The sequence below is a fragment of the Bos indicus x Bos taurus genome, chromosome 15, assembly GCF_003369695.1.
Source record: "Bos indicus x Bos taurus breed Angus x Brahman F1 hybrid chromosome 15, Bos_hybrid_MaternalHap_v2.0, whole genome shotgun sequence".
In the NCBI taxonomy this organism is placed as follows: domain Eukaryota; kingdom Metazoa; phylum Chordata; class Mammalia; order Artiodactyla; family Bovidae; genus Bos; species Bos indicus x Bos taurus.
In genome coordinates this window covers 81037702-81109790 of record NC_040090.1, presented here as the reverse complement: position 1 = coordinate 81109790, position 72089 = coordinate 81037702, and the positions used below count along the sequence as shown (strand labels likewise).

The 72089-nt window shown below is 36.8% G+C and overlaps 2 protein-coding genes across 6 annotated transcripts; both read left to right on the top strand.

The window, feature by feature from the left end:
* The first annotated feature begins 23646 nt into the window (after positions 1–23646).
* CASP1 (caspase 1) lies at positions 23647–37955 on the top strand. Of its 2 annotated transcripts, XM_027563968.1 has the most exons (10): positions 23647–23706; positions 24299–24565; positions 26920–26979; positions 29753–29868; positions 30522–30695; positions 31139–31373; positions 31809–31952; positions 36771–36880; positions 37331–37430; positions 37856–37955. In XM_027563968.1, exons 1-9 carry the CDS (start codon positions 23700–23702, stop codon positions 37427–37429), a joined length of 1212 nt encoding a protein of 403 aa, XP_027419769.1. In that variant the 5' UTR covers positions 23647–23699; the 3' UTR covers position 37430; positions 37856–37955. The 2 variants fall into 2 exon arrangements, with proteins under 2 accessions (XP_027419769.1, XP_027419770.1); XM_027563969.1 differs by lacking the exon at positions 26920–26979.
* A 1933-nt stretch (positions 37956–39888) lies between these two features.
* LOC113905948 (caspase-13) lies at positions 39889–59424 on the top strand. 4 transcript variants are annotated; one of them, XM_027563966.1, is made up of 10 exons: positions 39929–39984; positions 40323–40364; positions 43763–44017; positions 48293–48402; positions 49199–49372; positions 50613–50847; positions 51665–51808; positions 53229–53338; positions 55151–55254; positions 58579–59424. In XM_027563966.1, exons 3-9 carry the CDS (start codon positions 43792–43794, stop codon positions 55247–55249), a joined length of 1098 nt encoding a protein of 365 aa, XP_027419767.1. In that variant the 5' UTR covers positions 39929–39984; positions 40323–40364; positions 43763–43791; the 3' UTR covers positions 55250–55254; positions 58579–59424. The 4 variants fall into 4 exon arrangements, with proteins under 4 accessions (XP_027419768.1, XP_027419766.1, XP_027419767.1 ...); XM_027563965.1 differs by lacking the exon at positions 40323–40364 and having other exon boundaries at positions 39904–39984; positions 43766–44017; XM_027563964.1 differs by lacking the exon at positions 40323–40364 and having other exon boundaries at positions 39943–39984.
* The last annotated feature ends 12665 nt before the right edge of the window (positions 59425–72089 follow it).

The window sequence follows — 72089 nt, the reverse complement described above, 5'->3', positions numbered from 1 at the left end:
TTTCTTCAAATAAATGGTCTGCCCCTTTGCCTCTCTCTTTTGGGACTCATAATCTGTATATTGGTCTACTTGGTGATTTTTTTTATAAGTAACTTTGGCTTTCTTAATCTTTTTTTTTTTTTCCACTTTATGCTCCTGTGACTTGAAAATTTCAAATCCCTTGTATTGGAGATTGCTGATTCTTTCTTCTCTTTCATCAAATCTGCCTTAAATCCCTTTAGTGACTTTCTTAATTCAGTTATTCTATTCTTTAATTTCAGAATTTTTTTTAATAGTTTCTATCTGTTAATATTCTCATTGTGTTCATGCATCATTTTCCTGATTTTATTTAGTTTTCAATTTTTGTTTTATTTTAACTCACTGAACTTCTTTAAGATAGTTATTTTGAATTCTTTGTCAGGTAATTTATAGATTTTCTTTTTTCAAGAGTCAATTTTATAGATTTTTGTTGTTGCTGTTCTAGAAATTCTAGGGGCTTCACACCTTTTCTGGAGATGTGTTTTATTGGGGGTTAAGTACATAATTTCCCAATTAGAGAAATTTACTGGATTCTTTTTCAAGAGATCATAATCTCTTCTTCCTTCTGGTATCTGTCTGCACTACTGCAAGTTCTCTGGTGTTGAGATTTTCTATTTTCAGTGGCCTTCAAGCCTCCAAAGTATGCTGATTCCCTGTCAGTTCTCCAAATCAAATAAGATGAAAAACAGTCCCTTGGAAGTGCCTCAGTAAGTCATAATGTTAGATATACCTGCCACTCTTCTCTCTCACATTTGATAGATAATCCAACCTGTGAGCTGCAAGTTTTCTTCCAATCACACTGAGGTGTGTCTGCTTTGAGTAAGTGCTATCATGGATAAAATGTGACATTTCATTGAAATTTTTACCCATTTCAATGTAGCTACTCTTTTTTTTTTTCTTTTTTGTTTAATTTTCTTTTTTTTAATTAATTAATTTATTTTTTAAATTTTATTTTATTTTTAAACTTTACATAATTGTATTAGTTTTGCCAAATATCAAAATGAATCCGCCACAGGCATACATGTGTTCCCCATCCCGAACCCTCCTCCCTCCTCCCTCCCCATACCATCCCTCTGGGTCATCCCAGTGCACTAGCCCCAAGCATCCAGTATCGTGCATCAAACCTGGATTGGCAACTCAGTTTCTTACATGATATTTTACATGTTTCAATGCCATTCTCCCAAATCTTTCCACCCTCTCCCTCTCCCACAGAGTCCATAAGACTGTAGCTACTCTTGAATGTGCACTTATCTGGAGTATTATGACTTCTTAAGCAATGCCTAGAGATTTCACAAAGTCTTTTGGTATCAATCACTGTGATTGGCAACTGGCATAAATGACTAGAGCAAGATATAATATTACCTCACTACTACATTCCTATTCAAACACTTTCTTCAATTTCTTAAGCTAAGCCAAACTTCTTTGCAGTCAAAATCTTTTTTGAATATGTATGTTGATTTCAGTCAATAGTTAATTAATTTCAAAATATCCATTTCATCTAAGAAACTTACATATATTTTAGTATACTTTGAGTTATTAACACTCTTAAAATTTAGGTTATGAAATTAACTCAGCATCTCAATTACTAGACATCTAATTTTTGATTCCTATTATCTGTCATCATTCAGTCACAGAAATGATCAGTCTAGCAGAATACATATTATCACTTAGGTCAAGATTTGTTGATCATTCCTAGTCATTTGAGAGTAATGTTACCATATTCCACTACAAAAGTCCTTTTGCAATTTTTTATTCTTGATCAAAAAAAGACATATTTGGTGATTGGAAGCTAACAATACACATGATAAGGCTATTATTGTTTCAGGAAATGGCTTAAAATAGCATTTGTCAAACTGTTCTTCTCTCCTTTTATTTTTGCAGAGAATAGCAAACAGTTTAACCTTCTTTTTTTTTTTTTTTTTTTTTAAGATTTGTATTTTTTTTTCTCTAATTTTATTTTGTTTTTAAACTTTACATAATTGTATTAGTTTTGCCAAATATCAAAATGAATCCGCCACAGGTATACATGTGTTGACTAGAAGAAAATTTGCCAGTCCTCCAAGTTTGTTATTTCTTGCTTCATCCTAATAAACTCTAAAACAAATTAGCTCTTTGTCTTTTGAATTCTTTAATGAGAAATACAGTTGATCATCAATGATAAAATACATAAGTGGAATCTTCAAGGTAAAGGAAAGGATTTTCTAATTTAAGATTAATTTACTATTAATTTCTTTAATGTTTAAGCTGTACTTCAAGTGAATCCAAATTCAGTGGTTTTTTAATCGTTTCAAAATATGATTTTAGTTTAAAATTTTTGCTGCCTGCCCAGAACCTTGGATTGCTTCTGGTAACTCTTCTTGTATTTATATTTTATAATAGCTCAGAGAGTGTCAAAGGGAAGAAGCACTTAGAGCAGTGTTTCCAAACTTAAATGCACAAATACATTTAAGGCAGTTACCTGGTGGTCTTATTAAAAGGAAAGTTCAAATTCAACGAGCCTAGGTAGGACTGAGATTCAGCATTTCTTGTGAGCTATAGGTAATCCCAGTACTTTCGGAATAAACGCGAACTTTTAACTATCAAGGATCTAGTGAATGTTCTAATATTGCTGTGCCGGGAGCCAGCACGGGAGTTCCCACCCATGACAAAGGTCATGCGGAGAGGATCTGACATGCAAAGGCGAATCAGAACTCAAGAGGCCCCCTGGACCTGCCTGAGCATCTACCCCAAAACCAAAATCTGTCTGTTTTACTATTTCACGACTTTCACCAACTCTTCTGACATTAACAGGGGGCTATCCCCAACCACCTTTTTCTGTAAGAAAATCAACTTAAAACTCTAGTTAATAAGTCTCCTGGGCATAATAGGTGTGTTTCAATTCAAACCACTCTGATGACTGTCTAGCTTGCCTGACAGGTTTGTTCAGATTCACAGCCTCCCAACCATGAGAGGCATGGGAAGCTTAAGATATTCTAACAATGCAGAGCTTCTCAGAGAGTTAAAATTGTTAAAATAGAACTAGTAGAGGATTTCTTTGTTGAGCTAGTGCTTGCTGCCAAGTTTCCATATCCCTTACCTACTGTGTCCCTGGGAATGTATTGATTAATATAGTTGGTGTATAGAAATGTAAGTAGTAGATTTAATGTTCGTAACCTTAGACCCTTGAGTTAATTCTTTTCTTGTTATAGCCCACCACACTTTTGCCCTATAGGAATACAACTTTATCTAATGCTTTCAGAGGGTGGCGCCTGACTTTAGAATAATCACCTTTAGAGAAAAATAAGTTTTCTGAAGAAAGGTCATAAAATGTTAACAGGCCTCCTGGCCAGAAGATAATGTAAATCACCTAAAACTTTTGCATATGATAAGTTTGCAGGAAGAAAGCCTAGCTTCGATAAGGATCAAGGACTGCTGACCTTGCATGACTCTATCCCTTCCCCCATTATCCTTTATGCACAATTTAAAGTATAAATACTTTGGAAAATAAAGTGCAGACCTTGCTCACTGAAGCTTGGTCTTCCCATGTCGTTCTTTCTCTTTCTTTTTCCTTTTCAGGCTGATCCCCTAGAGCGCAAGAGCCCTCTGCATTCACTTTCCTGCCTAGGCTTCTAAGACCCACTCGAGAAGGTGCCTAAGGTGGGGCACCTTCCACGATTCGAGAGGGCACCTGCGGCCTACGTAAACAGAGCAAGACCCGAGCTGGGGCTTTATTGGCTTTCTGTGTAAACCAAGGAATATCAGCCTCTTTTCTCGCCTCTGTTTTTTCAACTGCAAAATTCTTTCCTTATCTCTTTCCTTTTATCTATTCTTTTGCAGTTGCCATCCTCCCAAGGGAATCCCTGGATCCAACCGGGGCTGGACCCCGGCATTGCTGCATCACTGCCTTCCAGTTATGAGACAGCTGGAACTATTCCTAATTTTAAAGACAAATGGAAGATCATCATCTAGGCCTACTATTGAGTGAGTGCTATGTTGCTTTAGTGCAAGGTATATCGAATTTCAAATTTCCTTGTTATCTGATGTTTTTCATGGACTCAGTGGTACTTCACAGACTGACAAAGGTCAGAAAATGTGTTAATTGACTCTTGGAACCTTACCTTTTTACTGCTTTTATCTCACTATTAAGTGACTGAAAAACTTGGAGGTGAATGTTAAATACAATATTTTATTGCTGAATGATGAGATATTTTTTAATTGGTTTCAAATCCTATTGTGGAAAATTAGTTTCTTTTAAGAGGAAGCAAATGACAGCTTTGACTTTTAGTGGGAAGGTGGGGGCAGTGTCTTGTGAATGAACAAATATGTATATGTTGTTTGTGTATATTTGAGAGAGACACACACAGAGAGAGAGAGGTGGGGTATAATAATGGAGTTTATGAGATTTTATATATATATATATCCATATATATATGGATAAAAGGATGACTACAATGACATTTTCTTTCTTTCTTTCTTTTTTTACTACTAGCAATAAATGCAATTTTTTCTGTGAGAACATATACAGGTGAGAAATGTCACTGTAATATCTGGGATTACTTCTTTGCTGGACCCAAATAGTTTCACTAACAAAGTCCATGGGAGGAAGTTTTTTCTTGCTTTCTACTCTTCGATCTCAAGGGCATAGTTTTCTAGACAGTTTTTCTGAGTTGAGGTCACCAATTTCCAGGCTTCAATAAATCAAAAAAGAGTAGGAGGAAAAGAGTCATGCAATACATAGAGGCTTAAAGCTCAACGTTCAGAAAACTAAGATCATGGCAACAGGTCCCATCACTTCATGGCAAATAGATGGGGAAACAGTGGAAACAGTGGCTAACAATACTTTTGGGAGCTCCAAAATCACTGCAGATGGTGATTGCAGCCATGGAATTAAAAGATGCTGACTCCTTGGAAGGAAATTTATGACCAAACTAGACAGCATATTCAAAAGCAGAGACATTACTTTGCCAACAAAGGTCCATCTAGTCAAGGCTATGGTTTTTCCAGTAGTGATGTATGGATGTGAGAGTTGGACTATAAAGAAAGCTGAGCACTGAAGAATTGATGCTTTTGAACTATGGTGTTGGAGAAGACTCTAGAGAGTCCCTTGGACTGCAAGGAGATCCAACCAGTCCATCCTAAAGGAGATAATTCCTGGATGTTCATTGGAAGGACTGATATTGAAACTGAAACTCCAACACTTTGGCCACTTGATGCAAAGAGCTGACTTATTGGAAAAGACCCTGATGCTGGGAAAGATTGAGGTGGGAAGAGAAAGGGACAACAGAGGATGAGATGGTTGGATAGCATCACCGACTCAATGGACATGAGTTTCGGTAGGCTCCAGGAGTTGGTGATGGACAGGGATGCCTGGTGTGGTGCAGTTCATAGGGTCGCAAAGAGTGCGACACAACTGAGCAACTGAACTGAACTGAAGTGATCTAATAGCTGAAATGTGCCTAGTTTTTACAGAATGCTTTGCATATTGTTTTATATATGCCACCCTGTGTTATCTCCAGTTTCACTGTCAATGGAAAATAATTCTATACATATCTACCACAGACAATTTACCTGTCATTTAATGATCTCTTCAGAGTAGTGAAATAATAACAGAGGAATATGTAGACATCCCTTAGACAAAAATAAATTAAAACTCATAAAACAGAAACCTTGCTGTGTGACTAAACGGACAAGACAAATACTTGAGGGATTATGTAGTGGCTCAGTTCAGTTGAGTTCAGTCGCTCAGTCGTGTCCGACTCTGCAACCTCATGAATCTCAGGACGCCAGGCCTCCCTGTCCATCACAAACTCCCAGAGTTCATTCAGACTCATGTCCATCGAGTCAGTGATGCCATCCAGCCATCTCATCCTCTGTCCTCCCCGTCTCCTCCTGCCCCCAATCCCTCCCAGCATCAGAGCCTTTTCCAATGAGTCAGCTCTTCACATAAAGTGGCCAAAGTACTGGAGTTTCAACTTCAGCATCATTCCCTCCAAAGTAATCCCAGGGCTGACCTCCTTCAGAATGGACTGGTTGGATCTCCTTGCAGTCCAAGGGACTCTCAAGTATCTTCTCCAACACCCCAGTTCAAAAGCATCAATTCTTCGGCGCTCAGCCTTCTTCACAGTCCAACTCTAACATCCATACATGACCACTGGAAAAACCATAGCCTTGACTAGACGGACCTTTGTTGGCAAAGTAATGTCTCTGCTTTTGAATATGCTATCTAGGTTGCTCATAACTTTCCTTCCAAGGAGTCAGCATCTTTTAATTTCATGGCTGCAGTCACCATCTGCAGAGATTTTGGAGCCCAGAAAAATAAAGTCTGACATGGTTTCCACTGTTTCCCCATCTATTTCCCATGAAGTGATGGGACTGGATGCCATGATCTTCGTTTTCTGAATGTTGAGCTTTAAGCCTACTTTGTCACTCTCCACTTTCATTTTCGTCAAGAGGCTTTTGAGTTCCTCTTCACTTTCTGCCATAAGGGTGGTGTAATCTGCATATCTGAGGTTATTGATATTTCTCCTGGCAATCTTGATTCCAGCTTGTGTTTCTTTCAGTCCAGCGTTTCTCATGATGCACTCTGCATAGAAGTTAAATAAGCAGGGTGACAATATACAGCCTTCACGTACTCCTTTTCCTATTTGGAACCAGTCTGTTGTTCCATGTCCAGTTCTAACTGTTGCTTCCTGACCTGCATACAGATTTCTCAAGAGGCAGGTCAGGTGGTCTGGTATTCCCATCTCTTTCAGAATTTTCCACAGTTGATTGTGATCCACACAGTCAAAGGCTTTGGCATAGTCAATCAAGCAGAAATAAATGTTTTTCTGGAACTCTCTTGCTTTTTCCATGATGCAGCAGATGTTGGCAATTTGATCTCTGCTTCCTCTGCCTTTTCTAAAACCAGCTTGAACATCAGGAAGTTCATGGTTCACATATTGCTGAATCCTGGCTTGGATAATTTTGAGCATTACTTTACTAGCATGTGAGATGAGTGCAATTGTGCGGTAGTTTGAGCATTCTTCGGCATTGCCTTTCTTTGGGATTAGAATGAAAACTGACCTTTTCCAGTCCTGTGGCCACTGCCAAGTTTTCCAAATTTGCTGGCATATTGAGTGTAGCACTTTCATAGCATCATCTTCCAGGATTTGAAATAGTTCAACTGGAATTCCATCACCTCCACTAGCTTTGTTCGTAGTGATGATTTCTAAGGCTCACTTGACTTCATATTTCAGAATGTCTGGCTCTAGGTCAGTGATCAGACCATCATGATTATCTGGGTCGTGAAGATTTTTTTGTACAGTTCTTCTGTGTATTCTTGCCAACTCTTTTTGATATCTTCTGCTTCTGTTAGGTCCATACCATTTCTGTCCTTTATCGAGCCCATCTTTGCATGAAATGTTCCCTTGGTATCTCTAATTTTCTTGAAGAGATCTCTAGTCTTTTCCATTCTGTTGTTTTCCTCTATTTCTTTGCATTGATCACTGAAGAAGGCTTTCTTATCTCTTCTTGCTATTCTTTGGAACTCTGCATTCAGATGCTTATATCTTTCCTTTTCTCCTTTGCTTTTCACTTCTCTTCTTTTCACAGCTATTTGTAAGGCCTCCCCAGACAGCCATTTTGCTTTTTTGCATTTCTTTTCCATGGGGATGGTCTTGATCCCTGTCTCCTGTACAATGTCACGAACCTCCATCCATAGTTCATCAGGCACTCTATCTATCAGACCTAGGCCCTTAAATCTATTTCTCACTTCCATTGTATAATCATACGGGATTTAATTTAGGTCATACCTGAATGGTCTAGTGGTTTTCCCTACTGTCTTCAATTTAAGTCTGAATTTGGTAATAAGGGGTTCATGATCTGAGCCACCGTCAGCTCCTGGTCTTGTTTTTGTTGACTGTATAGAGCTTCTCCATCTTTGGATGCAAAGAATATAATCAATCTGATTTCAGTGTTGACCATCTGGTGATGCTAGCTTTGCTTAAAGTTAGTTAATGAATATCCTGGAGAACAGTGGAGAATAGGTCTGATAAGAAACATCAGGAACATAGTTTTGGGCTCTAAAATTTAAATAGTTGATGCACAGGCTATTTAAAATAAATGAACCTTGTATTCTATTTAGATTAAATGTAGGGAGTTAAAATAATTTGGTTATATAATACAAATGCAACTTATAGGATATGTGATTATATGTGTAACTAACCTTAGTTACAGATTTTTGTCTGTAAGGTGAGACAATACTATCAGTCTCAATGTAGTAAGAATTACATGAGATGAAACATGTAGAAAATTAAGCATAGTGCTTTCCATACAGAAAATGCTGAATTAATATTTTCAGAACATCAGCAAGGATGATGACGATGATGACAAAAGTATTTTCTTAATTTGGACGCCCCTGGAAGCAGAGTGGGAAAAGGAGATGAAAGGTAAAAAAAAAAAAGAAAATCACCTGAAATTTTTGCATTAAATGATTAGTTACTATCCTGAACAACTGAATTTCATTCTTCCTGGGTAATCGTCTGGGATCCTGTAGTATCTGCCTTCTGAGAAGATGGAAAATTGGATATATTTATCACCAACTACTGTCCTCCATCTGTTGAAGTTTTGGGGGAGAAGACTTTTATATACTCCCAAATTCCTGAATGTACATGCTCACAGCTGAGCAACCCTCAGTCCTTTGGTGAATATTTCCAGATAGCAAAAAAACAAAACAAAACAAAACAAAAAAAAAACCAACTGATACACAGTGGCTTGATGTGGAACACTAGCCACATGCAAGAAACTCTCCATCATAATAGCATTCAGACCAGATCAGTCAAAGGGCTATGGCATGCGATGATAATTATTTCCTCAAACTTTAGTGGAAATTAATACTGGATACTTTGCTTATGAAACTTATGTAATACTATTTATGTCTTAAATATATTTTTTCTTCTGTTTTAGTCAGTATAATCTCCATGTCTCTCCATACTGCCCTCCTTTACCCTTGAAACAGATGTAGTTTTCCACTCTTGAACTCTTTGCAGAAATATACTGCATTCCTGTTGTAGAAACCTTTCTCTTATGACACTTCTCAGTTTCCACTAGCCTTATGGTTACTTGCAAAAATATGTTAAGGTAGTAATTACACTACTGGGTGTACACTATTCAACAGGTAATACTCGTTTTCAACATTAAATTTAATCTAAAAACTTATCCAAGGCAGAGTTTACAAATAGGGGAATTTAGACTTGAGTTGAATAATTATCACACAGATCACTACATCAATGTGAAGTGTTGATATTTTTAAGTATGGCTGAGTCCAAACTCTGGTCGGTCTTTAATCACCACATTAGAGGCCACAAATGAAACAAGGCCATGGGCTTGGCAAGAAGCACAAATTAAGGTAATCAGGTTAGGTGGGAATAGGGAAAATGGGAGAACATATAAATGTAACAGTATGGACTTTGTTCCAGGTAATTATTCTGTGTAAATTCAGGTAAAGGAGGACTACATTCCACAATTTTATTTGAAATCTTTTAAGTTTTCAAATGTTCGACTCTTTGAGACCCCATGGACTATACAGTCCATGGAATTCTCCAGGCCAGAACCCTGGAGTGGGTAGCCTCTCCCTTCTCCAGGGGATCTTCTCAACCCAGAGATAGAATCCAGGTCTTCCACATTGCAGGCAGATTCTTTACCATCTGAGGCACAAGGGAAGCCCTTTTAAGTTTTAACTTCTGATAAATAACCAATGTAAAAAGAAAGTATATCTGTGAAAGTCAGAAAATCTCAAAATCTGTGCTCATGATGGAGTCTGTGAGAGCCACCATTTTTGTAAAATGGAATCAACAATGCCCATATTAATTTTATGGTTGCTCTAAAAAAGTATCATAAACAAGGAGGCTCAAAACTGAGATTTAGTCTCTTACACTTTTGGATCCTGTCTGAAGCCAAAGCGCCAGAAGAGCCATGCTCTCCCTGACAGCTTCTGGGTGTTTATGATAGCCCTTGGTGTTCCTTGGTTTACAGGTGCATGATGCTAATCTTTGCTTTCAGTATGTTACTTCTGCCTCCTCTCTGTGTATCTCTATTTTCATGTGTTCTGTCTATCTCTGTCCCTGAGTCTCCTTTCTTTTTAAAAGTCACTAGTCATATTGAATTAAATGCCCACCTTAATCCAATATGATTTCATGTTAACTACATACGTTGGCAGAAATACTTTTTCCAAATGAAAGCACCCACCTTCTGTCGGTTAGAACTGCAATATATATTTCTTTGATATACCATTCAACCCATAAGCCTAGTTTACAGGGTTGTCATAAGGTCATAAACAGTTATTCTTTGGATTTATCCAGTCTGAGGCATGTCACATTTCCTCATCCAGTGGATTCATTTGTCCTTCATTCTGAAAAAAATATTTTTAAATATCTTCTTTCTTCCATTTATTCAATTATGACTTTCTAGGATTTTAATCATATATATATATATATATATATGTAAGAATTTCTCATTCAATGCTTCTTATCTCTGAATCCTTATTTAAAATTTTCTAGCTCCTCCTCTCTTTCTATTGTATTCTGAATAAACTGTGTGTCTCCAGATCATTTATATTTTCATGAATTTTGTATGTCTTCCTTTTAAACTATCTATTATTAATTGTAATTGATACATGGCTCATATATATTTCATTTTAATGAAATTTTTCTGATTTATTGTTGTTCAGTCACCAAGTTGTGTCCAACTATTCATGACCCTGTGGGCTATAGCATGCCAGGCTTCCCTGTCTCTCACCATCTCCTGGAGTTTGCCCAAGTTCATGTCCATGAACTCTGATGCTTTCAAACTGTGGTGCGGGAGAAGACCCTTGAGAGTAAGGAGATCAAACCAGTAAATCTAAATGTAAATCAACCCTGAAGACTCATTGGAATGACTGATGCTGAAGCTGAAGCTCCAATACTTTGGCCACCTGATGCAAACAGTCAACTCATTGGAAAGACCCTCATGCTGGGAAAGATTAAAGGCAGAAGGAGAAAAGGGCAACAGAGCATGAGAAGGTTGAATGGCATCACCAGTTGTTCGGATTATTCCTTATTATAAAATAATCACTTTCCCCACCTTTATCTGTTTGTCTCATACACTTCCATTCTGTGCTCTATATATATTAGTCCAGCATCTTCATATTCTTATGAACATACATTTGCAGTTTCTTGTATCTGCTGATATATAGTCTCACAGTGACTTGCTTTTTGGTGAGTTTATAAACTTCACCTGTCAGTATACTTCCTATTTTGAATAGACAATTTGATGGCCAAACTTGGAAAAGAATTCCTTCTACTTTTGCTGTCATGTGATAAAATCATTTATAAGGCCTCATACATTCCTCCTCAAAGATTTGGCCCTTGGGTACCTTGTAGAGGTTCTATAAGTCAGTATTTTCATATACTGTTGAAATAGAAATCTGATACAAGAAGACCACACTCATGTTTGTTGCCAGTCCAGGCAAGCACTTTGGTGTTCCACTCCACTTCACATTTACAGCTTCTTTTCACAGCCAAACCTAACTCCCAGGTTTTCCCATCCCAACTCATGGCATGAATGCCGTGGCTACTCAAGGCCCATCTTCTGATTCATATGTGAGCAGCAATGTCTCAAAAAAACAGGTACCACTAAATTCTTAATGCTGTAAAATGTGGGGGTCTCAGAGAGTTTCTATTTATTTTTGATACTAGATTAGGACATTGAGTAGTGCTATCCAATAGAGGATATATATCAAAATCATCTAGGATTATTTTTATATGTTCATAACTCTGAGCCTCACTCTTAGAGATTTTGATTCAATAATATGAAGTAAACTTGAATATCAGTATTTTCAAGAGTCTTCACTAGTAGAACCAATGTAGATTAAGTACCCATTCCAAATTTATTTCTCCTTAAGTATTCAATACAGAATAACTACTTTGGAGGTGTGCTTATGTGACTCTCTTACTCAACAAGTTACATTGGCTCTCTATTGCCTATCACATGAGTTTAAATTCTGCATTGAGGCTGAGTGTTATAAATCATCATATCTAGATTCAGCCTATTTCTCAAAATACACTTCATGCTTATCAAAAAAAAAAAAAAAAACTTTGATTCATACAAATTTTTTGAAAAAAATTCCCTTCTTTCTTGATTTTGGACTTGAAATTTTATTTATGTTTTTCTTCTCATTGGGTTGGGCTTCCCTGGTGGTGCAGATGGTAAAGAATCTGCCTGCAAAGCAGGAAACCCGGGTTTGACCCCTGCATGAGGAAGATGCCTTGGAGAAGGGAATGGCCACCAGCTTCAGTATTCCTGCCTGGAAAATTCCATGGACAGAGGGAATTGGTGCACTACAGTCCATGGGGTTGCAGAATCAGACATGACTGAATGACTAACATTCCTCTCTTCATTGGATTTCCCTGTTTTCACATTTCTACTCTTTATAGTTTTTCGAAAAAAATCATGGACTTCAGAGTTAAAAAATCAAATTAACTTGTTACTCATGGGCTCTGCTATTGACAAAGATATCTATCTACTCAGAACATCAGTTTCTGATCTTTAAAATTGGCAAAAATTTTTCAGTATTGTTCAACATTTGAAAGGACCTACCTTGGTACCTGAAACACAGTAATGTCTTAATAAATAAGCTATTTATTCTCTCTCCTCCATTACCAATCTGAAAACTCTCTCTCTCCAGCCTGTGCACTCTGCCCTGAATGTTCTAGGCCATATATAATTGACTCTTTTTTGATACAGCCAAGTATTTTAACTTATGCCCTCATTTATTATCACTTATCAGTGATAATTTAATCTCCCATAATTATCTTCAGTCCCATAAGAATAAGGTCATAGTTCTATCCTCTGCTTTTATAGTCCATATTTCCCAAGGAGTCCAGGTTAGAGCAAAATACATCACATAGAGCAAGTATTGAATGGGAAGGAAAGCTGGCTCGTCACTCAAGTTCTACAATTTATTGTCAAGTCTCTGAATCAACTGTTTACATGATTTTCTTGTTTATAGAATAGAGTCAATGCTTATTTAACCTAACTTATACAGTTGCTATGACAGGCTATAAAATAAAGCATGTGAATAATTTAGTGTATTTTGACATTACTTTGCTTTTGATATATAGTTCATGACTACTGTAGATGAGAGGCATTGTGGCATAGTTTTTACACATACTATGCTATCATACAAAATACTAATAATTATGAACATCTCTATACATATGAGAAAACCGAAGATAAAAAGTATTACACAAATATCCAAGATTGACAGCTAATAAATAGAAGTTGATTCCAAGGCTAATGAATCTCAATAAGCTATATAGAAGGGAAAGTTTTAGGCAAAGAATAAATAAAATAACATGTTATGTTGATTACTGGTCTAATATGTATTAATCACAAGGTCCTAGAAATATAAAGAAAAGAGAAAGATAAACTGAGAGGGAAAATGGATTTCTAAGGGATAAAAATGGCACAACCAGAACACAAGCACAGGGATCTTCTGTCTTCTGTGTAGACGCTTCTTGTGTTAACTAGTTTTATTAAAATGATACTGTTGCACATGCTATCACAGGAGAATTTTAAAATCAATATGCTTCCTTTAAAACACTACTTACAACTAGACTGCTATATGAATTTATTTTAAGATGATTTTATATATTTAAAATTCTATGCATTCCAGTGCTCTTGCCTGGAAAATCCCATGGACGGAGAACCCTGGCAGGCTGCAGTCCATGGGGTCACGAAGAGTTGGACACGACTGAGAGACTTCACTTTCACTTTTCACTTTCACGCATTGCAGAAGGAAATGGCAACCCACTCTAGTATTCTTGTCTGGAGAATCCCAGGGATGGGGGAGCCTGGTGGGCTGCCGTCCATGGGGTCGCACAGAGTCGGACATGACTGAAGTGGCTTAGCAGCAGCAGAAGCATTGCTATTATCTAGGAACATATCCTAGTTTCTAAATTGATCATCTCTAGAAATTATTCCCATGAATTATTTCCTTTCTGTCTACAAATCCTAATCCAATTGTAGATAATTCCATTTCAGTCAGTATAGGAACCTCTTTCTTTTCCCAGTTTTTTTTTTTTTTTTTCCTACTTTTGTGGAGCATGATAGAGTATGTCCAGAAAAACAAGAAAAGAAAATGTTTTCTAGTCTATCATTACAACAACTGATTTCAGTTTTTAGAATTCATTTTTTTGCAGTACAATTTATATAAAAATAAAGTATATCTCTTTTAATCACACTCTTTAAGTGTGATTGTTAATGACAAATATATATTATAGTATATAACACCATCCCAATCAAGATGCAAAACATTTCCATCCATTGCCCTATAAAGTCGACTTACGCCCTTTGCACTCAGTTTCCTTCCACCCCATCCTCAGGCAATTAGTGATTTGATTTCTATTACAGCAAATTAGTTTTCTCTATTCTAGAACTTTATGTGATTGAAATCATAGGTATATATTATATTATATAATTATATATATATAATTATATTTTCATTCATGGTTCTGCATGTATCAGTAATTTATTATTTTTTTGTTGTTGAGTAGTATACCAGTATTTGCATAAAATGCAATTTGTTTACTCAGACATGTTCCTATAATGGGCATTTGAGGCATTTCGATTTTTTTGAATCTTCCTTTTTGAGACAACAGTGGATCCATGTTATGTGAGTCAATGGAATCATCAAATAGATTATGTTCTAAGAGTTCTACATTATCAAGCGTATCTGAGAATATCTACATTCTCAAGAGTATCTGTGGCTTGGATGCTACATCAGCATGCTTCCACTCAGTGACGTGTGTCCCTGGCTTGTGAAGAAACCCTTGTGTTAAACCCTTTAGGTAATTAAGAAATAACTAAACAAATAAATACAAATGTTGACTAGAATAAATGTTCATGCAATTTCTGCTTACTACTCGGCAACATGTCTCCCTATGTCAAGGAGCACAAGATTGTGCTGCAATTAGATTGAATAAGAAAGCAAAGTAGAAAAAATAAAAATTACACTGAGGAAACCCTGGATTAAAATCTACATGGTGAATTTTATTCTAATAAAATGTTTGATACAGCCTAGACTAAAGGGAGCAAAACTGGTGCCCACATGTTAAAAAGCAAGTTTGTTTTTAATTGTACAGAGCTTTAAAACAATAGTGATAAAGTTATCAATATTCACTTTTGATATTACATGCATAGGCACAGACACACTGAACGTTTTGGTAACTCTGGGTCATTATTTTATTAAGATAATAATTCCAAGAGTATTTCATTTAAATTTGAATCTAATTTTATTTTATACTGAAGTATCAGTTCAGTTCAGTTCAGTTCATTTCAGTCACTCAGTCGTGTCCGACTCTTTGAGACCACATGAATTATGGTACGCCAGATCTCGCTGTCCATCATCAACTCCCGGAGTTCACTCAAACTCATTTCCATTGAGTCGGTGATGCTATCCAGCCATCTCATTCTCTGTCATCCCCTTCTCCTCCTGCCTCCAACCCCTCCAGCATCAGAGTGTTTTACAATGAGTCAACTCTCTGCATGAGGTGGCCAAAGTATTGGAATTTAAGATTTCACATCAGTCCTTCCAAAAAACACCCAGGACTGATCTCCTTTAGAATGGACTGATTGGATCTCCTTGCAGTCCAATGGACTCTCAAGAGTCTTTTCCAACACCACAGTTCAAAACCTCAATTCTTCTGCACTCAGCTTTCTTCACAGTCCAACTCTCACATCCATACATGACCACTGGAGAAACCATAGCCTTGACTAGATGGACCTTTGTTGGCAAAGTAATGTCTCTGCTTTTGATATGCTATCTAGGTTGGTCATAACTTTCCTTCCAAGGAGTAAGTGTCTTTTAATTTCATGGCTACAATAACCATCTACAGTGATTTTGGAACCCCCCAAAATAAAGTCTGACACTGTTTCCACTGTTTCCCCATCTATTTACCATGAAGTGATGGAACCAGATGCCATGATCTTAGTTTTCTGAATGTTGAGCTTTAAGCCAATTTTTTCACTTTCCTCTTTTACTTTCATCAAGAGGCTTTTTAATTCCTCTTCACTTCCTGCCATAAGGGTGGTGTCATCTGCATATCTGAGGTTATTGACATTTCTCCCAGCTTGTGCTTCTTCCAGCCCAGCATTTCTCATGATGTACTCAGCATAGAAGTTAAATAAGCAGGGTGACAATATACAGCCTTGATGTACTCCTTTTCCTATTTGGAATCAGTCTGTTATCCATGTTCAGTTCTAATTTTGCTTCCTGACCTGCCTCTCAAGAGGCAGGTTAAGTGGTCTGGTATTCCCATCTCTTTCAGGATTTTCCACAGTTTATTGTGATCCACAACAGTCAAAGGCTTTGGCATAGTCAAAAGAGCATAAATAGATGTTTTTCTGGAACTCTCTTGTTTTTCCTATGATCCAGCGGATGTTGGCAATTTGATCTCTGGTTCCTCTGCCTTTTCTAAAACCAGCTTGAACATCTGGAAGTTCACAGTTCACGTAATGCTGAAGTCTGGCTTGGAGAATTTTGAGCATTACTTTACTAGAATGTGAGATGAGTGCAATTGTGCAGTAGTTTGAGCATTCTTTGGCATTGCCTTTCTTTGGGACTGGAATGAAAGCTGACCTTTTCCAGTCCTGTGGCCATTGGTGAATTTTCCAAATTTGCTGGCATATTGAGTGCAGCACTTTCACAGCATCATCTTCCAGGATTTGAAATAACTCAACTGGAAGTCCATCACCTCCACTAGCTTTGTTCATAGTGATGCGTTCTAAAGCCCATTTGATTTCACATTCCAGGATGTCTGGCTCTAGATGAATGATCACACTATCGTGATTATCTTAGTCATGAAGATCTTTTTTGTACAGTTCTTCTGTGTATTCTTGCCACTTCTTCTTAATATAGTCTGCTTCTGTTAGGTCCATACCATTTCTGTCCTTTATCAAGCCCATATTTGCATGAAATGCTCCTTTGGTAGCTCTAATTTTCTTGAAGAGATCTCTAGTCTTTCCCATTCTGTTGTTTTCCTCTATTTCTTTGCATTGATCACTCAGGAAGGCTTTCTTATCTCTCCTTGCTATTCTTTGGAACTCTGCATTCAGATGCTTATATCTTTCCTTTTCTCCTTTGCTTTTCACTTCTCTTCTTTTCACAGCTATTTGTAAGGCCTCCCCAGACAGCCATCTTGCTTTTTTGCATTTCTTTTCCATGGGGATGGTCTTGATCCCTGTCTCTTGTACAATGTCACAAACCTCAAAATGTCATAGTTCATCAAAAACACTATCTATCAGATCTAGGCCCTTACATCTGTTTCTCACTTCCACTGTAGAATCATAAGATATTTGATTTAGGTCATACCTGAATGGTCTAATGGTTTTCCTTACTTTCTTCTATTTAAGTCTGAATTTGGCAATAAGGAATTCATGATCTGAGCCACAGTCAACTCCCAGTCTTGTTTTTGCTGACTGTATAGAGCTTCTTCATCTTTTGCTGCAAAGAATATAATCAATCTGATTTCGATGTTGACCATCTGGTGATGTCCATGTGTAGGGTCTTCTCTTGTGTTGTTGGAAGAGGGTGTTTGCTATGACCAGTGCATTATCTTGGCAAAACTCTATTACCCTTTGCCCTGCTTCATTCTGTGTTCCAAGGCCAAATTTGCCTGTTACTCCAGGTGTTTCTTGACTTCCTACTTTTGCATTTCAGTCCCCTATAAAGAAAATGATATCTTTTTTGGGTGTTAATTCTAAAAGGTGTTGTAGGTCTTCATAGAACCATTCAACTTCAGCTTCTTCAGCATTACTGGTTGGGGCATAGGCTTGGATTACTGTGATATTGAATGGTTTGCCTTGGAAATGAACAGAGTTCATTCTGTCATTTTTGAGATTGCATCCAAGTACTGCATTTAGGACTCTTTTGTTGAGCATGGTGGCTACTCCATTTCTTCTAAGGGATTCTTGTCCACAGTAGTAGATATAATTGTCATCTGAGTTAAATTTACTCATTCCAGTCCATTGTAGTTTGCTGATTCCTAGAATGTCGACATTCACTCTTGCCACCTCCTGCTTGTCCACTTCCAATTTGCTTTGATTCATGGACTTGACATTCCAGGTTCCTATGCAATATTGCTCTTTACAGCATCGGACCTTGCTTCTATCACCAGTCACATCCACAACTCAGTATTGTTTTTGCTTTGACTCCATCCCTTCATTCTTTCTGGAGTTATTTCTCCACTGATTTCCAGTAGCATATTGGGTACCTACCTACCTGGGGAGTTCCTCTTTCAGTATTCTATCATTTTGCCTCTTCATACTGTTCATGGGGTTCTCAAGGCAAGAATACTGAAGTGGTTTGCCATTCCCTTCTCCAGTGAACCACATTCTGTCAGACCTCTCCACCACGACCTGCCAGTCTTGGGTGGCCCCACACGGCATGGCTTAGTTACATTGAGTTAGACAAGGCTGTGGTCCATGTGATTAGATTGACTAGTAGTCTGTGATTATGATTTCAGTGTGTCTGCCCTCTGATGCCTCTCGCAACAGCTACCGTCTTACTTGGGTTTCTCTTACCTTGGACGTGGGCTATCTTTCAGGGCTGCTCTAGCAAAGCACAGCTGCTGCTCCTTACCTTGGACAAGGGTATCCTCTCACCTTGAATGTAGAGTAGCTACTCTCGGCCCTCCTGCGCCCGTGCAGCTACCGCTCCTTGGACGCGGGGTTGCTCCTCTTGGCTGCTGCCCCTGACCTCGGATGTGGGATAGCTCTTCTTGGCCGCTCCAAAAAGGCTTGTGGACCAGGAGGACGCAGCCCGGGAGATATGCTGCTTCAGATTCTGCTTTAGCCAGGAGCCCAAAGCCGAGGCCCTGCCTGGCCCCTGGCCCTGTTTGCAGCTGCTGAGCTGGGTGGCTGTACTCTTTCCTGTGCTCTGGCCTGGTGGCTTTCAGGCGCACTACAGCGGTGAGTGGGCCTGGTGCCCTCGGCAGTGGTGCAGGGACATGACGCAGCGCTACCCTGCTAGGTGGGTCGATGGCCCCTTGGCCTCGGCCTTGGTGGCACCTGCGAGAGTTTTCTCTGGCAGCTCTCCAGGTGGATATTGGAGTATAGTTATTTAAATGTTGCATTCGTTTCAGGTGATTTAGTTATACATAAACATGTATCTCGGAGAAGGCAATGACACCCCACTCCAGTACTCTTGCCTGGAAACTCCCATGGACAGAGAAGCCTGGTAGGCTGCCGTCCACGGGGTCGCTAAGAGTCAGACACGGGACACGACTGAGCGACTTCACTTTTCACTTTCCTGCACTGGAGAAGGAAATGGCAACCTACTCCAGTGTTCTTGCCTGGAGAAGCCCAGGGACTGGGGAGCCTGGTGGGCTGCCGTTTATGCAGTTGCACAGAGTCGGACACGACTGAAGCGACTTAGCATCAGCAGCAGCAGCAGCAGCAGCATACATATATCTGGGATTCCCTGGTGGCTCAAAAGGTAAAGAAGCTGCCAAATCTGCCGGCAATGCTGAAGACCTTGTTCAATCCCTGGGCCTGGAAGAATCCCTGGAGAAGGGGATGGCAAACCACTTGAGTATTCTTGCCTGGAGAATTCTATGGACAGAAGAGCCTGGGAAGCTACAGTCCATGGAGTAGCAAAGAGTCAGACACGACTGAGCAGCTTTCACACGCACATACACACACACAAACACACACATACATATAACAGCAGATTCCTAATTTATCCTTGCACCTCATATTCCCCCTTTGATAAACAATAAGTTTACTTTCCAAGCTGTTTCTGTTTTGGAAATGTTTATTTGTATCAGTTTTAAATTCCACATATCAGTTCAGTTCAGTTCAGTTGCTCAGTCATGTGTGACTCTTTGCGACACCATGGACTGCAGCACGTTAGGCTTCCCTGTCCATCACCAACTCAAGGGGTTTACTCAAACTCGTGTGCATCGAGTTGGTGATGCCAAACAACCATCTCATCCTCTGTTGTCCCCTTCTCCTCCTGCCTTCAATCTTTCCCAGCATCAGGGTCTTTTCCAAGGAGTCAGTTCTTTACATCAGGTGGCCAAATATTGGAGTTTCAGCTTAAGCATCAGGCTATACAATGTATATTCAGGAGTGATTTCCTTTAGGATTGACAGATTGGACCTCCTTGCAGTCCAAGGGCTTCTCAAGCATCTTTTCCAATACTACAGTTCAAAAGCATCAATTCTTCAGTGTTCAGCTTTCTGCATTGGTAATTTCATTCAGCCATCTCATCCTCTGTCATCCACTTCTCCCTCTGCCCTCAATCTTTCTCAGCATCAGGATCTTTTCAAGTGAGTCAGCTCTTTGCATCAGGTGGCCAAAGTATTGGAGTTTCAGCTTCAACATCAGTCTTTCCAATGAACATCCAGGACTGATCTCCTTTAGGATGGACTGGTTGGATCTCCTTGCAGTCCAAGGGACTCTGAAGAGTCTTCCCCAATACCACAGTTCAAAAGCATCAATTCTTCAGCATTCAGCTTTCTTTATAGTCCAACTCTTACATCCATACATGACAATTGGAAAAACCATAGCCTTGACTAGATGGACCTTTGTTGGCAACGTTATGTCTCTCCTTTTTAATATACTGTTCAGGTTGGTCATAACTTTCCTTCCAAGGAGTCAGCATCTTTTAATTTCATGGCTGCAATCACCGTGTGCAGTGATTTTGAAGCCCAGAAAAATAAAGTCTTCCACTGTTTCCCCATCTATTTGCCATGAAGTGATGAGACAGGATGCCATGATCTTATTTTTCTGAATGTTGAGCTTTAAGCCAACTTTTTCACTCTCCTCTTTCACTTTCCTCAAGAGGGTCTTTAGTTCTTCTTCACTTTCTGCCATAAGGGTGCTATCATCTGCATATCCGAGGTTATTGATATTTCTCCTGGCAATCTTGATTCCAGCTTGTGCTTCTTCCAGCCCAGGGTTTCTCATGATGTACTCTGCATAGAAGTTAAATAAGCAGGGTGAAAGTATAGAGCCTTGATGTACTCCTTTCCTGATTTGGAACCAGTCTGTTGTTCCATATCTAGTTAACTATTTCTTCCTGACCTGCATACAGATTTCTCAGGAGGCAGGCAAGGTAGTCTGATATTCTCATCTCTTTAAGAATTTTCCACAGTTCGTTGTGAATCATACAGTCAAAGTCATCGGCATAGTCAATAAAGCAGAAGTAGATGTTTTTCTGGAACTCTCTTGTTTTATCTATGATCCATCAAATGTTGGCAATTTGATCTCTGGTTTCTCTGCCTTTTCTAAATCCAGCTTGAACATCTGGAACCTCATGGTTCACGAACTGTTGAAGGCTGGCTTGGAGAATTTTGAGCATTACTTTGCTAGCATGTGAGATGAGTGCAATTGTGCAGTAGTTTGAACATTCTTTGTCATTGCCTTTCTTGGGATTGGAATGAAAACTGACCTTTTCCAGTCCCGCGGCATCTGTTGAGGTTTTCAAACTTGCTGGCTTATTGAGTGCAGCACTTTAAAACATCATCTTTTTAGGACTTAATATAACTCAGCTGAATTCCATCTGCTCCACTAACTTTGTTTGCAGTGATGCTCCCTAAGGCCCATTAAGGATTCCACACATAAGTAGTATCAAATGATATTTGTCTTTCTCTGTCTGATTTCCTTTACATATATGATAACTTCTAGGTCCATCCCTGTTGCTGCAAATGTCACTATACCATTCCTTTTATGGTTGAGTGATATTTCATCACCTTTGTACCACATCTTTATCCATTTCTTGTTTAGGTTGTCTGCATGTCTTTATATGTATCACATCTTCTTTATCCATCCTTCCCCACCCCCCGCCCCCTTAGGTTGTTTACATATCTTAGCTATTGTGAATAGCACTGCAATGAACATTGGAGTGCAGGTAACTTTTTAAATTGTGGTTTTCTCTGGATATACGCCCAGGACTGTATGCCAAATCATATGGTAGTTCTAGTTTAAGTTTTATAAAGAATCCCCATACTGTTCTCCATAGTGGTTCTACCGATTTATATTCCCTGAAAGTATTTTCAGAAAGTAAAGTGATAAGCATGAAGGCCTAATATCTGTGTATTGTTACTAGCCCTTTTTTCATCAAATATATGTAAAACAAACTGGCCACATTGAGTTTATTTCTGGGATAATTATTTGTACATGTGTTTACAAAAGCAATGACTTCTTGTGCCTTTCCAGACTCCACTGTTTTCAGTATTGATTAGTTTTCCAAAACTCATAACCTACTTCCCTAATTAATTTATCCTCTTTAGTACTTACTGCATCTAACATTCTGAACATCCTAGTTACACATGTTGAGTTTCATGCTTGTCTTTTCATATTCAGTGTGAGGACATAGGGGCAAGAACCATCGTCTGTTTTGTCTCAACTCTGGCAGCTATGACAGTTTGATATGAAGGCCATCCATATATATTTTCTAAATGAATGAATAAGTGAGATGTACAAAAGACAAAATTAAAAGGAAAACCTGCAGATAATTAAGCTTGGCTATTTTTCTAGTGTGAAATACTTACATTAAAAAGAATAACACCACTTATTGTCTGCTTATCATGTGTCAGGAAATGTCATATGAAGTTTCCACACTTTCATTCAGTTAATGCTCAAATCCATGTAGGCATTCACTATTAATTAAAGTATTTTACAAATAAAGGAAATAAGGCATGGAAAAGTTCAATACCTTACCCAAGAACAGAGAGTTAAAATGCCAAGTCTCAGATTCTAAGTGCAGAGCTTGTGCTTTTATCTCTACAGTGTTCTTAAAAACAGAGGCTCTTAAAAAGGAAGAGTGTTACATTTGATTCCAGTGAAAAATATTTCCTTCCTAAAAGCAGAACATGTAGGGAATTCTTTCATTAGAACTTTTAGGAAGCTTCCTTCCTAAAAGCTCATAGGGACACATAGCCCCCAGGACACAATCCAGAGCCATGGAGTGGGGGGAATGGGTCATAGTAGTTTAACTTCTCCAGAGACTATATAATGAATGTGCAAAATCCCCATGTTCAAAACCTAATGCCCAAGCTGATGGCATTAGGAGGCAGGATCTTTAGATGTTGAATTGATCATAAGGGCAGAACCTTCATGGCAAGACCAGTGCACTGTCAGAGATCAGAGAGAGACACTTTGTCCTTTCTGCCATGTGAGGATATGGTGAGAAGTTAGCAGTCTGCAACCCAAGTAAGGAACTTCACCACTATCCAACCCTGCTGGCACCCTGATCTTTTACTTCTAGCCTCTGAAAGTGGGAGAAATAGATTTCTCTTGTTTATATGATATCCAGTCTGTGACTTTTTGTTACAGCAGCCTAAATGAATGACGATACCAAAGGATGAGTTAGCTTTGCAGATTACACTTAATTATTGTGTGAATTTAATTGTATATATACTTCTTCATTATATTCTTATTCCGTAAGCCTCATTTCCCGCCTACCCTGACCTGATTCAAATTGTGGTGAAGGAAATTTCCCAGGGATACAATCCCTGATGTGATCTAAGTTGGAGTTATCTGATAATCTCTTTAGAACAAAAATAAATGCATATATATATAAATGCGTCATGGGTATTTCACAATATGTACACACCCTGTTGAAAAGGAAGGTGGAACAAGATTTCAGTTTCATAACACACCAAGGCTAAGAAGGGGAAGCCATGGCCGGTGAGTTTTTTTTTTTTTTTTTTTACTGAAAACAGCTTCTTGAAAGAATAGTTTTGGAAGGGGCTGGCTCTTACAGAAACCATAATTAAGTTCTGTGAGTGTGCAAAGAAGGAGTGTTTGTGCAAAGAGAGGGACGGGTAGGGGCAAAGAGAATGAAAGGGGTGCGGAACAGTAAGGGACAGAAAGGAACCAAACTTCACTGGCTGCTCTCTGGCTGTCATTTTGCAATCTTAACTGAATTCTGACAGAGGGTGCAGAATTGGCACAGAATGGGTTCCAGCAGCTCTCCCCAAAGGAAATGGAAAATCACTGTTTCATTATTTTATTATGCACAGTTGTATCAACATGAAGCATGTTAACATAGGATTTTCAAGTACTATCTTGACGGTAGTAAATCTCATTCTTTGGGCCACTCTGTCAGCACACGGATGATACTGAAGGAGGAATGAGGTGTGAGCGTCCTCAGGATTACCACACTGTGTGGGAAGGCACATTTTATTGATTAAATCTGAACGAGGCTATTCTGAGTTGCTGAGATGAAAGGAAAGTGAGGTTGTTTTCATGACTTGAGGCATTCTTTTGTTTCCAACAGACAAGCTTCTGAAAGAGAAGAGGAAGCTGTTTGTTCATTCAGTGAGCAAGGGTACAATAAATGGCTTGCTGGATGAGCTATTAGAAAAAAGAGTGCTGAACCAGGAGGAGATGGAAAAAGTAAGAGATGAAAATGATACAGCTATGGATAGAGCCCGAGTTTTGATAGACACTGTTATTCGTAAAGGACCTCAGGCATGCCAAATCTGCATCAGCCATATTTGTGAAGAAGACTCCCACCTGGCAGGAATACTGGGGCTCACTTCAGGTAAGGGTCTGTGACTCAGACTGAAGTTCATGTAAGCCCTGTGTCATTAGACCTAATATCTGACTTCTTCATTGGTCATATTAGCTAGCAGACCACTTCCTTACCTCTGGCTTCAGGTATTTCAGTGCTCATATTGCATGCCCCCTGTCTCTTTTCTTCTTTGGTCCTGTTTTTTGGCCTTAGTGTCTCTCTTTTGATTAAAGCTTATTTCCTATCCTGAGTATGTTGTAGCTCATTTGTTGAAATTCATGAGAACAACCTTGAAAAGTTTCATACTGTATTCTCCAGTCATCCTTGCAAGGTACTCTATTGATTTATCTAGTAAGTTAGTTATAGTCTAAAGGTCCCTAGAAACCTATGTGTAGTCATTTGACAGGTTTAAACTCTGTAATCAAATACTTTGCATAATGTCACTCCAAAATGTTGCTCTCCAAGAGAAATAAAATATATTTCAGGGAGAATGGAACCCTCAGAGAATAAACTAATTGCTTACAGAAAAGTAGAGATTTTAAGTGGACTCTTGCTTTTCATTGCCCCCTTGCATTTTCTTTCAAGTAGGATTGTGCACTCTACTGTGCACCATTCTGGGAGGCTCATCGCCTCTCTTTCTGTCTCCTGAAGACTCAGTCCAGGCTCAGCCATCTGAGCTACCCCTTCTGTGGTTCCCTATCTTCTCCACACAAAAAAAGACTGCAGCTCTGATGGGCTTCTAGTTATTGGCTTCTTTTGAGCTGCTCAGAGTCCCTGGAGAAGGGAAAATCTACCCACTGTATAGTCCATGGAGTTGCAAGGAGTCGGACATGACTGAGCAACTTTCACTTTTGTGCTTCTAAAATCATTCAAGGAAAGTAGATGTTATTTGAAAACAAGACATCATTTGTCCCTCAGGAACTGCGAGGAGCCTGTGCCCCTCTCAGTGACAGCAAATGTGTTTCTTTTGTTGTTGTTGATTTTTTTTGATACATTTTTTAGATAACTCCCACCTCCAAGAATTAAAGACAGTCAATAAAAATAAGGGTTTAGAATATCTATATAATTGTCAAAACTTTTTCTTCCTTATCATATTTAACTCACAGTCCTTGAACCCTAGAAGCACTTGTGCAACTCATTGTGATAACTCTAATTCCTGGAATCTGTTTCTCCAGATGTTGGATGATACCTCCTCAGTCAAGGTTGTAAAGGCTTTGGTTCCCCCTCATCTATTTGGCAGTTGCTTCAGGACCCAAGTGTATGATAATTGGATATAATATTTAAATTTGCTCTAAGAGGACACACCTAAAAACATTTCTTGACATATAAACTATGGCAATAACAAGCCCTCCTCCAGAAAATGTTCTTGAATTTATCAATGGTTAATTTAGTCCAGCAGTCTAGATGGGAAGGATGGGACAAATTTTAGCCTATGTCTTGGACTTGCAGTATTGTGAGATGTCCTAAGGCTCTCCTCCATTCACAGGAGAGACATGGCCCATTATTTGTCTATGGAAATCTTGTCTTTAGTAGGTACTATGACTTGGAGTAGTATTGGTTCATGCTGATACTTAAGTTTCTAGAATATGTTTCTGAGGTGGGTTGTGCTACATTGAGATATTTATAAAACCTTAAATAAAGTTAATTTCAATTCTTGTGCTTGAAATTGACAATCATAATGTCTAGCAACCTCAGACAACATATTGATAGATTTGATTGAGTAAGACAAGTGCAGATTACAGGTTGTGGTCAGGGCTCCAGTCATATGCATAATTGTATAAAACCCTTTGTGGGCTAGAGAGTAGCTTAGTGATTAAGAGGCCAGTATTGATAATCAAGACATTTTTGTATTCAAATCTTGGCTCTACCACCTTCTTGTTATATGACTTAGGAAATTCACTTAACACTGATTGGGGATAGGCCTCAATTTCCTTCTCATTTTGTTGTGATAAATCTTGGCATGGCTAAGTGTCCAAGCACAGATGCCTTTTAGTGTTAGTTTTCTCCAAAGTCCAGGTCAACTCTGAATTAGACAACTTCACTTTGAATACACATTCGTTAGGCAGTACTGATTACCTCAGGAGCCACCTTAAGATATATGTGATTCTATAGCTGATGCTGTTTCAATTTTATTTTCATCATAGAAAGTATAAATTAAAGAAGTCACTTCCAGACACTTTTGTTCTACCACTACTTAAGTTAACAAGTCCAGTCGTTCACGTGTAGAAGCTTTTGTTTCCCAGTGATAAGTATGGCTCCAGGTGAGTCACATCTTGCGCAGGATTAAAACCTATAGAAGGTATCTTTAGTAATGAGCAGCCAGTACACTGGGGTAAGAGTCTTTAGAGATTGTAACTATTTTAATGTCCTTTGTCTTTCCTCAGGTTCACAGTCTGAAAATTATCTTAGACAAAAACCCCAAGCAGTGGCCCCTCCTTTTCCAGGTAATGGTACTCTCAAGGCAATAGCATTCTTTGAATGCCACCTTCCTTGACGTTAACTACAGATTAATGGGGTGAATCAGGGTGAGAGGACCATGGGTTTATTTACAGATTTATTCTATACATTTTTCTCTTCTTTATCTATTCTGCTTAGCAGGAGCTGTTTCTACAGCTTCACTATCATGTTAACAGTTCTGAATCTGTATCTCAAATCCTGAATAACCACTTGAGTGCCACATTTTGCTATTCAAGCATCCACTGAACATGTGCATTCATCTCCTGCAGACAGTTTCAATCATGTGAACTGAGATAGCTTGCCATGTCTCCCCGACCTTGGCTCTCCTCCACTTTCCTCTGTCTTGATTAATGGTACCACTAGCACCCAGTTATTCAAACCAGAAACCTGAAATTATCTTAGACCATTTCTTCTCCCTGACTTCCAACATTTAAGCGGCACCCAGATTTTATTTTCCTCTCACAAATTCTGATTGGTTTCTGCATTTCTACTTCTACTATTAGATTTCAGAGCCCCTATTCCAAGAGTGTTTCATAATTCTCCAGTCATAACTTTACTATATTTTTCTTGTAATTTTAAAAATAAATGCATTATTTTCCCTCATAGCACTTTCAGCTTTATGAGGAAATTGAACATACATGTTTGCTTATAGATCACCTCTAATAGAATTTCACCTGTAAACCTTGAATATATATGCAACTAATATTTGTTAAGACTATTTCACTGAATAATTTGGGCAGAATCACTACTATTTACTATGTCATTAGAAAATATTTGCATGTGCCAATTGTGCTACAGACCCTGTTCTATGGACTATTTAGAAAGTAATGAATAAAACAAGCAAGATTTCTTCTTTTCTTAAAACTACTTGAATATATGAATAGTGAGTGGATAGGCATTTAAGAAACTCCACCATCAAAATAAAGCCAGCCAAAAATTTGCAGATGAAAATGACACTACACATATCTCTGGCAGTGACATGATATTATAACAGAGATAAATATTTATAATAGCTAGATATGATAGAAACTTTTGTTCCAATTCAAGGAATTTCTAAAATGGGCATTTGTTTTTCTTCAGATTTAGCTTTTCTTCAGGTGGTAATTAGATATCTAGGTCTCTTTCAGGCTATGGCTCTGATATCTGCAGCATACAATGCCAAAATGATTGAGGTAATAACAATCAAATTAATGGCATTGGAAGGAATATGTAGGATCATTTGTAAGAGATTTTGTTAGGCTTGGTCTGGATGAATAACATAGTATATCAGCTTTCATCCTATTATCTAGAACTTAGTTATATGGCCATACCTAATCACTGGACTTGTTAGCTATATAGATTAGCTGTGTTTTCAGGGAAAAGAATGAATTGTCTTATTGAAGATTTAACCAGTCTCAGCCAAAAAATTTAAACACAAAACTTTTCATTCAACATAGCACTGAAGGTAGCACAAGGAATGCCTTGGTCGCAGATGACAAGAGAGTTCTTGTCATCTGGGACACTCATTATATAACCAAATGCTATAATATAGTATAATATATATAATATAATATAGCTCTGTTGCTGTGTCGCTTCAGTCGTGTCCAACTCTGTGCAACCCCATGGACTGCAGCCTAGCAGGCTTCTCCATCCATGGGATTCTCCAGGCAAGAACACTGGAGTGGGTTGCCATTTCCTTCTCCAATAATATAGCTCTAATATAGTCCAAATATTTATATAATTCTTCTATTGTTCTTCAGGCTCCTTTTTTTAAGAAATGCAATATTTTTTCCATGTGATAATGATTTCTATAGTTTTTTTCCCAACTATATCCATTCTAATTATCTCTTACTTTCTCCATAGTCAATGAACTTCACGCTACCTCAGTTTACCTAACTGAATATACTACAGTTTCTACAAGTTCTTCGTCAAAATTGAACATAATTTTCTTGTTTGACAGTTTAGTTTCTAAAATATCTCAACATCAATAAAAATTATTTCTATTTTGAAGCAAAGATTACATTAATTTATTTAGAAAATGTGTAACATTATTGGATGATGTTGAATTTGTGATCAAATAAACTCCCAAGTCTTTTCTCACATAAGCCACTGTGAGAATTCTTCCTCATATATTTGTGCAATCAATATTTAGTGCTATGGATTCCTCTAGATGTACACCTTGATTTATTACTCTATTTCATATTCATTTTTGTCCATGTATCAATATCTTCTTTTTCTCCCTATATGTACACACAGTAATGAGATCCTAAAGTATAGGACAAAGGCTTTTCCTTCTTACCTTCCTTCATTCCTTGCAGTCTCTAATGCCTACTTTCTCAACTGTTAAGCAAATAAATAGATATATAAACATGAATTTTCAAATCATTGAAATATATTCATTAAGGCCAGCTTCAATTATCTCAGATTTCAATTATTTGAAATATATTTATAGCTTAATTCTTTTATCTAACATACTGTTTTCTGGGAGTGTTATAATGCATGGTCTTGAAAAACTCCCTTTTGCTTTTTAATTAAAAGCATTTGTAAAATGCTAATTCTAAGTGATGAAGGGATGTGATGCCTGTATCACACCCTGGAAATCTCCGACTTGGAATATATTTCTTTAGCAGAGTTGCTTTCAATGGTGTAAGGAGTAACCAGGATCATCTTCTTAAGGATTAATGCCTTCCTCCATGGCTTCATGCACAGGTGATTCTGGGAGGTACGCTAAATGGGATACTCAGGAATGCCATTATTCATAATGTTTTTTGTCTCTTGCAGCTCCTCAGGCAATGCTGGATAACCCAGTTAAGCTTGCATCTTTAGGACCAGGAGGGAACCTCAAGCTTTGCCCCCCAGAAACAGCCCAAAGAATACGGAAAGAAAAATCAGGAGAGGTGCTATGCTTGGAACATAAGGATCTGGGTGAAAGACACACTGGAGAAAATTCTAAACTGCAGTGGTTCTTTCTTAGAGCTAATTTCTTTGACAGGTTCTGGAAAACCATCCTGCTTCTTCCCTTACATAAAGAATTCCTATTTCCCTGGTTTATTTAGAGATTTTCAAGTTTAGTCTGATCCCCTGAGAAAATAGTTATAATAGTAAAAACAAAACAGTTAAAATAATAAAAACAGCTACTTAATATGAGGCAGGCACTGTTCGGAGGATATTGCATATAATAACACCTTGAACCCTCAAAATAGCCCATTTTAAAGATCATAACACTGAGGCAATAGTTGTGAAATAATGTGTCTTAAGCAGTAAGTCAAGGAATCAGTTTTAAAATTGAGTCTTTGTAGCCCTAATTCTGCTCATTTCCCTCAGTCCTACCTCTCAAAAGTAATTAAAATCAAGTGCTCAGCTGACATCTGGACATTCGCAGATTTCATTCCACTCCTATGGTAGGACTCATTCTCCCCTCTTTATTTTTACCTATGGTTCAAGAGCTTGGGTTTCTGTAGCGAAATAAGGGAAGAGAAGCTGTTAAATCCTCAAGATGAATATTTAATTAGAGAGGACAAGGCTATTTGTTCACCTGTGTTTCTTACAGATTTACCCAATAATGGAAAGGTCGAACCGCACACGTCTTGCCCTTATTATCTGCAACACAGAGTTTGAAAATCTTACCAGAAGAGATGGAGCTGATGTTGATACCAGAAATATGAAGGTGCTACTAGAAGGTCTGGGATACAAGGTGGATGTGAAAGAAAATCTCACTGCTTCGGTAAATTTTGTCATAATGTAGAGACAATGGTCATGGCCTTTACTCCTAAAGAATGTTAGAAAGATTGGTTGTAGCACCAGAAATTTAATCTCTTGATAGTCTAAAATTCAAATTTGTTCTTGTAGGGTATTTCATGCTTCTATCCTAGAATCTTTTAGCAAGAGTCTGGTGAAACCTTTACCTGGAAAATGTTCCATTAATTCAATTATATGTCTATGGCCACAAAAATAAATAAATAAGCAATGTCCCTTTCTCTGCACTAGAAATCCCTTAATTACACCCCGAAACTCTTTTTTCACCTTTCCATGAATTGAAAATTAAATGTTCCTTTTGTATTCCATCGATTTTCATATCATTCAGGAGTGTCTCTTTTTTGGATTCCAAGCTGCCATGATAACCAGTCACATAGTTCAACACCAGTGGTATTAATATGTCTCTTCCAGGAAATGATTTTAGAACTGAAGGCATTTGCTGCTCACTCAGAGCACCGGACCTCTGACAGTACTTTTCTGGTATTCATGTCTCATGGAATTCGGGCTGGCATTTGTGGGAAGAAATACTCTGAAGAAGTCCCAGACATATTAAAAGTTGATGACATCTTTCACATTTTGAACACCGGGAACTGCCCAGCTTTGAAGGACAAACCCAAGGTGATCATTATCCAGGCCTGCCGTGGTGGTGAGTGCTGATGTCTGTCAGAACACAGGGCCCTGAAGTATTGATTTCATTATCTGTGTGTGTGTCCAGTATTTTTCCATTCCTTTGAGTTTACTCTTCAATGTCAAAGAAAAGCTACCATCCTGTTTGGTAAAAGTAGATATTCTTTGACATTACAAAAGGGATTATAGCTTCTGTGAATTATATGACTGGTTGGTAGATGTTTGTTCCTTTTTCAACTGAAATATCACTTTTAATCTTAAGACTTTGATGTTGTAAGAATTAATTTGAGGGTTAGGAGAGACAAGAGTTGTTAAGATAGTTTTTGAGATATATATGTGCATCTGTATCTGAATTAAAGTTATTGACAAATCAGTAAATGGTTCAACAGATGTTTAGTGGAGAAAGTTTTCTTGGCTATTGGCAGTAACAAGAAACCAAATCTTGTCTTTTCAGAGAAGCAAGGGATGGTATGGGTAAACGATTCAGTAGCAGCTTCTGGAAACTGTTCCTTAGTGGCCCCAGAAGATTTTGAGTCTGATGCCATTAAGAAAGCCCACATAGAGAAGGATTTTATTGCTTTCTGCTCTTCAACACCAGGTAATGAGTATCTGTGTAAAACACCTTTATGAGCATTACCAATGCAGAAATTTGCATCAATACATTAGAGAATGGATATCTGTGTTAAATTTTTCTTTTTTTAAATTAATATATTTATTTTATTTTTTAACTTTACAATATTGTATTGGTTTTGCCATATATCAACATGAATCCACCGCAGGTAAAATTTTCATAAGACTTTTGAAGACTAATTCAAGTCTTCTCTCAGTTACACCTTCATTTCTCCTTATCCATGGAAACCAAGTAAATATACATTTATTTTAGTAAACTCCCATGTTGCAAAATTATTTTTGTACTCTGTGGAATAAATAGATAGGTCCACATGTTGATATCACTTAACATTTCAATTTTCCTAGACATGTATTTATAGAAGAATATTTATAAAAGGGGAGAGGCAGGAAAGCAAACCAAGTATACTGAGTCCCTGTGGTAAAGGTATTTTAAACAGAAGTGTGGAGTTTATGAAACAGGAAAAAACTGAATGATTCTAAACCTAGATTTTGGATTATCAGTTCAGTTAAGTTCAGTCGCTCTGCAACCCCATGAATTGCAGCACGCCAGGCTTCCTGGTCCAACACCAACTCCCGGAGTTCACTCAAACTCATTTCCATCAAGTCAGTGATGCCATCCAGCCATTTCATCCTCTGTTGTTCCCTTGTCCTCCTACTGCCAATCCCTCCCAGCATCAGAGTCTTTTCCAGTGAGTCAACTCTTCGCATGAGGTGGCCAAAGTACTGGACTTTCAGCTTTAGCATCAGTCCTTCCAATGAACACCCAGGACCGATCTCCTTTAGAATGGACTTGTTGGATCTCCTTGCAGTCCAGGGGACTCTCAAGAGTCTTCTCCAACACCACAGTTCAAAAGCATCAATTCTTCGGTGCTCAGCTTTCTTCACAGTCCAACTCTCACACCCATACATGACCACTGGAAAAACCATAGCCTTGACTAGACGGACCTTTGTTGGCAAAGTAATGTCTCTGCTTTTGAATATGCTATCTAGGTTGGTCATAACTTCCCTTCCAAAGAGTAAGCTTCTTCTAATTTCATGGCTGCTATCACCATCTGCAGGGATTTTGGAGCCCAGAAAAATAAAGTCTGACACTGTTTCCATTGTTTCCCCATCTATTTGCCATGAAGTGATGGGACCAGATACCATGATATTCGTTTTCTGAATGTTGAGCTTTAAGCCAACTTTTTCACTCTCCTCTTTCACTTTCATCAAGAGGCTTTTTAGTTCCTCTTCACTTTCTGCCATAAGGGTGGTATCATCTGTGTATCTGAGATTATTGATATTTCTCCTGGCAATCTTGATTCCAGATTGTGCTTCTTCCAGCCCAGTGTTTCTCATGATGTACTCTGCATATAAGTTAAATAAGCAGGGTGACAATATACAGCCTTGACGTACTCCTTTTCCTATTTGGAACCTGTCTGTTGTTCCATGTCCAGTTCTAACTGTTGCTTCCTGACCTGCATATAGGTTTCTCAAGAGGCAGGTCAGGTGGTCTGGTATTCCCATCTCTTTCAGAATTTTCCACAGTTTATTATAATCCACACAGTCAAAGGCTTTGGCATAGTCAATCAAGCAGAAATAAATGTTTTTCTGGAACTCTCTTCCTTTTTCCATGATGCAGCAGATGTTGACAATTTGATCTCTGGTTCCTCTGCCTTTTCTAAAACCAACTTGAACATCTGGAAGTTCACGGTTCACATATTGCTGAAGCCTAGCTTGGAGAAGTTTTTGGATTATGAGTACTGTCAATTATATCATGAATCTGTCACTTAGTACTTTGTAAATTAGTTCCAATTATTTAGCTTCTCTGGGCTTTCTTTGAATTCCTCACTAATATATATGAATACATGTGTCATTGTCATAAGTCTGAAAGCATTTTAATAATAAATACAGAATGTTAAGTAAGCATGACATAGAATAAAGCACACTTTAAATTATTGCCACTATTAATGATGTTTTATTAATAGTTGTAGCTTAAATTCAAGCTTTTACCTTGAGTTACTTTCCATATCCAGGTTTGAATAAAAGTCATCCACTATAGTTTGGAATTTCTTGGACATTAAGATTCTCTTGATTACTTCCAGCCTAAAGATTTGCCCCTGATAAAATAGTTTAACCTACAGATTTTTTTCTATAATGAGTTACCATCCCTCAGGAGACAGCATGCTTTTGCATTGTGTTGACCATATATTGATATAGAAATCAATTTTTCATGAAAAAGAAATCAATGTTCATCGCAGCACTGTTTATAATAGTCAGGACATGGAAGCAACCTAGATGTCCATCAGCAGATGAATGGATAAGAAAGCTTTGGTACATATACACAATGGAGTATTACTCAGCCATTAAAAAGAATACATTTGAATCAGTTCTAATGAAGTGGATGAAACTGGAGCCTATTATACAGAATGAAGTAAGCCAGAAGGAAAAACACCAATACAGTATACTAAGGCATATATATGGAATTTAGAAAGATGGTAATGATAACCCTGTATGCAAGACAGCAAAAGAGACACTGATGTATAGAACAGTCTTATGGACTCTGTGGGAGAGGGAGAGGGTGGGAAGATTTGGGAGAATGGCATTGAAACATGTAAAATATCATGTATGAAACGAGATGCCAGTCCAGGTTCAATGCACGATACTGGATGCTTGGGGCAGGTGCACTGGGACGACCCAGAGGGATGGTATGGGGTGGGAGGAGGGAGGAGGGTTCAGGATGGGGAACACATGTATACCTGTGGTGGATTCATTTTAAAATTAGAATTAAAATTAAAAAAAAAAGAAAAGAATAGAAATCAATTTTTTTTTCAAAAGTGAAAACAATGACACTAGGGAAAGCCTCCATACATTTATAATTTGAGTGTATTTAACAGACTTTTTTTAAAATATAAATTTATTTATTTTAATTGGAGGTTAATTACTTTACAATATTGTATTGATTTTGCCATACATCGACGTGAATCCACCACAGGTATACACATGTTCCCCATTCCGAACCCTCCTCCCTCCTCCCTCCCCGTACCATCCCTCTGGGTTGTCCCAGTGCACCAAGCCCAAGCAACCAGTATCATGCATTGAACTTGGACTGGCGATTCTTTTCATATATGATATTATACATGTTTCAATGCCATTCTCTCAAATCATCCCACCCTCTCCCTCTCCCACAGAGTCCAAAAAACTGTTCTATACATCTGTGTCTCTTTTGTTGTCTCACATACAGGGTTATCGTTACTAGATGTAGCTATTAAAAAAAAAATGATCCCAGTCTTCCACAGAGATTTACATCTAGGTGTTATAATCTTTATAGGCCCCTTGGCTTCTTGACATCTATCTTGTTGATTTTTGTCTCACTTTCTTTCACTTTCCTCATACTCCTTTCCACATGATTCATAGAAACTCCAGTTAATTTCCTTGAGTTTCTATGAGTAAATCTAGCTTTTTATCCTCTGGTATTAATTCCAATTACATTGTAGTACTCTTATGAAGAAAAGTAACCATTCTCTAACTAATTTCACTAAGAACTTGAAGATATATTGGCCTGCAATTCTCTCCCACCTACTTCCTTTAATTGAAGCCATCTTCATTAAGACAGCTGTAGTTTTAGATAGGATTTTAATCTATTACTATTATGCATTTTATTACCATTTCTATTGGCTAAAATGTTTTGATAATTTTCCTATATGTTCCTTTGCATAATTTAAAAATGGCTTTATAACATCTAAGTCCTACTATTTTGTATAACTATTTTTTTAATATATCTTTTCTTTTTTTTTAAATATATCTTTTCTATGAGAGTGTTTTGTCTTATGATCTTTCCCTCTTAAACCTTTTCTCAGTATGGACTTCTTTTCTGTTGGTAACATTTTCATATTTAATTAGTAATTTCTTTGTCTAAATGCTTTATGACCAATATTATTTGATTTTAATTAAATCACAAGGTAGATAAATTTAAAGAAATTTTATTAATATGAATTCCTTGTATAAACTGGGTGCTGCTGCTGCTGCTGCTAAGTCGCTTCAGTTGTGTCCGACTCTGTGCGACTCCATAGACAGCAGCCCACCAGGCTCCCCCATCCCTGGGATTCTCCAGGCAAGAACACTGGAGTGGGTTGCCATTTCCTTCTCCAATGCATGAAAGTGAAAAGTGAGAGTGACGTCGCTCAGTCATGTCCGACTCTTAGCGACCCCATGGACTACAGCCTACCAGGCTCCTCTGTCCATGGGATTTTCCAGGCAAGAGTACTGGAGTGGAGTGCCATTGCCTTCTCCGAAACTGGGTACTACATTTGTATATTCTTCCAGATCCTTGTAATGCATATTACATCTAATATGCAAATGTATGTTGGGGGCAGAAATTATTACCTTCCCTATTACAGTCGAGGCCTGCATTTCAGAGTGTATAATTAACTTAAATCAAGTATGTCAGTGGCACTCTTGGGGTCCACACTCTGGTATTTGTTCCTCAAGGCCCAGTCACTCCCTTCCATTCCAACCTGCCTTTCTCTCCTTCTCTACTATATTTGTGGTTCTTTGAACCTCAAAGATTATCCTGCATAACGTCTGTACCATATACAGCATTCTTCATATGGCTTTAAAAACTGTCAAGTGTCACTGAAAATATACACACTGAATGTTGAATAGAGTCACTTAATGATGGCATACAGCCTGTAAGAAATAGCATAAACTCAACAGTCTGCTTTAGCTGAAACAGAAATCCTAGGACTCCATTTCTGTAGCCAAGTGAGAGAGCTTGCATGAAATGTGAAATGTGTTTTCTTCATAGATAATGTTTCCTGGAGACATCCCATATTCGGCTCTCTTTTTATTATTAAACTCATCGAAACTTTTCAAGAATATGCCTGGTCCTGTGACCTGGAGGAAATTTTCCGAAAGGTATGTGCTAGATACTTCTGAAATGCTACCTCCCTATCTATTCTAACAGGCAACCTAAGGAGCAGCTCTGGATATGTTTTCTTCTAAAAATGTCCTTCTTTTCAAATGAGTTTTGAGGTTTTCTTTGGTGAGTCAGCCAACCTGGAAGCCAGTTCCAAGCTATTATGATCTAGAAAACAACCCCTAGAAAATCATTTATTTTAACATCTCTTTTTCCTGAGTAGACAAATGAGTGGACTCTAATTTACTAATGTCCAAAACTATTAGATTTAGTAGATTTTAAAGCATGTCAGTCCATCCTTTGACATGCATATTACTGGTTTGTATAAAGGAAAATCTTTTGTTTTAATCATTTATTTTGCTACTATTTTTCCAACGTAAGTGAAAATCCTTTCACTTGGGGCGGGGGCGGGGGAGAGGTGGAATCTATAGAACTTATTTTCCTTTTAGGTTCGATTTTCATTTGAGCTGCCAGATGGTAAGGTACAGATGCCCACTGCTGAAAGAGTGACTTTGACAAGATGTTTCTACCTCTTTCCAGGATATTAAAGTAAGTAAGTTGTAAGGATAGATGTGTATGTGGTAGGGGTGGGGCAAAATTGCGGGACGAGTGCTGAACTACCCCCTAGTGAAGATCTCAAGGTCTAGTATAATAAACAGGGGATAATGGAAGGATATTGAAAGCCTTTCTGCTGGTTAGTACAGGGCACACTGCACTTCCCTCAAGGTTCTGCAGAGGTAGATGGCCATTTCTCAAGGTTAGTTGATATAGATTGAGATTTGGCCAGAAGATGATGAAAGCTCAGTTTTAGACGTTCCTCTCCTTTGCCTCAGTAGGGCAATATTGAGACATAACATGGGCTCTTCATTCTTAGGAGTGTGTGTAATCACTTGGTGGAGTCATTTTATAACTTGCATTTATTTTAGCAGAATTCTTTTTTAATGCTTGTTTTACTTTCTCTTCCTTTTCCATAGGAAGCCAGGAGTTCTGTCATTCTATAACTGCTTCGGAATCCTGTTGGCAGAAAACAGACATTTCTTTAAACATTTCAATAAATTAGAAATAGAAATGAAAGGTCATCAGTTTCTTTTTTACCACTCTGAGAAGGTAGGGAGGTGGAATTTGGAGAAAGTAATAGATTTGAAGTCTTCAGATTTCATAAGAATTGAACTTGCTACTCACATCATTCTTTCTAGAAAACATTTGCTAGATCTTCTGCTTTAGGGATACAGATATAAATTACAGTATGTAACTGACCTCAACAAATTTTGAGCTTAACAGGAGATATTCAGAGAAGGTAATGTGATAAGTAACTTATCCAAAATCTCAGAGTTTATCACTGACAAAGTCATGACTACTGTACACAATTCTAGCCCTTCCTTAAGGCATTTCATAACACAAAATAATTGTATATCTAGGTACCTAGTAGTTTACAGTCTCATTGAGAAGACAAGACAGTCAACAAACATGAAACAATCAGCATATAGTGCATGACACCCTATAAATAAATGCTAGGGTGAGATGCATGCAAAAGTATTCCTATGAGTTTGGGATAATATTTTCACTTAGCAAGGTTATACCCAGAAATGACTGGAAAAACTACTCTTTCACTTGCAAATATGAGCCCTTTCTAATCCTAACCCATTAAAAGTGAAGATTAATTTCTGACCATTTGTTTTATTTGGACTTGTCAAATATATACTTAATGGGATTTTTTTTTCCAACTTTTATTAGTATGCCATGCTATGCTATGCTAAGTCACTTCAGTCGTGTCCGACTCTGTGTGACCCCATAGACAGCAGCCCACCAGGCTCCCCCGTCCCCGGGATTCTCCAGGCAAGAACACTGGAGTGGGTTGCCATTTCCTTCTCCAACGCATGAAAGTGAAAAGTGAAAGTGAAGTCACTCAGTCGTGTCCGACTCTTAGCGACCCCATGGACTGCAGCCTAACAGGCTCCACATATATATGGAGTATAGTTGACTTACAATGTTCTGTCAGTTTCAGGTGTACAGCAAAATTAATCAGTTATACACATAATATAGTTACTCTTTTTAGATTATTTTCCCACATAGGTTATTACAGAATATTGCATAGAGTTCCCTGTGCTATAAAAAGGTTTGTATTAATTATCTATTTTTTGTATAGTTATGTATATGTTAATCTCAGTCTCCTAATTTTCTCTCCCCCCTGCTTGCTTTTGGTAAGCATAAGTTTATTTTCTACATCTGTGACTCTGTTTCTGTTTCATAAAAAAATTTGTTTGTATCACTGTCTTTCGATTCCAAATATTAGTGTTATCACATGATATTTGTATTTCTTATCTGACTTATTTCTGTAGTATGATTTGCAGCAACATGGATGGGCCTAGAACTTCTGACCTTTTAAAAATCTTCAAAGTTGAGCACGTCACAATTTTTCTTTTCTTTCACTAACTGAATCTATCTCTTTTGTGTTATCACAGGATCATTGTACTACATCTTGGCAGTGCTTCTGTGGTCAGTCTTTGTTCAGATATAACAAAAAGAGGAACTCTCACTTTCAGTAAAAATTAAATGTTAGGGAAGCTTAGGCAGTAAAAAAAAAGCATGAAATCAAGACAAGCATTCAGAATTTATTTCCAATAAATGTTTAAAAGGAAAGGGAGACAGAGAGGAGATGATATTGCCATTATTAGCACAGTTAAAAAGGAAGCAAAAGTTATTCAGATAATCCTTATCCTGAAACGAAATGGGACTTGTTAGTTTTAAGTCCTTTAAACATTGAGATATCTGAGAGAGAAGAACAAAGAAAACAAGATGTAGGGGACTGAGGAAAGGGAAAACAAAACAAAACAGAGGTGCCAACATAGATCAGAAAATGTTTGGTCATTTCAATTTTTTTCTTCCAAAATGAATAAACATTTCTTCCCAAAGGGTTGGGAGATTCATTTGCTGACTACAGGGGATTTCCCGACAGTGAACCCGGAAGTTCCGAACAAGAATTTCCCAATCGGTGGTTAGAAGTCCCAGCCCCCTGTACTGAGGAAATGCCCAGTAACTTTCATTTTCGAGACTGTGCTCCTTCAAGGCAGTAGGAAGATACTAAGCTTATTATCTATGGCTGGTGAGTAGGGGTCTTTTTCCTAGCTAGGGGTCAGACACTTGAGTCTTAGAAAACACTTTATTAATTGCTCTGTGACAGACAGAAATATACAAAAGAGAAGTGAGCAGATTCCGTGAAAGTTACATTCTTCCTGTTAGGTCTGTGTAGCTTAAACTGGGAACTCTGCCTCAGAGACTGAAGGAGAGTATGATCTCCAGATATCCCAGAGCCAGGAAGCAGTTAATTCTGTTTTTACAGCTTCTGATAATCAAAATGAGGGGTGGGAAAAGACAAATACAGTACATTTTTATATGTGAGAAAACTCTGAAAATTCTTAAACACTGTATGATATCTTCTAGGCTTCCTCTTGATTCCATAAAACTCTCTCCATGATCAGATAAGTGAGTCTTTGAATTCCCACCTTCCCTTGCCATCTCCTATATTGAATTATGCTCTTGGTCTTTATTAAGTGACTCAATTTTTTCCTCATTTCTAGCTCTGGTGCTAACTACTCTAGCACACTATTTCTTGGACTGTTATCACAGTTTTTAACTGGTCTCCTTCTCTCCAGAATTTAATCTTCTAGTCCGTCTTGCATATTGCTTTCAGGTCACATATCTTACACACAGAAGCTGGAGAGTGTAAGAAATGGAGTCTATCTATGAAGCTATTATTTATGCTATTTATGCAGCTAATATTCAAGTACTTTAAATCATTTCTTTGCTTCATTTTCTTCGTTTGAAAAGGAAGAGGTTCAATTAATTCAATGATTTCTAAACTTTACAATAAATCTAAATAATCTGTAGACATTAACACATTTAGATTATCCCCCCAACCTTGAATTACTCAATCATGAATAGGCTGTAATTTATAATATTTTAAAGATCTACAAATGATTCTTATGTATCTGCATTAGGTTTGTCTGCAGATTAGCATTGTTAGGAAAGAACAGATCATTATCTTTCAGTTCTTATGCTCTAGATATCTAAACTTAGATTTTCTTACTCAGTTAATTGCAATGATCCTTACTACCATTAAAACAAACAAACAAACAAAAATGTCTGAACTTGTCAGGCAGGTTTTCGTACCTTTCAAAATATAGTAATATTTATTCACCCTTCCATTAATCTCTCTAAAGCAAGATTTCAGTTTCCTTAAAAAATGTTTATTGCATTCACCCCACTCATACTTTCTTGCTACTGTGTTTCTTTATTTCTTTCATTTTCCCTGTAGGGTAATTATTTCCAGGTTTCTGTCTCATTTCACATGTTTAATTTAAGCTCCTAAAATGTGAGAATTGACTGTTTTCTAGTATCTTCTTAGTGTCTTCTTCAGGATACTAATACAGCATTTGGCTGGGGAGTAGTATTTTAAATTCATGCTCATGGCTGCATCTTTAGCTAGGCAGGATGACTTCACTGGATATTGAATTGGAATCAGGACATCATTAGATAATAGACATGAGAAACTGAAAAAAAAACTAGTAGAGTGATTCAATACACTAATGAGTTTGGTTGCCATTGTTAAATAGTACACAACTATAGGGGAAAAATATGCTACTTTAAGTTGAAACAAGTTTCTCTGGGAGCATATAGCTCTGACACTCCATCTAGTTTGAAGCATTAGGGAGAATTTCCAAAAGGAAATGGCATGTCATTTGAGACCTGAAGATAAAAAGAAAGGAATAAGGAATGTTGGGTGTGAGAAACTGTACATAACTTTCTAGAACCTGAATGAAGAGCAAAGTGTTCAAAATATAATGAGCAAGTTGGGTATGGTCGCAGAGGATGAGGCTGAACAAGAAAACCTAGATTACATTAAGCTGAGACATTTCACAGTGAAATCTATTCAAATGATCTTTAGAACTTTGACTCTGCTTCATTGTGAAGAACTGATTAGAAAGGTCCAAGAGTAGACTTATCTGATTCTTAGAGTAATTTAAAAAGAAAAGATATTGGCCTGAACTGGAGTACTGAACTATTAGAAAAGGAAAAGCCATCAGATTCTTCAAATACTTAGTACATAAAATCAATACAGTTTGATGCGAGATGGAAAATAAAATACAGATGGTAGAAGAGGTTCAATATCACCAGTTTTTACTGATTTGGTATACTGGACTGTAAGATATCATTTACTAGTATGTATAGGTGATGAAAAATGAACAGTTCAGCTTTTAAAAGTTGAAGTTATGAGTTTGTGGTATACAGAGAAAAAATAACTATATGAGCCTTAATATTGAGATCCATCTTTGGGCTGGTCTATAAATTCAGAAATTATTTATTTGAATAATTAATTTATTATTTAAAGCCAATAACTGAAGCCATGAGTACTTGTAGATAATAAGTGGATGTAATGCCAAAATTATACAAATCTTTAATCGTTTACTGTATTTCTCCTAGTACCACTCATTCAGTCAACATTCAACCTTGTTGAGGGCAGAAATAAATGAAATAGAATCCCAGAAACCCATCAGAGTAAACATCTCATACATTAATTGTATGTTGTTTGTAATTCTTCAAATTCTCTGTTATGACCTGTCTGCTGTACTCTAAGACCAATGTTACTGTGACTTTTTCTGAGAAGCAGCCTTTTGCGCCCTCACCTGAAGAAATTTGTCCAGTCTTTTCTGAGTCCCTGAATTACTTTCTGTTCTCTTAAATACCTCTTTACCAAGTTCAATCCAGGGTTGGGAAGATCCCCTGGAGAAGGAAAGGCTACCCACTCCAGTGTTCTGGCCTGGAGAATTCCATGTACTATACAGTCTATGGGGTCGCAAAGAGTCAGACACTGGACACGACTGAGTAACTTTCACTTTCACTTTCCCAAGTACCATGTAAAGTAGTTTGATGATTTAAGAGTGGTGATTCTGGATTCTGAACCTCTGAGTTTTGAATCCCTCTCTGCCCTCTTACTAACATGGCTACTCTTCACACAATTTTGGTCAAATATTTAACTAACTGCTCTGTGCTTGTTTCTTTTACCATATAATATAAATTTTAAAATATTTATTACATGAAATTTTTATTACCTTTGAGAAGATTCATATGAAGCACTTGAGACCAATGGGACTTAATTAATATCAATTGTATTTATTGAAGCTGTGCTATGGTTAAATTTATAGAATATGGCATAAGAACAGAAATGTGATCCAGCATTTTATTTAAATGATCTGTAAAATAGGGAAAGTATTAACCATCTCTTTGGATGATTATGAGTGTCTATCATATTCATATTCATAAATTACTTAGTATACTTGTAAATAATATTTTCTATTGCTTTATACTTATCTTTTAAGAGATGTTAGCTATTATTAAATGAACAGATTTTAGGAAACTTTTTATTCATGTTTTGTTAATTTCCATGTTTCTTTCTCATAAAAGTTGTCCAATATACATTTATTGAAAGAATACCTGAAGCTAACATAAACAATGAGGCTGATGCTTCTGGGCCAAAGTTCTTGTTCAATGTCTTGGTGAATTTTTTTAGACTATGTCATTTTGTGTCAAGGTTAGCTTTATTTCTAGATGGATTGTATAACTCTCTTGTAGGTTTAATTAAGGATTGGTGAGATATCCTGTCTTCCTATACACTACATGTTCGAATAATATCTATGGTGTTACAACAAAATATTTAGTAATTTGACTTCTTTATTTCCCGACAAAAATTCAAATTATCCCAGACAGTAATAAATTAACCTGGTGTCAGGCTAATCTATAATATTGAAAGATCAACCACCAGATTGTTTTCAGTTCTGAATATTTTGAGACAAGATCAAGTTGAAGCTTTGTATTTCTAACAGAAGACAAACACAACAAAAACCCACTTAAGATGTTGGAATCTTTGGGCAAAGAACTCATTTCTGGCCTTTTGGATGACTTTGTGGAAAAAAATGTCCTGAAATTGGAGGAAGAGGAGAAGAAAAAAATTTATGATGCCAAACTTCAAGACAAAGCCCGGGTCTTGGTTGATTCTATACGACAGAAAAACCAAGAGGCAGGTCAAGTCTTTGTTCAAACTTTCCTAAACATAGACAAAAATTCCACCAGTATAAAAGGTAAGACTGAAATTCTTTACAAAGGATATCTTAATTTTTTTAGAATCTACTTGACTCTAAGGCTGTTCCACTGTCGTTTATAGTTCCCTCATCCTCCTATTACTAACGTATAATTTTCATTAAATCTATCATTGCCCTTTTAGAGGCCACTTTGTCACTTGTGGGAGGGCGTCCAATTTCCAATTAGCTGGGAAGCTGAGTCTTCTGTTTAGGTTGTTCATTGAGATAGCTACAGAGACTTTATAATAAGGAATATCTGAACCTGAACTTAGGTTTCTGTCACTTTGGACACTATGTGTCTTCATTCAAGTTTCTTATCCTTCATAAACATCAATATGAGTATCTGTGAAATGGGAAGAATTTCACTAACCTTGTCACAGATTTTGTAAGGCCAGGAACATAATGGCAGGTATGGGCTGACAATTCCTAATATTTTAGCTCCCATCTGGAATTCTCCTCTGAGCTCCAGATATGATTAGCTCTAGCTTCATATTCAACATTTCCACTTGACTGCTCCATGGACTTCACAAGCTAAGATACAAAAAATGAAATACTTAATTCTCCCCATCAAATCTGTTCCACTTCCATCCCCTATCTCATTAAATAAGACTACAATCCACTGAGTTTCTTAATCCAGCTCACTTTTTTTTTTTTCCACCAATGAATAATAGCTCCTAGCAGAGTACCAAGGATATACCATATATATAAAGCATATTATAAGGCATATAATAAAAGTTGGATTCATCCATGTAATAAATAGTAATTATCATAATTATTCTCTAGCTTATAATGTTTATACCTTTACAAGGCTTATGTATTCCTGTGAGTATACAAAATAGAATGTCTATAAAGTGTCCAATATCTTAACCTCTTTCAAAACTTCACTTTAGTTGAATTCTAAATATCGCTAGAGTCTAAACATCCTCAGGTCCAAGTTCACCAGTGATGGACTCAATTTGGTATAATTTAACCTGAAATTCCAGCCCAGAATACTGGAGCTTATCAATAATATCAAGATGTAATAAATGAAATGCCACACAATTGTAGAGACCTCACTAGAGAAACTAAGTATTTTTAATAAGCCCTTCCCTGGTGGCTCAGAGGTTAAAGTGTCTGCCTGCAATGCGGGAGACCTGGGTTCTATCCCTGGGTTGGGAAGATCCCCCAGAGATGGAAATGGCAACCCACTCCAGTATTCTTGCCTGGAGAATTCCATTGACGGAGGAGCCTGGTGGGCTACAGTCCACCTGGTCGCAAAGAGTTGGACGTGACTGAGCGACCTAACTTAACTTTTCACTGTGTAGAAGGGATGCTACCACCAGCAGGAAGTACATACTATTCTAATAGATATCCAAGATGTTATCATTAATATTTAAGTTGGTCCTTGTGCAAGTTTATTATTTTCTCTTAAACTGGGATGGGATAAAAATGATTTGGATTTAGAAACAAAATCAGAGAGCAGACTTGTAATTTCCAAGGGGGAGAGGTGTGGGAGAAGGATTGACTGGGATTTTGGGGTTAAGTAGATACAAACCATTACATATAGAATGGATAAACAAGGACCTACTGTATAGCACAGGGAACTATACTCAAATCCTGTAATAAGCCAGGATGGAAAAGAATAGAAAATATAAGATAAAATAAGGCAACACAAAATCAGAGATAATTCAACAAATACGAATCAGAGTTGAAATAATGGGAACTTCAAAATGATTTTAGCAATCCCAGAAACAAGAATGAATCTTAAATTGAAATAACCTGTCAGCAGAATCCGTGGCAGGCAGGAGGCAGGTGCAGACCCTTTCATGAAGTATCCAGTCATCCCCTGAGTTCTATCTGTACATGGAACCTCCAGAAGAGTCCTAGGACACCTAGAGTACCCTGGTCTAGGAGATCAGGAAGCTGGGTAAGTTGGGCAATTAGAATGTGCAATATTAGAATATTAGGCCTTTGGGGCATGGAGGGTTCTTAGCATAGTATTGAGGAAACAGGTTGGGAGATAAGAAGAATCCAAGCTATTTGTTTTAACAAATAGGTCTATACTTGCCTCCTGTCTGCCACAGACTTTTCTGAGAGGATATGTTATTTCAGTTGAAGATTTGTTCTGGATCCTGCAATTGCTAAAATTATCTTGAAGTTCCCATTACTTCAATTCTGATTTCCATTTGTTGAATTATCTCCTATTTTGTTTTATTTTATTTTATCTTAATCTGCCTGCAATGCAGGAGACCTGGGTTTGATCCCTGGATCAGGAAGATCCCCTGGAGAAGAGAATGGCTACCTACTCTAATTTTCTTTTCTGGATAATTCCATGGACAGAGGAGCCTTGTGGGCTACAGTCCATGGGGTAGTAAAGAGTTGGACACAACTGAGTGACACTTTCACTTTCATACAGACTAAGTACCAGGAACTGCTATTTAGTCAGGAAGATAATTATTCAGATTCTTTTTTTTTTTTTTCAAATTCTTAACTTGCCAAGGGAGATGGCCTTGTCTTATCTAGTATCAGTATCTTTATTTTTGTTTAAGTTTAAGAGATTTCCTCAGCACACCATTAGATAACAGATAAAACTGAGATATTAAAATTTTTTATCTAAACTCCTAATTTTTTTTTTCTTTTTCTTTTTTTTTTTTTGCTGTTCTGTCAGGCCCATGGGCTTTGGACAGCAGGCTACACTATATTTATTACACCGTATTGAAATGATTCATGCTAATTTTACTATTAGATATAAGAAAGTCTAATTTTCAGTTTTATTTGTAAATGCTGCCTCTATATGTAGACACATAATGGCCATTAGGAGATAACATTTGTTAAATTCGAGAGTACACCAAACCTGTAAGTTACCTGAAAACAGGAGACTTTCAATGACAAAACATGCCTTCTGACCAGAGACTATCCCAGGACCCCAGACATCTTCACATTGGCAGAATCTTCTGAAATACGTAGATATGTTCACATAATCTAGGAAAATAAATGTTCAGAGAGTTTGGTACCCTTTGCTTCCTCTCCAGAGCTTAGATTTTTAGCATACTTTTTAGAAAGACATTTTAAAAAACAGTATTTAAAAAGTAATGGAAAAAATAAATGAAATAATTATAGAAGATGATATTGGCTTTCTAATGTAAATCAAATTAATAAGAAAAAAATTGATTAGTTCATGTATATGAACATAGAGGTTTATTCCTTTCATAGACAAAAACCTTGTTATATTAGTTCTTGATAAATTTCTCTTCGGGTTTTTGCTTATGAGGACACTCTTCCTTCCCTCTCAAAGGAAGGGCTTTGGACTTTCCCAGTCTCTTGCACAATCTTAGTCAAATGAGGCCAACCAGTTTCCAAAAATATTACATTTCTCAAAGGATTAAGGCAGAATGAGTCAGAAACAAACATTTCCAAGAGGGAGAAGTTATTTCCTCTATATGGGTTGAAAACCTAGTGCTGGTTATTCAGCATTTGGAGGCAGACATTCAGAGTATGTAGAATGTAGAATCTCTGACAAATTTGTCCTTTTGACACTGGGTACAGTACTATGGTTAATAGACAGCATTTCTCTTTTAAATAGTTGAATTCACAGCTTGATGAGGAATCCTTGAGGCTCACTTTCTCTGGAAAGGTTAAGAACTCATGCTGAGGTTGAAAAAAAAATACCTGGGTGATACAAGATTCAAGATTCCTTTAAGTATTTGGGGGTGTATGTGTCTCTATTTGTTGTGTGAATTAGGAATGGACTTGGGATATCGGACTTAGCTTTTATGTGCATAAATTGTGTCTAGTAACACATTAAAATGATAAAATGTTGATATATTATGTTAATTTTTAAATTAATTGATACTATATTTATTTAATGTGGGCATTAGAAAATTTAAAATTGCACATGTGATTCAATTATATTTATAATAGATAATACTGATGAATATTTAGTCAATGTGCTCTTGCTCAGAGACAACAGAAAGTCCACATAGATAATTAATACCTTAGAATAAAACTATTTGAAAAATAAAATTGTTTTGTTCAGTAAGGAACAAAGTTATTTGATCCCAAATCATCAAGGTTATTTTTTTCACAATATCAGAATATGTTATTGCATTTGTTAGTAGCTCTGCTTTTACTACCAAGTATTTCTCCTTTCTTTTCCAGTGATAATACATCTATCTCCTATCACCAAATGTGTTAAAATCTTTTCCCCAGACTGTCCCCTCTCTGTCAGTCTTCTTTGGTGATAACTGGGTCACAAGGACATATATTACCAATTATATCATGTGATGTATCCTGCAGCTCCTGAGGAAACTGTGGCTGGACCAGATGAGTCAGTGGGATCTGCAGCTACCCTCAAGCTTTGCCCTCATGAAGAATTCCTGAAACTGTGTAAAGAAAGGGCTGGAGAGGTGCTGTGTTCTGTACATGAAAGGGAGGAAGAGAAGCAACTGCTTTCACTAATTACATAATTTCTTAAAGCGCTAGTTACAGAACAGCAGGGTGGGGACAGTGGTAATTTTGTTTATAAATACTTTGAGCAGGAGGAAATCACATGGCCTCACACAAATTCCAGTTCTCTTTCCCTATGATAAAATATGTCTGTCATTTTTTCATTTATTTGTTGTCAAATATATTTGGGATTTATTAGAATTTTAGCTGTAGTCACAGAATCAAAATATTTATGAAATAACATGACTGAGTAATAATTGGTTGCATTCTAGTTAAAAAAAAAGTTAACATCTGCAAAACATAATAAATTAGTATTAAAAATAGTAACAAAATAATGTTACCTAAGGCAAATAATCTTTGGTGTATTTATTTTTAGCTGGAGCCAATGGCAAATATCTCCTAGTTTTTACAAAATTTGACCTGAATCTTGAACATTTAGAAAGATTTGACTAGGTGTAGAAGAAAGACGAGAAGGAGAGGGTAGGAGTTGTTCTAGTCTCCTCAAGATTCTTGAGTAAACATTACAAATATGTTTGGATCCTGTTCTGGGCTTTTGAAAGACAATTCACTTCCAATTTGTACTTTTTTCTATTGTCAATTTAATCCATTAAGTAAGAAAGAGGAAGGACAGTGTCTTCTGGTATAGGATAGGAGAGGAGACAACTATGCAAGCCCTTAATAGCAACAGTGATTGGTATATGAAGGTTTAAGAGAGATTTAGGTAAATCAAACTCATTGCATATCAATTTTCTGTAGATCTATCCAATAAAGGAGAGAAAGGACCGTACTCGTCTGGCTCTCATCATATGCAACACAGAGTTTGATCATATGCCTCCCAGGAATGGGGCTGCCCTTGACATCCTTGGAATGAAGCAGCTGCTTGAGGGTCTTGGCTACACTGTGGAAGTGGAAGAGAAACTCACAGCCAGGGTAAGGGTCCCTCACCTACCCTGACACACACATATTCAACACATATCCAATACATATGGATCCTCCTACTAGCAAGGGAACTTTACAATACAAGCAAATGCTTTAATAATCATAGGTCTCATTTATGTGCATGTGTGTGTCTAAGTATGTGAATGTGTGTTGTAAAGTAAATATTAAGACAGGTGAAATCTGTGTCTCTTTAGAGTTTCAAATATCCTTAATTCCATAAAACCTGACAAAAAAACTGATGGGCATGTATACCCACACAATTCTGAAGTGTGAAGGTTGAGATTCAGCCCTAGTATTTCCCAGAAAATTCTGGAGTAAAGAATGCTAGCAGGAGTGAACTGCTATTTACAGCATTCACATAAATGCTGAATCCTGACTCTGGCAAAGGCTATGCTGGCATGGGGGATGGGTCAGTAAATGAGACAGAAGGTTCCCAGCTCACACTGATGGAGGTTAACTTGCTGGGTGGCAGGGAATGATCAAACCATAAGCAAAACAGAACATTTCAGAAATTTGATGTATCTGTATGTCTTTGAGATTGAAAAGAAAGTGAAAAGGAAAAAAAGGAAACAAAATAATACATTGGTGAATGGGGAGTAATAATGTTTGATTGTTTTATTGATAACATAATAATAAGTAATAATGTTTCCATCTTGACCAAGAAAAACATCTGTGAAGAGATAATATGCTGTTGGACACATGACTATCAGAGACAAGATAGCTCTAGAAAGATGTGAATTAAATATATTCCAAGAAGGCATGACTACAAGTGAAAAGTCTGAACTGAATTTGAAACTGTTACATGAAAAGTAGGAAAAGATCAGTGTAACCAGAGGAGGAGGAAGAATGTCAGAAGGAGAAGTATGCTCATGTCAGAAGTTTTATTTTATTCTAAGTATGATGGGGAGTGTTTTAGAAGGAAAATGGTTTGATACATTTATTATTCAAGTTTCTTATTAAGTAGTGAGAGAAAGGAAAGAGTTGAAAGGGAAAGTATATAGTGACAATAAACAAATGTAAAATGTATTAAGAGGACAGGTTATATCAGGACCAAAATTTGAATCTACTGATCCATTATAGAAACAAAAATAAAATTATCATTGAGTATCCACTATGTAAAGGTACTGTGACTGAAATGTTGCAGACCTTTGTTATACTGATCATAATAAATAGGAGGTCAGTTTAATTTTAATGCTTGTCCCATTGAAATAAGACTTTGTGGTCTTTTCAGGACATGGAATCGGTGCTGTGGAAATTTGCTGCACGTGAAGAGCACAAATCCTCAGACAGTACATTCTTGGTGTTCATGTCTCATGGCATCCTGGATGGGATCTGTGGGACTATGCACAGTGAGGAAGAACCAGATGTGCTACCTTATGATACCATCTTCCGGACATTCAACAACCGTAATTGCCTCAGTCTAAAGGACAAACCTAAAGTCATCATTGTCCAGGCCTGCAGAGGTGGTGAGTTGTGAGATGAAAATCCAAAGTTCATAAAGATCATAAAGGTGTTTGTAGTGCATGTTTTATTTCTAGGGGAAATAATCTTAAACTAAATTGAATTATTAGGAAATTCCATTTAGGGGGTTGATCTCATGAGACTTGTTAGATGATAAATTTCTGATAAATTAACTGATAAATTCAATCTAAAGTAAGTGATTAAGGAGATCACTAGAATCCTCAAAAAATTAGACATAAATATTCTAACCTTGGAATGAAATCATTTAAATGATTGCTTTGCTTGTAAATTTTTACAGACATTTTGATGTTCTCTGGCTTGAGAGGAACTTCATTTGAAAGTTGGGATATTAATAATAGCAATATATTTTTCTTTTTTTCCTCATAGATTATTGAAATGGAAATGACTTGGGAGATGAGGGAACTTGGGATTTCAGGGAAATGTTTTTGTTTTCTTCTTCTTCTTTTTTTCTGACTCCCAATTGCCATTTTAACTTTTAGAGCAGTTTTTAAAGATGAAAAGTAGAAATAATTTAGCTATAAAATGATAAATATGCTCTGAGATTATGCAGATAAGGCTTTAACTCCTCTGTTACTCTCAGCAAATGTATTCCTCCAGTTTTACCATGTTTTTACTATTAATTGGCACATTGCTCAATGACATAAGAAAAAGACAGTGTTGGGTGGAGATGCACTCACTTGTGTGTATTTGTGTGTGTACTTCTGTGTATAATACTAGTTAGAATAAACATTGTAAAATAATGAGGTAATTGCAATAGTCACACTGAGGGAGACAGTGTGAAGAAAGTTGATGTCTCTACAGCAAATCGTGGGGAATTGTGGGTCAGTGACTCTCCACCAGCCTTGGCAGACAGCTTTTCACAGTCATCCGAGAACCTGGAAGAGGATGCTGTTTACAAGACCCATGTAGAGAAGGACTTCATTGCTTTCTGTTCCTCAACTCCACGTATGTATCTTTCAGTTGCAGACAGGGATTTGTGGGTCTAAGGCTATCTCTGAATGATTCCTAAAAAAAAAAAAAAAAAGAGTAAGAATGATTTGATACAAATTTTGAATACTGTCAATATGTTTTACTTTTTCTTCACTTTTAAAAATTTATTTTTATTATCTGTTGTACTTTATAGCCAAAAGTATCATAACCATTAGAACAACCTAATACAAAATAATCCCTTTACTATCACACTGGTTACAAACAGATTATTGATTCAGTTTTCTATTAAATTCGTGTAACATTTTGAGTATAGTGTTTTTGGGATCTAAGGACTGACTGCCCTTTCTGAAAAACTATCAACTCCAACTCATGTTCTCTATTATTTCTCATCTGGTGCTTCTTAGAACAGCACCATAAACATGCACTAGCAAGTAGGTGCATATCCTTTTAGAGGAAGAAGCAAATGATAAAATGGGGCTTATTACTAGTAAGAGAAGAGCGTTTATTTCTTCAAATCTACATAATCATCTTGAGAGGCCTTGTATCTGAGCATTTCTAACTTGAAGATTTTAATCATTCATCACTTTATTGAAGCATAATTAACATACAAAAAGCTGTACATGTTTAATGTATATAGTTTAATGAGTTAGGAGATAAGTATATACCACTATCTATACCACTATCTGTTACCGCTATCTATACCAAAAACATATTCCTCCCTTCCAAAATTTTCATTAGATATATTGATTTATTTAGGAGAAGGCAATGGCAACCCACTCCAGTACTCTTGCCTGGAAAATCCCATGGATGGAGGAGCCTGGTAGGCTGCAGTCCATGGGGTCGCTAAGAGTCGGGCATGACAGAGCGACTTCACTTTCACTTTTCACTTTCATGCATTGGAGAAAGAAATGGCAACCCACTCCAGTGTTCTTGCCTGGAGAATCCCAGGGATGGGGCAGCCTGGTGGGCTGCCGTCTATGGGGTCACAGAGTCGGACACGACTGAAGTGACTTAGCAGCAGCAGCAGCATTCATTTATTTTGCTCACTATATTGTGAAAGACATCATGATTTATAATCTGTAAACAACCACCTGTATGAATATGGAGAAATTCTTCCTTCTGAACCTGTATTCCTTCCTCTGTAAAATAGGATAATTACAATCATCTCTCAAGCCTCTTTTCAAAGCCAAGTGGATAAACATAAACACATAGTAGAGAGTCAGTCTCCAAAAGACAATGCAATCTCTATGAAATGAACTTCAGTTGTGATGATCTGCTTCTTTAGTTGAACTTCTTTTGGAAAATGAGTTAATGGAAAGTTGTGAGTTCTTCTCCTAAATATGTCAGGATAATTCCCAAGATACATTTTTGTTTTAAAAGAAAAAAAAAATTATGAACACCACAGCCCAAGGCTTACCACTTCTTATCATCATAGATAATGTGTCCTGGAGAGACATAAAAAAAGGTTCTCTCTTCATTACACGACTCATCACATGCTTCCAAAAATATGCTTGGTGCTGTCATCTTGAGGAAGTATTTAGGAAGGTAAGTTCATCTTTTCTAATCATTAATTCGTTAAGGAAAACTTAAATATTATTTGCCTTTCAAGTGACAATAAAAGATTTTTTCAGGCACACAAAAGTAGAGTAGCACTTGGTTTCTGTAATTCAGGTATTTAATATACAATTTACAAAAAGACTGCATTAATGCACCACAGAAGAACAAAATGCTACAAAATATGAGCTTGTATCTTATGGGCTATAAGTTTCTTATAATTCAAAGAATGGAAAGTATATTGGATTAATTTTCACTGCTTCATTTAAATATATATATTATATATATAATATATATGTAGTATATATATATATATATATATATATATATATATATATAGTGGTTTACTTAGTAATGGGTTATATCTTTGTGACACAGGTGTAAGTGAGACTCATGTGATATAAGGCTACCTAGAACTTACATTCTTATGAGAGAGATGGGCGTTAAAAAATATTCCAACAAACACACTGTGTAATGCAAGTGTGATAGGATCCATGAGGAGAAGGTCCTAGGAAATGTGAACACCTTGCAAAGAATATCAATGACTTAGTGACTGAACAGTAAGGACATTTGAAAGAGAACAGAGGTGAAAAAAATTATTTGAATATAGTGGTCCAAAAGGGAACGCTTGATACTCATTCCCCAACTCAGGACATTCCCTATTTCCTCCCTCCTTCCTAATTTATTTTTCTCCATAACTCTTACCACCACCCAAATAATATATATTTGTTTGTTTGCTGTCTTAATTTACTTACTTGAATGCAAGCTCATGAAATCTGGGATTTATTGAATACTCAACATGCTAGCAGGTAGGAATTAATAGTCATTGAAGAAATAAATGCATGAGTGTGTGAATAAATGTTCCTCTTTTTTCAGTAAGAAAGTTATTGGTACAAACATGGGAAACTGTGGTTGTTTTTAAACTAAAACCGTAGAGAATAATAATACTTCTGTGGGGAAAAAAAAAAAAAAGAATATACCTTTCATGAATTGGAGAAAATTGTAACATAAAATGAGTCAGGGTCTCAGTGAATAGGAACATAGGAAGTTAAGTCCTATTGAAAGAATAAGATTTAAACAGTACATTTTCAAGGGAATTCCTTAGAAAAGATTAGAAATAGTGGATCTAAGTAAGTAGGATTTCACTGATAAATCTATGGGGGAAAAAAAAAAAGGCTCAAATATCAACTTAGTGTTCAGACTGTGAATCTTGCTCATCATTCAGACCTTAAGGACAAAACCCTGCAATATTAAATTGAAGAGTTAGACTTATTGGAGGTAGAAGATAGAGGATCTCTGAGCTTCAGTTCTCATGAAAAAAACACCAAGGGATAATTAATCATCAAATCTATAGATCAGAAATGGAAAGTAGAGAAAATGAAATTTGAAAATACTTAGTTTAGGCATAGGGCTTCCTTGATGGCTCAGAGGGTAAAGAATCTGCTTGCAATGCAGGAGACCCAGGTTCCATCCCTAGGTCAGGAAGATCCCCTGGAGAAGGGAATAGCACTTCTCACATTCTCCCTTAGCAAATTCCATGGACAAAAATTTTGTGGGGCCACCAAGAGTCTGACATGACTGAGAGACTTAGGTATGTATTTTGAGATAAAGAGACTATTCTGACATTGGGTGTCATATCTAAGAGGTAGAATAGCAGCAACAAGGAGTTAAAATATCCAAGGGCTTGGTTCCATCAATCCTAGGAGCACCCTTCATTCCAAAAAAATCTTTGGCTTATTTTGCAAAACATTTTCTGGGATGCATAAGAGATATGTATCATCTAGAATCTCTTTTTGTTTTTAGGTACAACAATCATTTGAAAAACCAAATGTTAAAGCCCAGATGCCCACTGTTGAACGACTCTCTATGACAAGATATTTCTACCTCTTTCCTGGCAACTGAAAATAGTAAGTGTCAAGAGATGTTGTTGGCAGGCAAAAGAAATAGGAGAATGATATTAATAGTGAGGACCAAAGACAGCTCATTGCTTTAGTTGTCAATTAGTAAGTTGGTATTCCTTGTTGATGTAATTTGGTAACATGTTGTTATTTGTTTACTCTCTATATATGCATTTGGATCCTCCTCTCATAGACAACAAAAAGAGTCCAAAATCCAGTATTGGGTGCAATCACAAAAATGATAGAATGATCTATATATGCTTCCAAGGCAAACAATTCAATATCACAGTAATCCAAGTCTATGCTCCAATCACTAATGCCAAAGAAGCTGAAGTTGAAGTGTTAGTTAGTTACACTTCTAGAACTAACACACGAAAAAAAGATGTCATTTTCATCAGAGGGGACTGGAATGCAAAAGTAGGGAGTCAAGAGATCCCTGGAGTAACAGGCAAGTTTGACCTTGGAGCACAAAATGAAGCAGGGCAAAGGCTAACAGAGTTTTGCCAAGAGAATGCACTGGTCATAGAAAACACCCTCTTCTAGCAACACAAGAGACTCTACATGTGGACATCACCAGATGGTCAATACCAAAATCAGATTGATTATATTCGTTGCAGCCAAAGATGGAGAAGCTCTATACAGTCAGCAAAAACAAGACTAGGAGTTGACTGTACCTCAGATCATGAGCCTCTTATTGCAAAATTCAGAGTTAAACTGAAGAAATTAGGGAAAACCACTATATAAATGGTATATATGTTCATGGATTGGAAGAATAAATATAGTGAAAATGAGCATACTACCTGAAGCAATCTACAGATTCAGTGCAATCCCTATCAAGCTACAGAAATAGAACAAATGATGTCACAGTTTGTATGGTAACACCAAAAAACCTCAAGTAGCCAAAGTAATCTTGAGAAAGAAGAATGGAACTGGAGGAATCAATCTGCCTGACTTCATACTATACTACAAAGCTACAGGTATCAAGAGAGTATGGTACTGGCACGAAGTCAGAAATATAGATCAATAGAACAAAATAGAAATCCCACAGATAAGTCCACTCATCTGTGAAGACCTTATCTTTGATAAAGGAGGCAAAAATATACAATTGAGAAAAGACAATCTCTTTAACAAGTGGTGCTGGGAAAACTGACCAACCATATGTAAAAGAATGAAACTAGGACACTTGCTAACACCATACATAAAAATAAACTCAAAATGGATTGAAGATCTAAAGGTAAGACTGGAAACTATAAAACTCTTAGAGGAAAACATAGGCGAACACTCTCTGATATAAATCACATCAAGATCCTCTATGATTTACCTCCAAGAGTAATGGAAATAAAAATAAACAAATGGGACCTAAATAAACTTAAAAGTTTTTGCACAATAAAGGAATGAATAAGCAAGGTGAAAAGGCAGCCATCAGAGTGGGAGAAAATAATAGCAAATGAAGCAACTGACAAAGAAATAACCTCCAAAATATACAAGCAGCTCATGAAGCTATATACCAGAAAAATAAATGATGCAATCAAAAAATATGCCAAAGAATTAAACAGACATTTCCCCAAAGAAGCCATACAGATAGATAAAAAACACATGAAAAGATGCTCAACATCACTCATTATCAGAGAAATGCAAATCTAAACCACAATGAGGTATCATCTTGCGCCAGTCAGAATGGTCATCATCAAAAGGCTACAAACAATAAATGCTGGAGAGGGTGTGGAGAAAAGGGAACCCTCTTACACTGTTGGTGGGAATGCAAACTAGTACAGCCACTATGGAGAACAGTGTTGATATTCCTTAAAAAAACTGGAAATAGAAGTGCCATGTGACTCAGCAATCCCACTGCTGGGTTTATACGGCAAGGAAACCAGAATTGAAAGAGACATGCACCCCAATGTTCATCACAGCACTGTTTATAGTAGCCAGGACATGGAAGCAACCTAGATGTCCATCAGCAGACAAATGGATAAGCAAGTTGTGGTACATGTGCACAATGGAATATTACTCAGCTATAAAAAAGGACACATTTGAGTCAGGTCTAATGAGGTGGATGAAACTGGATCCTATTATACAGAATGAAGTAAGTCAGAAAAAGAAACACCAATACAGTGTGTTAATGCAGATAAATGGAATTATAAATATGGTAATGATGACCCTAAATGCAAACAGCAAAAGAGACACAGTTGTAAAGAACAGATATTTGGCCTCTGTGGGAAAAGGCAAGGGTGGGATGATAAGAGAGAATAGCATTGAGACATGCACATTACCATAGGTAAAAAGGATGACCAATGTAACTTTAATACATGAAGCAGAACACTCAAAGCTCATGCTCTGGGACAACTCTGGGGTGGGGTGGGGAGGTAAGTGAGAGGATGGTTCAGGATTGGGGGACACTTGTACACCTGTCGCTGATTCATCTCAATGTATGGCAAAAACCACCACAATATTGCAAAATAATTAGCCTCCAATTAAAATAAATAAATAAAGTTTTAAAAAGCTTGTATTTTATTGTAAACTTCATCTCAATGCTAGAAATATTTACCTACCATCTTCCACTCCTGGTTTCTGACATTCTGGTTACATAAATCCATGGATACTTCAGCAGAATAACTTTTAGTTTCTAATTAGCCTTTAGGAACCACATTTGGGGATTGAATTATTTATTTGACTAATATTTATCAAGCACTTACTATGTTCCAAGTTCTATTATAGATGCTTAGAATATACCAGTGAACAAGATAAACTGGGATCCTTGTTCTCAGAAAGCTCATACTCTAGTGAGTGGAGACAGACTCTAAATACACAAGCAAGTAGATATATGTCAGAGAGTGATATGAGCTAAGGGAAAATAAATAAATAAAAAAGGCTAAAAAGACATAAAAAGATAGATCCTGTACTGTTATAGATAGGTCATTTTGAAAAGGCTGGTTTGGAGTGATGAAATGATTTGAAATCAGAACGAATAGAGTAAGGGATGAACCTCATGGTTCTATGTGGAAAATGCATCCCAACAGCAGAAACAGGAAGCAAGCTCCTGAGGCAGATATGTGCTTAAGCTGGTTAGATGCTGCAAAAAGACAGCTGGCTAGAGAACGTGAGTGGGAGAAATGGCAGAGTGAAATTCAGGAAAATGGTAAAATCTCACTCAGACTTTACAAAGATCACTCTGATTGCTTATTGCTAAATAGCTACAAAGGTCACCAACAGAAAGTAGGGGAAATAGCAAAAGCATATGGAAGAAAATAAGAGAAAGAATCACAGTAAGAATTCAATTGAAGGCTTCCAGGGATTACTATATTGATTTTCTGTTCTTTTTCTCTTTTCCAGAAAATCACAGGAAATTCAACCATTTATCAGCTTCAAGAAGCATTTTTATCAGCACAGCATCCATGTTTAACCTTTTGTCTTTCAATTAAAGTGAAAACATATGAACTGTTCTTTGGGGTCCTCTAAGAAAGAATAGAATTTCAATTAAAACAATGGATGGATGGAAATAAAGTAGAAGAAGAAAACTGGATTTTCTTGTTATATTGCATATAATGCCTGCACTTTACTGAGTGAAGAGAACTAGTCATGACTTGCCCTCAGCAGCAGGGTGAAAGGAGATGGTGCACATCTGGAGACAAGGACCAAAAACTGGGTCACCTGCTCCTTTGATCACTCATCAAACCTTGCAACTAGAATTATTTGGAAGAATATTTCTAATTTATTATTTAACCAACATCATAGGTCAAGTTCAATTTTTTTTCAGAAAGTTGTTATGGTACCTATGCATCTTTCTTCTTATCCATAAATTAATTTGCTTTCTTGTTGATGATTTTTCATTCCAGATTTCCAAGCTTCAGGAAAATTTTGTTATTTAGCAAACACTTGGTAATTGTCTAAAATAAATTGGGCCTTTGATTTAAGATGGTATAATTGGGTGTGCTTGTATAGAAAGACAGACATTATTAGATACAGAACATCCAAGAGTGTGGGAAATGTCAGCAATGGGAAAGAAAATGTTAAATTTTCTGGAAAGTGAATGTCAGTAGAGGAATTTTAGCAACATGGCCATCTGAGCCACTGACTAAGGAGATGTACCACTTCAATTACATACATGCAGAATGCTGAATAGATATATCAGGACATGCTGAACTGTATTACAAATAAAATGATTCTCTAGATATCAAATACTACCATGATAAGTAATATTTGTTATTGTTTGTCAGAATTATTTGAAAGATTTTGATTACTGTAAGGGATATTGTATATTTAAGTCACTACTTTAATCCTCACAACCATCTTATGAAGTAATCACTATTAATATTTCTATTTTATAAATAATGAAACAAAAGAAAATAGAGCCTAAATGATGTCCCTAAAGTGACACATAAAGTAGGTGGCCACACCAGGATTTGAGTGCAACCAGATTTGTTCTGAAATCTGAATTGTTAACCACTGCACCACACTACCTCTCTAAAAAAGGAGAGACTGAAATTGTACAGGTTTTCAATTATAAGGGTTAACTGAAATTTGAATTGTAATGGTTAACTAACAGTACAAAGACTTGTGATGTATATATTTCTGTCCCTCACTTCTCTACTTGGAACCAAAGACCCAAAAACATACAAAAACGCATCACAATGATCCAAAAATATACAGAGACAAACTTTCTTCTCTGACTACTGCATGATGATGTTAAAACCCCAGTAACATAAAGACTGCAACAAATTTCTACATAATTAGAAATAAAAACACATGCACATAGTATATGCATATATAAACATAAATATACATACAGATGTAAAATAAGAAAGGAAAAAGTATGAACTAAGTACTCAACTTGAGAAGTCAGAAAAATGCTGAACCATTAAGAAAATAGAAGAGTAAATTATAAAGATTAAAAAGAAAAATATATATAATGAGACAGTAACAGAACAAAACATAAATTTTGAGCAGATTCTTAGAAAAGAAAGAAAAAAACTTTTCCTTTAAAAATGAAGTAAAAGTGTTAATCACTCAGTCCTATTCAACTCTTTGTGACCCCATGGACAGTAGCTTGCAAGTCTCCTCTGTCCATGGAATTTTCCAGGCAAGAATACTGGAATGTACTTCCATTTCCTTCTCTAGGGAATCTTCCTGATCCAGGGATTGAACACGGGTCTCCTGCATTGCAGGAAGATTGTTACAATCTGAGCCACTAAGCACACCTCTTCCTTTAAAATGGACTCATTAAATAGCAGACATTCACCAGGATTGAGTATGAAAAAATAGAATAAGCACAAAGACAATATTAGTGATAAAGAGATATAATAAATAGAGATCAACATAAACACAGAAAAATCACAAGAAAATACAGTACATAACAGTGATGGAATTCTAGAAAAAGTAAATTAGCAAATGAAGACATAAAGAAATGAAAAGACAAATAAATCAATAAATAATAAATTCAGTGAATTTTCTTTGCTATATCTACTGGAAAAAAAAAAGAAGAAGAACAGACCCAAAGGATTGTAGAGAAGTGTCTTACAAAGCTTTTAAGAATTGATAAGCTCAATTTTATATAAATACTTCCGAATAATAAAAAGAGAAATAAACTTCTTAAGTTCTTTTCAGGGCTAGTACAAAACTGACTGGAGAAGGAAATGGCAACCCACTCCAATATTCTTGCCTGAAGAATCCCATAGACAGAGGAGCCTGACAGGCTACAGTCTATAGGGTCCAAAGAGTCGGACACAACTTAGCAACTAAACTAACTAACTAACAAAACTGATACAAAACCAGAGAAGTAGAGGCAAAGTTAGAAAAATACAAGCTGATTTTTCAGGTGCATTGATGTAAATATTATAAACAACATGTTAGCAAAGCAATTCCAGTCAAATAGGAAACATTGCTGATATTTTTTTAATAAGCTAGTAATTACTCTGGGAATGAAGTTGTAGTTTAATAAAAATATATATGGAAGCATTCATCAAAATAAGAGATTAAAAAATTCTATTCAATTTTGCACTAGATTTCAAGATAATAAAATGCAAGCTAAAAATATAAACTAAAACTTTTTGAAGCTCAAGAAACAAAGCCATCACTGTTTCTGAAAATATGATTTTATTCATTGAAAATGTTTTAAAGGAATAATATAAACCTCTAATTTGCAAGAACTGAGATCAATATACAACATTTAATAGCAATCTTGTTTTCAAGACACAACCAAATACTTTTAAAAATTAATTTGTTTATTTTAATTGGAGGATAATTACTTTACAATATTGTGATGGTTTTTGCTATACATAAACATGAATCAGCCATAGGTATACATGTGTCCCCCTCATCTTGAACCCCTTTCCCACCTCTCTACCCACCTTTTCCCTTTAAGTTGCCACAGTATACCAGCTTTGGCTGCTCTACTTCATGCATCAAACTCACACTGGTCATCTATTTTACATATGGTACTGTTTATGTTTCAATACTATTCTCTCAAATCATTCCAACCTCACCTTCTCCAGTTGAGTCCAAAAATCTGTTCTTTTTATCTATGTCTCCTCTGCTGCCCTGAATGTGGAATCAGTGGTATCATCTTTCTAAATTCCATTTATATGTGTTAATATACAGTATTTGTCTTTTCCTTTCTGACCTGCTTTACTGTGTATAATAGGCTACAGATTCATCCAACTTATTAGAATTGACTCAAATACACTTATTTTTGTATCTGAGTGATATTCCATTGTGTATTTGTACCATAACTTCCTTATCCACTCAACTGCTGATAGACATCTAGGTTGCTTCCATGTCGTAGCTTTTGTAAATAGTACTGCAATGAACATTGAGGTACATGTGTTTCTTTTAATTCAGGTTTCCTCAGGGTATATGCCCAGCAGTGTCATTGCTGGGTCATATGGCAGTTCTATTCCCAGTTTTTTAAAAGCAACTTTCACACTGTTCTCCATAGTGGCTGCACCAATTTGCATTCCCACCAACAGTGTAAGAAGGTTCCCTTTTCTCCACACCCTCTCCAGCATTTATTGTTTGTAGACTTTTTGATGAGATAGCAGCCATTCTGACTGATGCAAGATGATATCTCACTGGAGTTTTGATTTACATTTCTATAATAATGAGTGATATTGATAATTTTTTTGTGTCCCTATTAGTCACCTGTATTTCTTCTTCAGAGAAATGTCTGTTTAGGCCTTTTGCCCTTTTTTTGAGTGGGTTGTTTGCTTTTCTGGTATTTAGATGTACGAGCTGTTCATATATTTTGGAGATTAATGCTTTGTCAGCTGTTTTGTTTGCTATTATTTTCTCCCATTCCAAGGCCTGTTTTTTTCACCTTGCTTATAGTTGTGCAAAAATTTTATGTTTAATTAGGTCCTATTTGTTTAGTTTTGTTTTTATTTCCATTACTCTGGGAGGTAGATCATAGATGATAGTAATGTGATTTATTTCAGAGTGTTCTGCCTGTTTTTTCCTAACAATTATAGTTTTGGGTCATACATTTAAGTCCTTAATCCATTTTGAGTTTATTTTTGTGTATGGTTTTAGATAATGTTCTAGTTTCATTCTTTTACACATGGTTGACTAGTTTGCCCAGCACCACTTGTTGAAGAGACTGTCTTTTCCCATTGAATATTTTTGCCTCTTTTGTGAAAGATAAAGTGTCCATAGGTGTTTGAACCTATCTCTGGGCTTTCTACTTTGTTCCGTTTGCCCATATTTTTTTGTCTTTGTGCCAGTAACATATGGTCTTGATGACCGTAGCTTTGCATTATAGCCTGAAATAGGGAAGATTGTTTCCCTTCGGTTGCATGCTTCTTTTTCAAGATTATTTTGGCTATTCAGGGTCTGTTATGTTTCCATATAAATTGTGAAATTATTTTTTCTAGTTCTGTGAAAAGTATCATTGATTATTTGATAGGGATTGCATTGAATCTACAGATCGCTTTGGGTAGAATACTCATTTTGCTTATTCTTCCAATCCAAGAAAATGGTATATTTCTCCATCTATTTGTGTCATCTTTGACTTCATTCATCAGCGTTTTATAGTTTTCTGATACAGATCTTTTGTTTCCATAGGTAACTTTATTCCAAAATACTTTATTCTTTTCTTTGCAATGGTGAATGTGATTGTTTCCTTAATTTCTCTTTCTGATATTTCATTGTTAGCATATAGAAATTCAAGGGATTTCTGTGTACTCATTTAATCCTGCAACTTTAATGTATTCATTGGTTTTCTTGTGGCATGTTTGGGGGTTTCTGTGTAAAGAACATCTCATCTGGAAACAGTGAGTTTTACTTCTTTTCCAATCTAGATTCATTTTACTATTTTTTTTTTTCTTCCCTGGTTAGGACATTTAAAACTATGTTGAACAGTAGTGATGAGAATGGTCACCCTTGTCTTGTTCCTGATTTTGGAGGAAATGCTTTGAGTTTTTGCAATTGATAATGTTTGCTGTTGGGTTTGTCATATATGGCTTTCATTACGTTGAGTTATGTTCCTTCTACACCTACTTTCTCATAGAATTTTGTATCATAAATGGGTGTTGGATTTTGTCAAAGGCTTTCTGTGCATCTATTCAAATAATCACGGTTTTTATCCCTCAATTTGTTAATATGCAGTATCACATTGATTGATTTGTGAATATTGAAGAATCTTTGTATCCCTGGAATAAAGCTATTGGTCATGATATATGAGCTTTTTAATATGTACTTGGATTCTGTCTACTATAATTTTTTGACATTTTGAATTTTTTGAGACATCTAAGTTCATGAGTGTTATTGGCCTGCAGTTTTCCTTTTTTATAGCATTTTTGTCTGATTTAGGTATCAATAAGATGATGGTCTCATAGAATGAGTTTAGGATTTTTCCTTAGTCTGCAATATTCTAGAAGAGTTTGAGTAGAATAGGTGTTAGCACTTTTCTAAATTTTTGGTAGGATTCACCTGTGAAGCCATCTGGTTCTGGGATTTTGTTTGTTGGAAAATTTTTGAGTATAGTTTTGATTCCCATGCTTGTGATTGGTCTGTTCACATATTCTATTTCTTCTTGTTTTAGTTCTGGAAAGTTATAATTTTCTAAGAATTTCTCCATTTCTCCCAAGTTGCCCATAATATTAGCATATAGTTGCCCATAGTAGTCTCTTATGATTGTATTTGTGTGTTGGCTGTTGTAATTTCTCCTTTTTCATTTCTAATTTTATTGATTTGAGTCTTCTCCCTTTTTCTTGTTGGTGATTCTGGCAGTTTGTCTATTTTGTTTAACTTCTCAAAAACCATCTTTTAGCTTTACTGACCTTTGCTATAGTCTCCTTCATTTCTTGGTCATTGAATTCTGCTCTGATTTTTATTATTTCTTTCCTTCTACTAAGTTCATTTTTTGTTGTTGTTCTTTCTCTAGTTGCTTTTAATTTAAGGTTAGGTTTTCATTTGATGTTTCTCTTGTTTCTTGAGGTAGACATGTATTGCTATGAACTTCCCTCTTATGACTGCTTGTTGAATCCAACAGATTTGGGGTCATCTTGTTTTCATTATCATTTGTTTCCATGAATATTTTTTATTTTCTTTTTTGATTTCTTCGGTGATCTGTTGGTTATTCAGAATCGTGTTGTCTAGCTTTCATATGTTTGTGTTTACTATAGTATGTGTGTGTGTGTGTGTGTGTGTAGTTGATATCTAAGCTTACAGAATTCTTATCAGAATAGATGCTTGAAATTATTTCATTAAAAAAAAAATACCATAGATTTACCAGAGATCAAATTGCCAACATCCTTTGGATAATAGGAAAAGCAAGATAATTCCAGAAAAACATCTACTTTTGCTTCATTGACTACACTAAAGCCTTTGACTGTGTGGATCAGAACAAATTGTGGGAAAATTTTAAAGAGATGAGACTACCAGGATGCCTTATTTGCCTTCTGAGAAATCTGTATACAGGTCAAAAAGCAACAGTTACAACGAGACATGGAAAAAAGGACTGGTTCCAAATTGGGAAAGGAGTATGTAAAACATGTATATTTTCATTCTGCTTATTTAATTTATATGCAGAGTACATCATGAGAAATGCCAGACTGTATGAAGCACAAGGGAATTAAGTTTGCCAGGAGACATATCAATAACCTCAGGTATGCAGATGACTCTAACCTTGTTTCAGAAAGTGAAGAGTAACTAAAGAGTCTCTTGATGAAGGTGAAAGAGGAGAATGAAAAAGCTGACTTAAAACTCAACATTCAAAAAGTGAAGATCATGGTTTCTGGTCCCATCACTCCATGGCAAATAGATTTAAACAATGGAAACAGTGATAGGCTTTATTTTCCTGGGCTCCAAAATCACTGTAGATGGTGATTGTATCCATGAAATTAAAAGATGCTTGTCCTTGGAAGAACAGCTATGATAAACATAAACAGTATATTAAAAAGCAGAGATATCACTTTGCCAATAAAATTCTGTATAGTCAAAGCTATAGTTTTTCAAGTTGTCATGTATGGATGTGGCAACTGGACCATAAAGAAGGTTGAGTGCCAAAGAATTGATGCTTTTGAACTGTGGTGTTGGAGAAGACTCTTGAGAGTCCCTTGGACAGCAAGGAGATTAAATTTGTCTATCTTAAAGGAAATCGGTCCTGAATATTCTTTGGAAGGACTGATGCTAAAGCTAAAGCTCTAATGCTTAAGTCACAGTTTTCAAAAGCAAACTCATTATAAAAGATCTGGATGCTGGGGAAGATTGAAGGCAAGCGGGGAAGGGGACAGCAGAGGATGAGATGGTTGGATGGCATCACCAACTCAATGGACATGAGTTAGAGCAAGCTCCAGGAGATGGTGAAGGACAGTGAAGCCTTGCATGCTGCAGTCCATGGGGTCTCAAGAGTTGGACATGACTGAGCAACTAAACAACAACAATGAAGCATAGATTTGTGGCCTAGAATGTGATCTATTCTGAAGAATGTTCCATGTGCGCTTGAGAAAAATTGAAAACCATTATTTTTTGAAATGCCCAGAGATTTCAATTATGCCCAGGTCTAACTGGTTCAATATATTTTTTAAAACTTGTGTTTCATTGTTAATTTTCTGTCTGTATGATCTGTCCATTAATGTGAATGGTGTATTAAATAAAGCCCCCCACTATTATTGTATTACTGTCATTTTCCCTTTAATATTTGTTAGCATTTGCCTTACATACCTAGGTGCTCCTATGTTGGGTACATATATGTTTATAATAGCTGTATCTTCTTGATTGATGTCTGGATTATTTTGTGTTTTTTCTTTGTCTCTTATAATGGTGTTTATTTTAAAGTCTATTTTATCTGATGAATACTGATACTCCAACTTTCTTTTGGTCTCCACTTGCATGAAATATCTTTTGCTAGCCATATTTTTAGGCTGTATGTGTCCCTAAGTTTGAGGTAGGTTGCTTGTAGACAGCATATATAGGAGCTTAGTTTTTGTATCCATTCACCCATTTTTTGTCTTATAGTTGGTGTGTTTATAGTTTAACCCATTTGTATTTAAAGTGATTATTGATATGTATAATCCTGTTACCATTTAGTTTATTGTTTTGGATTCTTTTTATAAAATTTTTCTGTGTTTCCTGTCTAGAGAAGATCCTTTAGCATTTGTTGAAGAGCTGTTTTGGTAGTGCTTAATTCTCTTAGGTTTTGCTTGTCTATAAAGCTTTGGGTTTCTCCTTTGACTCTGAATGAGATCCTTGCTGGGTAGAGTAATCTTGGTTGTTGGTTTTTCCCTTTCTTCACTTTTAGTGTATCTTGCCATTCCCTTCCGGGGAAGGCAATGGCACCCCACCCCAGTACTCTTGCCTGGAAAATCCCATGGACGGAGGAGCCTGGTAGGCTCCAGTCCATAGGGTCGCTAAGAGTTAGACACGACTGAGTGACCTCACTTTCACTTTTCACTTTCATGCATTGGAGAAGGAAATGGCAACCCACTCCAGTATTCTTGCCTGGAGAATCCCAGAGACAGAGGAGCCTAGTGGGCTGCCATCTATGGGATCACACAGAGTCAGACACGACTGAAGTGACGTAGCAGCAGCAGCAGCCATTCCCTTCTGGCCTGCAAGGTTTCTGTTGAAAGATCAGCTGTTTTCCCTATGGGGATCCCTATATATGTTATTTGTTACTATTCCCTTGCTGATTTTAATATTGTTCTTTGTGTTTAATTTTTGCTATTTTGATTAATATGTGTTTTGGCATGTTTCTCCTTGGGTTTATCCTGTATGGGATTCTCTGGGCTTCTTGGACTTAGGCAGCTGTTTCCATCCCCATTTTAGGGAAAATTTTGACTATTATCTTCTCAAATATATTCTTATGCCTTTTCCTTTGTCTTCTTCTTCTGGAATGCCTACAATTCGAATATTGGGGTGCTTAACATTGTCCCAGAAGTCTCTAAGGCTGTCCTCTTTTATTTTTATTCTTTTCTCCACTCTGCTTCATTTATTTCCACCATTTTATCTTCCAGCTCACTTATCCTTTTTCTGTCTCAGTTCCTCTACTGTTGGTTCCCTCAAGAGTGTTTTTAATCTCAGTTATTGCATTGTTCATTACTGATTGACTATTCTTCATTTTTTCTGGATCCTTTTTAAACATTTCTTGCATCTTCTCAATCCATGATTCTAGTTCATTTATCTTTCTCTCCTTTTGTTTTCAAGATTTTAGATCATGTCTACTCTCATTGTTCTGAATACTGTTTTCAGGTAGACTCCCTATCTCCTCCTCTTTTGTTTGGTTTGGGGGGCTTTATCATGTTCCTTCACATGCTGGGTATTTCTTTACCTTTTCATTTTGTTTAGTTTTCTATGCTTAGAGTCTCCTTTCTGCAGGCTAGAAGCTTGTAGTTCCTCTTAATTGTAGAGGCTGTTCCCTGTGTTTAGCGTTTGACCAGTGGCTTGTTAAGGGGAACTTGTTTCTGTGTTCTGGTGGACGGAGCTGGATCTCATCTCTTTGCAGGGAAGTGTAGAGTCCAGTAGAGAGTTTTGGAGTGTCTCTGGGTTTGCTGTGGTTTTGGGAATCCTTTCTCTTAATGTCCAGGGTTGTGTTTCTCTTTTTACTGGAGGATTAGCATGGGGTGTTTTGCACTGGAGCTTGCTGGCTCTTGGATGGTGTTTGGTCTCAGTGTAGGCATGGAGGATTTTGGATTGGCTCTTGTATATGTTAATATTCCCTGGGTCAGAGTTCTGTAATTGTATGAAGTTCTGGAGTTGAGCTTCCTGTACCTGAGTTTCAGTTCAAACCACTTACAGTTCCATCAAGACTTCTCCATCCACACAACACAGAAGACAAAACCCCTAGGTTAATGGTGAAATAACTCTTCATAGCCAGGAATGCCTAAAAAGATTCATACAGTTATATAGAGATGAGAAGAAGGAGGAAGGGGATAGAGGTGACCAGGAGGAGAAAAGGGAGAGTCAAAAGTGAAGACAACAATCAAGCCAGTAATCAAATCCCTAAGTAAAAAAAGATAATAAAAATTAAACTCTTAAAGATACAAAATTAATAACAGAAGATAAAAAAGCAAAAATTAAAAACCTACAATGAAAATTAGACTCTCAGAAGTACAATATAAAATAACTTGGACACAAAAATAAATATATATATATATGAAATTTACTTAAAAATAGTAAGAAAGATAAAAGTAGGCTATAAAAATAAAAGTTAAAGGAGTAATAGAAAGCCATGTTAGAACAGTATGAGGGAAAAAAGAAAAAGTGGAGGTGAAAAAGGGGAAAAAAGCAAAGAGAAAAAATGGAATAAAAATTAAAAACAATAAAATTAAAAAATAATGATAATGAAATATATATACCTAAGAAAATCTCTGGAGCTATTGTGGGCAGTGTGGGGTCGGTTCAGTGTCAGATATATTCTTGTTCTGGCATGTACTTGTTCTCAGTGTCTACAGTTGCTCCTCAAATGCACAGTCTCAGCTCAACTGAAGGATTTTAATCTGTTGCACCTGCTGCTTCTGGGGCCATTCCCCCTCCTCCTTTTCGGTTGGGTTGTCCTCTGCTTGCAAGTCTCCAGTTTCTGATCTCTGCCCTGATACCAAGGGGGGGTTGGGGGAATGATCACTTACTTGGGCTCACTTTCTCAGGTGTGCTGTGGAGAAGGAGAGAAACTGCAAACAAACACCTCTGGCATGTGTAGGAAGTGCCTGAAGTGGATGGAACACACAGGAGTGGCCACAGCCCAGGGCAGCATGAACCTCCCAGGTCCAAGCCCCTCAGGCTCCCAGGTATGCTAAAAGGGCACAGGTGGGCTGTGCATCTCCTCAAGGTCTCAGTCTGTGACACTCTCAGTAGATATAAACTGTCAAAGATCCCAATAAGATGTGGTTACAACTGGCAGCCTGCTCACAGTTTGGCGGGACATACAGTCTCTAGGGCTGAGTTTGTAGCAGCTCCTTGCCTTCCACCCCTGGGTGTTGCACGTCTGCCTCTCTGCCTCCAGGGAGGGCTGTAAATGGCAGCGGACTCACTCTCCTTTGGTATTTGCTAGGACATGACCCTTTGTTCTGTAAGTGTGCCAGGGGTCAGAGTGCTGTGTGAGAGCCTTCCCAGGGGGAAGGTCCTTTGCTCTTGTTTCTCTAGCATCCCCATAGCTTGGGTTTCTCCCGTTCTGCCTGTGATATGTTGTATTAGTCCCCTCAGAGTGTCCTCATGGCTTTCAACCCAGTCCTCTCCATAAGGACCACCAATGCAGCCATCACCTGGGCACTCAGCCCCTACTTGATGTGGGTTGCACGAGCATGTGAGCTAAATTTGTTTGCAAAACAGAAATAGACTCACAGACACAGAGGCAGGGGGGAAAATTATGGTTGCCATGAGGGAAACATGGGAAGAGATAGGGAGTTAGGGATGGGCAGGTACACACTGCTATATTTAAAATAGATAATTAACAAGATCCTACTGAATAGCACAAGGAATTCTGTTCAATGTTATTTGGTAGCCTGATTGGGAGGGCAGTTTGGGAGAGAATGGATACATATATATGTATGGTGGAGGCCCTCTGTTATCCACCTGAAACTATCACAACACTGTTAACTATATATATCCCAATATAAAACAAAAAGTTTAAAAACAAAATATTTGGGTATTTACCCAGCATTCAAATGGATACCTGTTGATACTGGCTATGTGATATTCAGGGAACAAGCATAGGCTGAACATCAAAATTTCTAGAGCTTTCCTATTTAAAATAGCAATGAAAACCAAGGCACTAGAGGAGGCTGCTAAATAAGTGAGAAAAAACAGAGCAAAGACTAAAGATATTAATTAGCTTTGCAAGGGTTACTAAGAAAAGTAGCCAGCCTGTGAAGTAGCAGGAGAATCAAGATAGGGTTGCTATTTGAAAGGTAAATGAATGAAGAGTTTCTAGAATATCTTCAAATGTTACTCTGAAATGCTTCTATAGGTTAAAAAAGCTACTGGGGATTAAACATTTAATTTGAAAAATCACTGGTTAAATTAACAGGAACTGTTTGGTAGGGAGCTAGAGACAAAAGGGTGATTGGAGTTGGTTCAAGATAGAATAAAGTACATTTGGAGATCTCAAAGACAGGCAATGTTTTTAGAGGAGCTATAGGCAATTAGGATCAAGAGGATTCTTTTTAATAAAAGATATTATAATGCATTTTTATAGATAGAGTGATGATGATTGGGCTTCCCAGGCAGTGCCACTGATAAGGAATATGCCTACTAAGGCAGAAGTGTAAGATATGAAGGTTCAATCCCTGGGTTAGGAAGATTCCCTGGAGGAGGGTATGGAACCCCACTCCATTATTCTTGCCTGGAAAATTCCATAGGCAGAGGAGTCTGGCAGGCTTTAGTCCATGAGGCCACAAAGAGTCAGACATGACTGAGAAATTCAGCACACATAGGTAATGATATGATTAAGTGGGAAAATCAACGATATAAGAAAGCAATGGCACTATTGTTAAACAATATACTTCAGTAGGTAAGAGTGAGAAAATAGAATGAAAAAAGTGATGGCTTAGCATTAGATAGAATTATAGAAGTAAAGGCCAAGTATAGAATACTAGGTAATTGTAAGTCAGTAGATCTTCATTCTTTGGGGTGAAATTATTTGGGAGATTTGGCCCAAAGAGAAGGAAATGTTGTTCTAGCATACCACTTTTCCAGATAGATTGTAATGTGTATATAGCCAAAAATAATGCAAATATTTTTCATTGGTTCTTTAACATTAAGTTATTAATATCATATGGACAAAGCTCAGAAGATTTGGTTGTGGATGTTGAAGAAAATGAAAATATTAAGAAGTTGATAATATTAAATAAAAATTTGGGTTAAAGATACTGGTATGACTGGAAGTGAGAAAAGATGTAGGAAATTGTATGAGGGCAACTATCTTCAATTTACGTAGAAGAGAACAAAGTGGTACTGATGAAAGTGGAAATGAGGGTTAATATATAATTTAATATAAAATGAATTAAAAGAACTGAAGTTATGGTATCATCACATATTCGGTAGAATAGGCAATGAATGGGGAGGTGTGAGTGAGCTGCATCTCAGTTTTCATGAGGAAATCTACATCATTTTTTGTATTTGATTTATAAGAAAACAGATGATAAAACAGATAAACAAAAATTCTCATGTTATAGAGAATTCTGAAGATTATCACTAGGAAATAACAAAACACATAATCTAAGAAAGTGACATATAGGATACAGATATAAGATGGGGAGAGATGAGAGATGTACTGGAGAATATAGTTTTTATTTAACCCTATACTACTGGGATAGTTGCCTTAGGTATTCTTTAATTTGATAAAACATTTTATAATGATAATTCATCCACACTTAAATACGGTATAGCCATAAAAAATGAGATAGTTCTTAATG

Coding starts and splice junctions, on each gene's coding strand:
- CASP1 (XM_027563968.1), top strand. Junction 30,696..31,138: donor AAGAAAATCTCACTGCTTCG/GTAAATTTTGTC, acceptor TGTCTCTTCCAG/GAAATGATTTTAGAACTGAA. Junction 36,881..37,330: donor TGGAGGAAATTTTCCGAAAG/GTATGTGCTAGA, acceptor TTTTCCTTTTAG/GTTCGATTTTCATTTGAGCT.
- LOC113905948 (XM_027563964.1), top strand. Junction 48,403..49,198: donor GTAAAGAAAGGGCTGGAGAG/GTGCTGTGTTCT, acceptor AATTTTCTGTAG/ATCTATCCAATAAAGGAGAG. Junction 51,809..53,228: donor TTTCTGTTCCTCAACTCCAC/GTATGTATCTTT, acceptor TTATCATCATAG/ATAATGTGTCCTGGAGAGAC.